Here is a 72,089-nt window from a genome sequence, read left to right on the forward strand (position 1 = left end):
TTGCGATTTCCCCGGATTTGCGATTTCCCCGGAATTGCGATTTCCTCATATTTGCGATTTCCCCGGATTTTCGATTTCCCTATATTTGCGACTTCCCCATATTTGCGACTTCCCCATATTTAAGACTTCCCCATATTTGCGACTTCCCCATATTTGCGACTTCCCCATATTTGCGACTTCCGCATATTTGCGACTTCCCCATATTTGCGACTTCCCCATATTTGCGACTTCCCCATATTTGCGACTTCCCCATATTTGCGACTTTCCCATATTTGCGACTTCCCCAGATTTGCGACTTCCCCATATTTGCGACTTCCCCATATTTGCGACTTCCCCATATTTGCTACTTCCCCAGGTTTGCGACTTCCCCATATTTGCGACTTCCCCATATTTGCGACTTCCCCATATTTGCGACTTCCCCATATTTGCGACTTCCCCATATTTGCGACTTCCCCATATCTGCGACTTCCCCATATCTGCGACTTCCCCATATCTGCGACTTCCCCATACTTGCGACTTCCCCATATTTGCGACTTCCCCATATTTGCGACTTCCCCATATTTGCGACTTCCCCATATTTGCGACTTCCCCATATTTGCGACTTCCCCATATTTGCGTCTTCCTCATATTTGCGACTTCCCCATATTCGCGACTTCCCCATATTCGCGACTTCCCCATATTCGCGACTTCCCCATATTCGCGACTTCCCCATATTCGCGGCTTCCCCATATTTGCGGCTTCCCCATATTTGCGACTTCCCCATGTTTGCGACTTCCCCATGTTTGCGACTTCCCCATGTTTGCGACTTCCCCATGTTTGTGACTTCCCCATGTTTGCGACTTCCCCATGTTTGCGACTTCCCCATGTTTGCGACTTCCCCATGTTTCCGACTTTCCCATGTTTGCGACTTCCCCATGTTTGCGACTTCCCCATGTTTGCGACTTCCCCATGTTTGCGACTTCCCCATGCTTCCCACTTCCCCATGTTTGCGACTTCCCCAGGTTTGCGGCTTCCCCAGATTTGCGGCTTCCCCAGGTTTGCGACTTCCGCAGGTTTGCGACTTCCCCAGGTTTGCGACTTTCCCATGCTTGCAACTTCCCCAGGTTTGCGACTTCCCCAGGTTTGCGACTTCCCCAGGTTTCCGACTTCCCCATGTTTGCGACTTCCCCATGTTTACGACTTCCCCATGTTTGCGACTTCCCCAGGTTTGCGACTTCCCCAGGTTTGAGACTTCCCCAGGTTTGCGACTTCCCCAGGTTTGCGACTTCCCCATGTTTGTGACTTCCCCAGGTTTGCGACTTCCCCAGGTTTGCGACTTCCCCAGGTTTGCGACTTCCCCAGGTTTGCTACGTGCCCAGGTTTGTGACTTCTGCAGGTTTGCGACTTCCCCAGGTTTGCGACTTCCCCAAGTTTGCGACTCCCTCAGGTTTGCGACTTCCCCAGGTTTGCGACTTCCCCATGTTTGCGACTTCCCCATGTTTGCGACTTCCCCAGGTTTGCGACTTCCCCAGGTTTGCGACTTCCCCAGGTTTGCGACTTCCCCAGGTTTGCGACTTCCCCATGTTTGCGACTTCCCCATATTTGCGACTTCCCCATGTTTGCGACTTCCCCATGCTTGCGTCTTCCCCATGCTTGCGATTTCCCTATGTTTGCGACTTCCCCATGTTTGCGACTTCCTCAGGTTTGCGACTTCCCCAGGTTTGCGACTTCCCCAGATTTGCGACTTCCGCAGGTTTGCGACTTCCTCAGGTTTGCGACTTCCCCATGTTTGCGACTTCCCCAGGTTTGCGACTTCCCCAGGTTTGCGACTTCCCCAGGTTTGCGACTTCCCCAGGTGTGCGACTTCCCCATGTTTGCGACTTCTCCATATTTGCCACTTCCCCATGTTTGCGACTTACCCATGTTTGCTACTTCCCCATGTTTGCACTTCCCCATGTTTGCGACTTCCCCATGTTTGCGACTTCCCCAGGTTTGCGACTTCCCCAGGTTTGCGACTTCCCCATGTTTGTGACTTCCCCAGGTTTGCGACTTCCCCAGGTTTGCGACTTCCCCATGTTTGCGACTTCCCCAGGTTTGCGACTTCCCCAGGTTTGCGACTTCCCCAGGTTTGCGACTTCCCCAGGTTTGAGACTCCCCAGGTTTGCGACATCCCCAGATTCGCGACTTCCCCAGGTTTGCCACTTCCCCAGGTTTTGCCACTTCCCCAGATTTGCAACATCCCCAGGTTTGCGACTTCCCCAAGTTTGCGACTTCCCCAGGTTTGCAACTTCCCAAGGTTTGCGACTTCCCCATGTTTGCGACTTCCCCATGTTTGCGACTTCCCCATGTTTGCGACTTCCCCAGGTTTGCGACTTCCCCAGGTTTGCGACTTCCCCAGGTTTTCGACTACCCCAAGTTTGCGACTTCCCCAGGTCTGCGACTTCCCCAGGTCTGCGACTTCCCCAGGTTTGCGACTTCCCCAGGTTTGCGACTTCCCCAGGTTTGCGACTTCCCAGGTTTGCGACTTCCCCACGTTTGCGACTTCCCCAGGTTTGCGACTTCCCCAGGTTTGCGACTTCCCCAGGTTTGCGACTTCCCCAGGTTTGCGACTTCCCCAGGTTGCGACTTCCCCAGGTTTGCGACTTCTCCAGGTATGCGACTTCCCCAGGTTTGCGACTTCGCCAGGTTTGCGACTTCCCCAGGTTTGCGACTTCGCCGGGTTTGCGACTTCCCCAGGTTTGCCACTTCGGCAGGTTTGCGACTTCCCCAGGTATGCGACTTCCCCAGGCTTGCAACTTCCCCAGGTTTGCGACTTCCCGAGGTTTGCGACTTCCCCAGGTTTGCGACTTCCCCAGGTTTGCGACTTCCCCAGGTTTGCGAGTTCCCCAGGTTTGGGACTTCCCCAGGTTTGCGACTTCCCCATGTTTGCGACTTCCGCATGTTTGCGACTTCCCCAGGTTTGCGACTTCCCCAGGTTTCCGACTTCCCCAGGTTTGCGACTTCCCCATGTTTGCGACTTCCCCAGGTATGCGACTTCCCCAGGTTTGCTACTTCCCCAGGTTTGCAACTTCCCCAGGTCTGCGACTTCGCCAGGGTTGCGATTTCCACAGGCTTGCGACTTCGCCAGGTTTGCGACTTCCCCATAGTTGCGACTTCCCCGTATTTGCGACTTCCCCATATTTGCGACTACCCCATATTTGCGACATCCCCATATTTGCGACTTCCCCAGGTTTGCGACTTCCCCATATTTGCGACTTCCCCATATTTGCGACTTCCCCATATTCGCGACTTCACGATATTCGCGACTTCCCCATATTCGCGACTTCCCCATATTCGCGAAGTCTCCATATTCGCGACTTCCCCATATTCGCGACTTCCCCATATTCGCGGCTTCCCCATATTCGCGGCTTCCCCATATTTGCGACTTCCCCGTGTTTGCGACTTCCCCACGTTTGCGACCTATACATGTTTGCGACTTATCCATGTTTGCGACTTATCCATGTTTGCGACTTCCCCATGTTTGCGACATCCCCATGTTTGCGACTTTCCCATGTTTTCGACTTCCCCATGTTTGCGACTTCCCCATGTTTGCCACTTCTCCAGGTTTGCGACTTCCCCAGTTTTGCGACTTCCCCAGGTTTGCGACTTCCGCAGGTTTGCTACTTCCCCAGATTTGCGACTTCCCCATGTTTGCGACTTCCCAAGGTTTGCGACTTCCCCAGGTTTGCGACTTCCCCAGGTTTGCGAGTTCCCCATGTTTGCGACTTCCCCATGTTTGTGACTTCCCCATGTTTGCCACTTCCCCATGTTTGCGACTCCCCCAGGTTTGCGACTTCCCCAGGTTTGCGACTTCCCCAGGTTTGCGACTTTCCCAGGTTTGCGACTTCCCCAGGTTTGCGACTTCCACAGGTTTGCGACTTCCCCAGGTTTGCGACTTCCCCAGGTTTGCGACTTCCCCAGGTTCGCGACTTCCCCAGGTTTGCGACTTCCCCAGGTTTGCGACTTCCCCAGGTTTGCGACTTCCCCAGGAGTGCGACTTCCCCAGGTTTGCGACTTCCCCAGGTTTGCGACTTCCCCAGGTTTGCGACTTCGCCTGGTTTGCGACTTCCCCAGGTTTGCGATTTCCCCAGGTTTGCGACTTCCCCAGTTTTGCGACTTCCCCAGGTTTGCGACTTCCCCAGGTTTGCGACTTCCCCAGGTTTGCGACTTCCCCAGGTTTGCGACTTCCCCAGGTTTGCGACTTCCACAGGTTTGCGACTTCTCCCGGTTTGCGACTTCCTCAGGTTTGCGACTTCCCCAGGTTTGCGACCTCCCCAGGTTTGCGACTTGCCCAGGTTTGCGACTTCCCCAGGTTTGCGACTTCCTCAGGTTTGCGACTTCCCCAGATTTGCGACTTCCCCATGTTTGCGACTTCCCCAGGTTTGCGACTTCCCCAGGTTTGCAACGTCCCCAGGTTTGCGACTTCCCCAGGTTTGCGACTTCCCCAGGTTTACGACTTCCCCAGGTTTGCGACTTCCCCAGGTTTGCGACTTCCCCAGGTTTGCGGCTTCCCCAGGTCTGCGCCTTCCCCAGGTTTGCGACTTCCCCATGTTTGCGACTTCCCCAGGTCTGCGACTTCCCCAGGTCTGCGACTTCCCCAAGTTTGCGACTTCCCCAGGTCTGCGACTTCCCCAGGTCTGCGACTTCCCCAGGTTTGCGACTTCCCCAAGTTTGCGACTTCCCCAGGTTTGCGACTTCCCCAGGTTTGCGACTTCCCCAGGTTTGCGACTTCCCCAGGTTTGCGACTTCCCCAGGTTTGCAACTTCGCCAGTTTTGCGACTTCCCCAGGTTTGCGACTTCGCCAGGTTTGCGACTTCGCCACGTTTGCGACTTCCCCAGGTTTGCGACTTCCCCAGGTTTGCGACTTCCCCAGGTTTGCGACTTTCCCAGGTTTGCGACTTCCCCAGGTTTGCGACTTCCCCAGGTTTGCGACTTCCCCCGTATTTGCGACTTCCCTCGTATTTTCGACTTGCCCCGTATTTGCGACTTCCCCCGTATTTGCGACTTCCCCGTATTTGCGACTTCCCCGTATTTGCGACTTCCCCGTATTTGCGACTTCCGCATATTTGCGACTTCCCCATATTTGCGACTTCCCCATATTTGCGACTTCCCCATATTTGCGACTTCCCCATATTTCCGACTTCCGCAGGTTTGCGACTTCCCCATATTTGCGACTTCCCCATATTTGCGACTTCCCCATATATGCGACTTCCCCATATCTGCGACTTCCACATATCTGCGACTTCCCCATATCTGCGACTTCCCCATATTTGCGACTTCCCCATATTTGCGCTTTCCCCATATTTGCGACTTCCCCATATTCGCGACTTCCCCATATCCGCGACTTCCCCTTATTCGCGACTTCCCCATATTCGCGACTTCCCCATATTCGCGACTTCCCCATATTCGCGAGTTCCCCATATTCGCGGCTTCCCCATATTTGCGGCTTCCCCATATTTGCGACTTCCCCATGTTTGCGACTTCCCCATGTTTGCGACTTCCCCATGTTTGCGACTTCCCCATGATTGCGACTTCCCCATGTTTTCGGCTTCCCCATGTTTGCGACTTCCCCATGTTTGCGACTTCCCCATGTTTGCGACTTCCCCAGGTTTGCGACTTCCCCAGGTTTGCGACTTCCGCAGGTTTGTGACTTCCCCAGGTTTGCGACTTCCCCATGTTTGCGACTTCCCCTGGTTTGCGACTTCCCCATGTTTGCGACTTCCCCAGGTTTGTGACTTCCCCAGGTTTGCGACTTCCCCATGTTTGCGACATCCCCATGTTTGCGACTTCCCCATGTTTGCGACTTCCCCATGTTTGCTACTTCCCCATGTTTGCACCTCCCCATGTTTGCGACTTCCGCATGTTTGCGACTTCCCCATGTTTGCGACCTCCGCAGGTTTGCGACTTCCCCAGGTTTGCGACTTCCCCAGGTTTGCGACTTCCCCAGGTTTGCGACTTCCCCAGGTTTGCGACTTCCCCAGATTTGTGACTTCCCCAGTTTTGCGACTTCCCCAGGTTTGCGATTTCCCTAGGTTTGCGACGTACCCAGGTTTGCGACTTCCCCAGTTTTGCGACTTCCCCAGGTTTGCGACTTCCCCAGGTTTGCGACTTCCACAGGTTTGCGACTTCCCCAGGTTTGCGACTTCCCCATGTTTGCGACTTCCCCAGGTTTGCGACTTCCCCAGGTTTGCGACTTCCCCAGGTTTGCGACTTCCCCAGGTTTGCGACTTCCCCAGGTTTGCGACTTCCCCAGGTTTGCGACTTCCCCAGGTTTGTGACTTCCCCGTATTTGCGACTTGCCCCATATTTGCGTTTTTCCCATATTTACATTTTTCCGTTACTCATGAACCCATCCTACCAACCGATCCCTTCTTCTACTTAAGTTGTGCCACAACATTATCTTCTGCCGTATTTGCCATTTTCCCATATATCCCATTTTCCCATATTTGCCATTTTCTCATATTTGCCATTTTGCCATATTTGCAATTTTGCCATATTTGCAATTTTGCCATATTTGCCATTCTCCCATATTTGCCATTCTCCCATATTTGCCATTCTCCCATATTTGCCATTCTCCCATATTTGCCGTTTTCCCATATTTGCCATTTTCCCATATTTGCCATTATCTGATATTTGCCATTTTCCCCTTATTTGCCTTCTCCCCGTATTTGCCTTTTCGCCGTATTTTCGATTTCCCCATATTTGCGGTATCCCCTTATTGGCATTTCCGCATATTGCCATATCCCCATATTTGCCATTTCCCCCAATTTGCCATTTTCCCATATTCGCCATTTTCCCATGATTGCCATTTTCCCATATTTGCCATTTTCGCATGTTTGCAATTTTACAGTATTTGCCATTTCCCCGTATTTGGCATTTCCCCGTATTTTGCATTTTCCCGTATCTGCGATTTTCCCATATTTTCCATTTTTTCATATTTTCCATTTTTTCATATTTGCAATTCTCCCATATTTGGGATTCCCCCGTATTTGGGATTCTCCCTTATATGGGATTCTCTCATTATTGGGTTTTTCCATATTTGCGTTTTTCCCATATTTGTGTGTTTCCCACATGTGCGAATTTCCCATATGAGAGTTTTTCCCAAATTTGCATTTTTCCCATACTTTTGTTTTTCCCATATTTTCGTTTTTCCCATATTTTCGTTTTTCCCATATTTTCGTTTTTCCCATATTTTCGTTTTTCCCATATTTTCGTCTTTCCCATATCTGCGTTTTTCCCATATTTGCTTTTTTCCCATATTTGCATATTTCCCACATTTGCGTTTTTCCTACATTTGCGTTTTTCCCATATTTGCGTTTTTCCCATATTTGCATTTTCCCTAAATTTGTATTTCTCATATTTGTATTTTCCCATATTTGTATTTTCCCATATTTGTCAATTTCCCATATTTCCCATTTTCCCATATTTCTCATTTTCCCATATTTCCCATTTTCCCATATCTCCCATTTTCCCATATATGCCATTTCCCCAAATATGCCATTTTCCCAAATATGCCATTTTCCCAAATATGCCATTTTCCAAAATATGACATTTTCCCATATATGCCATTTTCCCATATATGCCAATATCCCATATATGCCAATTTCCCATATTCGAATTTTCCCATATTTGCCTTTTCCCATATTTGCTATTTTCCCATATTTGCCATTTTCCCATATTTGCCATTTTCCCATATTTGCCATTTTCCCATATTTGCCATTTTCCCATATTTGCCATTTTAACAAAAGAGCCATTTTCCCACATTATCCATTTTCAGCATGTTTGTCTTTTTCCCCGTATTTGCCTTCTCCCTGTATTTGCTTTTTCCCCGTATTTGGGATTATCCCGTATTTGCAATTATCCCATATTTGCGAATATCCCGTATTTGCGATATCCCATATTTGCGATTTTCCCGTATTTGCAATTTTCCTGTATTTGCAATTTTCCCGTATTTGCGATTTTCCTGTACTTACGATTTTCCCTTATTTGAGATTTTCCCTTATTTGCGATTTTCCCTTATTTGCGATTTTCCCTTACTTGTGATTTTCCCCTTTTGCGATTTTCCCGCATTTCCGATTTTCCCACATTTGCGATTTTACCACATTTGCGATTTTCCCGCATTTGCGATTTTCCCGCATTTGCGATTTACACGTATTTGCGATTTTCACGTATTTGCGATATTCCTGTATTTGCGTTTTTCCGTATTTGCGTTTTTGCCATATTTTCGTTCTTCGCATATTTGCATTTCTCCCCTATTTGGGTATCTCCCATATTTGCGTTTCTCCAATATTTGCGTTTTTCCCATTACTGATGAACCCATCCTATCAACCGATTCCTTCTTCTACTCAAGTTGCGCCTCAAAATTCTCTTTTACCATAGTTGCGATTTTCCTATAATTGCTAGATTCCAACACTAGAGCTTTTCCCATATTTGGGATTTTCCCGTTTTTGCGATTTTCCCATATTTTCGTTTTTGCCATATTTGCGTTTTTCCCATATTTTCGTTTTTACATACTTGCATTTATCCCATTACTCACGAACCATCCTACCAACCGATCCTTCTTCTAGTCAAGTTGTGCCGCAAATGTCTACTCTGCCATATTTGCGATTTTATGATTTTCCGATTTTTGCGTTTTTCCCACATTTGCGTTTTTCCCACAATTGCGTTTTTCCCACATTTGCGTTTTTCCCATATTTGAGGTTTCCTTTGCGTTTTTCCCATATTTGCGTTTTTCCCATATTTGCGTTTTTCCCATATTTGCATTTTTCCCATTTTTGCGTTTTTCCCGAATTTGCGTTTTTCCCATTTTGGGTTTTTCCCAAATATGCGTTTTTCTTAAATTTGCGTTTTTCCCAAATTTGCGTTTTTCCCAAATCTGCGTTTTTCCCATATTTGGGTTTTTCCCATTTTTGCGTTTTTCCTATATTTTCGTTTTTCCCATATTTGCGTTTTTCCATATTAGCGTTTTTCCCATATTAGCGTTTTTCCCATATTAGCGTTTTTCCCAAATTTGCCTTTCTCCCATATGTGCGTTTCACCCATATTTGTGTTTCTCCCATATTTGCGTTTCTCACATATTTGCGTTTTTCCCATTGCTCATGAACCCACCTACCAATTGAGTCCTCCTTCTGCTCAAGTTGTGACTCAAAATTCTTTTCTGCCATATTTGCGATTTTCCCATAATTGCGAGATTCCAATACGAATGATTTTACCATATTTGCGATTTTCCCATTTTTTCGATTTTCCCATTTTTTCGAATTTCCAATTTTTTCGATTTTCCCATTTTTTCGAGTTTCCCATTTTTTCGATTTTGCCATTTTTGCGATTTTTCCGTTTTGGCGATTTGGCTATTTTTGCGATTTTGCCATTTTTGCGATTTTCCCATATTTGCATTTTTCCCATATTTGCGTTTTTCCATTTATTTGCATTTATCCATTAATTTGCGTTTTTCCCATCTTTGTGTATTTCCCGTATATGTGTTTCTCCCATATTTGCGTTTTTCCGTATTAGCGTTTTCCCCGTATTTGCGATTTACCCGTAATTTCGATTTTCTCGTATTTTCGATTTTCACATCTTCGCCATTTTCGCATCTTCGCCATTTTCGCATCTTCGCCATTTTCGCATCTTCGTCATTTTCGCATCTTCGCCATTCTCGCATATTTGCCATTTTCCCATATTGCCATTTTCCCATGTTTGCCATTTTCCCATGTTTGCCATTTTCCCATGTTTACCATTTTCCCATGTTTGCCATTTTCCCATGTTTCCATTTTCCCATGTTTGCCATTTTCCCATGTTTGCCATTTTCCCATGTTTGCCATTTTCCCATGTTTGCCATTTTCCCATGTATGCCATTTTCCCATGTTTGCCATTTTCCCATGTTTGCCATTTTCCCATGTTTGCCATTTTCCCATGTTTGCCATTTTCCCATGTTTACCATTTGCCCCAATTTTCCTTTTTCCCCTTTTACGCCATTTTCCCATATTTGCCATTATCGCATATTTGCCTTTTTCCTATATTTGCTGTTTTTCCATATTTGCAATTTTCCCATACTTGCCATTTTCTCATGTTTGCCATTAGCCCCAATTTGCCTTTTTCCCATTTATGCCATTTTCCCATATTTGCCATTTTCCCATATTTGCTATTTTCCCCATTTTTACCTTCTGCCCATATTTGCCTTTTTCCCATATTTGCGATTTCCCCATATTTGCGATTTTCCCATATTTGCATTTCCCCATAATTGCCAATTCCTTATATTTGTCATTTCCTCCAATTTGCCATTTTCCCATATTTGCCGTTTTCCCATATTTGCCAGTTTCCCATATTTGCCATTTTCCCATATTTGCCATTTTCCCATATTTGCCGTTTTTCCATATTTGCCATTTTCCCATATTTTCCACTTTCCTGTTTTTGGCAATTTCCCATATTTGCGATATTCCCATTTTTTCGAGTTTCCCATATTTGCGATTGTCCCATATTTGCGTTTATCCCATATTTGCGATTATCCCATTTTTGCGATTATCCCATTTTTGCGATTATCCCATTTTTGCGATTTTCCCATGTTTGCGATTTTCGCATTATTGCAATTGTCATTTTTGCGATTTTCCCAATTTAGCGATTTTCTCATTTTTGCGCTTTTCCGATTTTTGCGATGTAACCAAATTTTCGATTTTCTCATATTTGCGATTTCCTCATTTTTGCAATTTTTCCCACAATTGCGTTTTTCCCACATTTGCGTTTTTCCATATTTGAGGTTTCCTTTGCGTTTTTCCCATAATTGCTTTTTCACATATTTGCGTTTTTCCCATATTTTGTTTTCCCCATATTTTGTTTTTCCCCTATTTTTTCCCATATTTTGTTTTTCCCGTATTTTGTTTTTACCACATTTGTTATTTTCCCATATTTGCCATTTTCCCATGCATGCCATTTTACCATTTTTGCGCTTTTCCCAATACTCATGAACCCATCCTATGAACCAATTCCTCCTACTCATGTTGTGCCACAAAATTCTCCTCTGCCATATTTGCGAGTTTGCAATATTAGCGATTTTGCCATATTCGCGTTTCTATCACACTTGCGTTTCTTCCAATACTTTCAGCTTTCCCATATTTGCGTTTATCCCATATTTGCGTTTGTCCCATATTTGCGTTTGTCCCATATTTGCGTTTGTCACATATTTGCGTTTGTCCCATATTTGCGTTTTTGCCATATTTGCGTTTTTCCCATATTTGCGTTTTCCCATATTTGCGTTTTCCCATATTTGCGTTTTCCCATATTTGCGTTTTCCCATATTCGCGTTTTTCCCATATTCGCGTTTTTCCCATATTTGCGTTTTTCCCATATTCGCGATTTTCCCATATTTTCCATTTTCCCATATTTGCCATTTTCCCATATTTGCCATTTTCCGATATTCGCCATTTTCCGATATTTGCTGTTTTCCCATTTTTGAGTTTTTCCCATATTTGCGTTTTTCCCATATTTGCGTTTTTCCCATATTTGCAATTTTCCCATGTTTGCAATTTTCCCATATTTGCGTTTCTTCTATATTTGCGTTTTTCCCATATTTGCGTTTTTCCCATTACTCACGAACCATTATAGCAACCAATTCTTTCTTCTACTCAAGTTGTGACACAAAATTCCCTTCTCCCATATTTGCGAATTTCTGATTTTCCGATTTTTGCGTTTTTTCCACATTTGCGTTTATCCCACATTTGCGTTTTCCCCACATTTGCGTTTTTCCCACATTTGCGTTTTTACCACATTTGCGTTTTTCCCACATTTGCGTTTTTCCCACATTTGCGTTTTACCCATATTTGCGTTTTTTCCGTATTTCCGTTTTTTCCATATTTGCGTTTTTCCCATATATGCGTTTTTCCCATATTTGCGTTTTTTCCAAATTTGCGTTTTTCCCATATTTGCGTGTTTCCCACATTTGCGTTTTTCCCATATTTGCGTTTTTCCATATTTGCGTTTTTTCCATATTTGCGTTTTTCCCATATTTGCGTTTCTCCCACATTTGCATTTTCCCATATTTGCGTTTCTTCTATATTTGCGTTTTTCCCACATTGGCGTTTTTCCCATTACTCACAAACCATCCCACCAACCAATTCTTTCTTCTAGTCAAGTTGTGCCACTTAATTCTCTTCTCCCATATTTGCGATTTTCTGATTTTCCGATTTTTGCGTTTTCCCCACATTTGCGTTTTTCCCACATTTGCATTTTTCCCATATTTGCGTTTTTCCCATATTTGCGTTTCTCCCATATTTGCGTTTCTCCCATATTTGCGATTCTCCCATATTTGCGTTTCTCCCATATTTGCGTTGCTACCATATTTGCGTTTCTCCCATATTTGCGTTTTTGCCATTACTCATGAACCCATCCTACCAGCCGATTCCTTCTTCTACTCAAGTTGTGCCACAAAATTCCCTTCTGCCATATTTCCGATTTTCCCAAAATTGCGAGATTCCAATACTAGTGAATTTCCCATATTTGTGATTTTCCCATTTTTGCGATTTTCCTATATATGCGATTTTCCAATATATGCGATTTTCCCATATTTGCGATTTTCCCACATTTGCGATTTTCCCATTTTGCGATTTTCCCATTTTTGCGATTATCCCATTATTGCTGTCTCCTCATTTTTGCGAATTTCCCTTTTCTGCGATTTTCTCATATTTGCGATTTTCCCATATTTGCGATTTTCCCATATTTGCGGTTTTCCCATATTTGCGGTTTTCGCATACTTTGTTTTTCCCATATTTTGTTTCTCCCATATTTGTCATTTTCCCATGTTTGCCATTTCTCATGTATGCCATTTTACCATTTATGCGTTTTTTCCAATTACTGATTAACCCATCGTACCAACCGATTCCTTCTACTCATGTTGTGCCACAAAATTCTCTTCTGCCATATTTGCGAGTTTCCAATATTAGCGATTTTCTCATATTCGCGTTTTTAGCATATTTGCGATTTTCCCATTTTATTGCTTTTCCCATATTTGCGTTTTCCCCATATTTGCATTTTTCCCATATTTGCGTTTTTGCCATATTTGCGATTTTCCAATATTTGCGTTTTTCCCATATTTGCGCTTTTCCCACATTTGCGTTTTCCCATATTTGCGTTTTTCCCATATTTGCGTTTTCCCATATTTGCGTTTTTCCATATTTGCGTTTTTCCATATTTGCGTTTCTCTCATATTTGCGTTTCTCCCATATTTGCGTTTTTCCCATATTTGCGTTTCTCCCATATTTGCGTTTCTCCCATATTTGCGTTTTTCCCATTGCTTATAAACCCATCCTACCAAACGATTCCTTCTACTCATGTTGTGCCACAATATTCTCTTCTGCCATATATGGGATTTTCCAATATTAGCAATATTCCCATATTCGCGTTTCTCCTATATTTGCCATTTTCCCATATTTGCCATTTTCCCATATTTCCCATGTCCCCATATTCGCCATTTGCCGATATTTGCATTTTTCCCCTATTTGCGTTTTTCCCCTATTTGCGTTTTCCCCTATTTGCGTTTTTCCTCTACTTGTGTTTTTCCCATATTTGCGTTTTTCCCATATTTGCGTTTTTCCCATATTTGCGTTTCTCCCACATTTGCATTTTCCCATATTTGCGTTTCTTCTATATTTGCGTTCTTCCCATATTTGCGTTTTTCCCATTACTCACGAACCATCCCGCCAACCAATTCTTTCTTCTAGTCAAGTTGTGCCACAAAATTCTCTTCTCCCGTATTTGCGATTTTCTAATCTTCCGATTTTTGCGTTTTTTCCACATTTGCGTTTTTCCCACATTTGCATTTTTCCCATATTTGCGGTTTTTCATATTTTCGTTTTTCCCATATTTGCGTTTTTTCAATATTTGCGTTTTTCCCTTATTTGCGTTTTTCCCATATTTGCGTTTTTCCCATATTTGCGTTTTTCCCATATTTGCGTTTTTCCCATATTTGCGTTTCTCCCATATTTGCGTTTCTCCCATATTTGCGTTTCTCCTATATTTGCGATTCTCCCATATTTGCGTTTCTCCCATATTTGCGTTGCTACCATAGTTGCGTTTCTCCCATATTTGCGTTTTTCCCATTACTCATGAACCCATCCTACCAGCCGATTCCTTCTTCTACTCAAGTTGTGCCAGAAAATTCCGTTCTGCCATATTTCCGATTTTCCCAAAATTGCGAGATTCCAATAGTAGTGAATTTCCCATGTTTGCGATTTTCCCATTTTTGCGATTTTCCAATGTATGCGATTTTTCAATATATGAGATTTTCCCACATTTGCGATTTTCCCATATTTGCGATTTTCCCGTTTTTGCGATTTTCCCATATTTGCGATTTTCCCATTTTTCGAATTTCCAATTGTGCGAATTTCCCATTTTTGCGATTTTCCCTTTATTGCGGTTTCCTCATTTTTGCGAATTTCCCTTTTCTGCGATTTTCTCATATTTGCGATTTTCCCATATTTGCGATTTTCCCATATTTGCGGTTTTCCCATATTTGTGGTTTTCCCATACTTTGTTTTTCCCATATTTTGTTTCTCCCGTATTTGTCATTTTCCCATGTTTGCCATTTCTCATGTATGCCATTTTACCATTTATGCGTTTTTTCCAATTACTGATGAACCCATCGTACCAACCGATTCCTTCTACTCATTTTGTGCCACAAAATTCTCTTCTGCCATATTTGCGAGTTTCCAATATTAGCGATTTTCTTATATTCGCGTTTTTAGCATATTTGCGTTTTTCCCATTTTACGTGCTTTTCCCATATTTGCGTTTTCCCATATTTGCGTTTTTCCCATATTTGCGTTTTTCCCATATTTGCGTTTTTCCCATATTTGCAGTTTCCGCATTAGACACGAAACATCCTACCAACCGATTCCTTCTTCTAGTCAGTTTGTGCCACAAAATTCTCTTCCTGCATATTTGCGATTTTATGATTCTCCGATTTTTGCGTTTTTCCCATATTTGCGTTTTCCCATATTTGCGTTTTCCCATATTTGCGTTTACCCATATTTGCGTTTACCCATATTTGCGTTTTTCCCATATTTGCGTTTTTCCCATATTTGCGATTTTCCCATATTTGCGTTTTTCCCATATTTTCGTTTTCAACATATTTGCTTTTTTCCCATATTTTCGTTTTCAACATATTTGCGTTTTTCCCATATTTGCGTTTTTCCCATATTTGTGTTTTTCCCATATTTGCGTTTTTCCCATATTTGCGTTTTTCCCACATTTGCAGTTTTCCACACATTTGCAGATTTCCCCATATTTGCAGTTTTCCTCATATTTGCAGTTTTCCCCATATTTGCAGTTTTCGCCATATTTGCAGTTTTCCTTATATTTGCAGTTTTCCCCATAATTGCAGTTTTCCCCATATTTGCAGTTTTCCCCATATTTGCAGTTTTCCCCATATTTGCAGTTTTCCCCATATTTGCAATTTTCCCCATATTTGCAGTTTTCCCCATATTTGCAGTTTTCCTCATATTTGCAGTTTTCCTCATATTTGCAGTTTTCCCATATTTGCAGTTTTCCCCATATTTGCAGTTTTCCCCATATTTGCAGTTTTCCCCATATTTTCGTTCCTCTCATATTTGCATTTCTCCAATATTTGCGTTTTCCCGATTACTCATGAACCCATCCTACCAACCGATTCCTTCTTCTACTCAATTTGTGCCTTAAAATCTCTTCTGCGATATTTGCGATTTTCCCATAATTGCGAGATTCTAATACTAGTGGATTTTCCATATTTGCAATTTTCCCATTTTTGCATTTTTCTCGTTTTTGCGTTTTTCCCATTTTATGCGTTTTTTCCAAATGTGCGTTTCTCCCATATTTACGATTCTCCCATATTTGCGTTCCTCCCATATTTGCGTTCCTCCCATATATGCGTCTCTCCCATATTTGCGTTTTTCCCATTACCCATGAACGCATCCTATGAACCGATTCCTTCTTCCACTCAAGTTGTGACACAAAATTGTCTTCTGCCATATTTGTGATTTTCCCATAATTGCAAGATCCAATATTAGCGATTTTCCCAAGTTTGTGATTTTCCCATATTTGTCAATTTCGCATATGTCATTTTCCCATAATTGTCATTTTTCCATATTTGTCATTTTTCCATATTTGCTATTTTTCCATATTTGCTATTTTCCCATATTTGCGATTTTCCCATATTTGCGATTTTCCCATATTTGCGATTGTCCCATATTTGCGATTTTCCCATATTGACGTTTTTCCCATATTTGCGTTTTTCCCATATTTGCGATTTTCCCATATTCGCGATTATCCCATATTTGCCATTTCCCCATATTTGCCATTTCCCCATATTTGCCATTTCCCCATATTTGCCATTTCCCCATATTTGCCGTTTCCCCATATTTGCCGTTTCCCCATTTTTGCCGTTTCGCCATATTTGCCGTTTCGCCATATTTGCCGTTTCGCCATATTTGCCGTTTCCCCATATTTGCCGTTTCCCCATATTTGCCGTTTCCCCATATTTGCCGTTTCCCCATATTTGCGATTTTCCCATATTTGCCATTTTCCCATATTTGCCATTTTCCCATACTTGCGTTTTTCCCATATTTTCGTGTTTTGCATATTTGCTTTTTTCCCACATTTGTGCTTTTCCCATATTTGCGTTTTTCCCACAATTGCGTTTTTCCTATATTTGCGTTTTTCCCATTTTTTCGATTTTTCCATATCTGCGATTTTCGGATTAGGAACGAACCGATTCCTTTCTCTAGTCAATATGTGCCCCAAAATTCTCTTCTCCCATATTTGCAACTCTCTGATTTTCCAATTTTTGCTTTTTTCCCATATTTGCGTTTTTCCAATATTTGTGTTTTCCAATATTTGCATTTCTCTCATGTTTGCGTTTCTCCACTATTTGTGATTTTCCCATTACTCATGAACCCATCCTACCAACCGATTCCTTCTTCTACTTAGGTTGTGCCACAACAGTCTCTTCTGCCATATTTGCGATTTTCCCATAATTGCAAGATTCCAATACTAGTGATTTTCCCAAATTTGTGATTTTCCCATATCTGTATTTTCCCATATTTGTATTTTCCCATATTTGTATTTTCCCATATTTGTCATTTTTCCATATTTGTCATTATCCCATATTTGTCATTTTCCCATACTCGTCATTTTCCCATATTTGCCATTTCCCCATGTTTGCTATTGTCCCATATTTACGGTTTTTCTCATATTTGCGTTTTTCCCGTATTTGCGTTTTTCCCGTATTTGCGTTTTTCCCATATTTGCGTATTTCCCATATTTGCATTTTTCCCATATTTGCGTTTTACCCATATTTGCGTTTTACCTATATTTGCGTTTTACCCATATTTGCGTTTTACCCATATTTGCGTTTTCCCATATCTGCGTTTTCCCCTTATTTGCGTAATTCCGAATTTTTGCGTTTTCCCATATTTGCAGTTTTCCCATATTTGCCTGTTTCCCATATTTGCGTGTTTCCCATATTTGCGTTTTTGCCATATTTGCGTTTTTCCCAAATTTGTGTCCTTCCCATATTTTCCTTTTGTCCCATATTAGCGTTTTTCCCATATTTGCATTTTTCCCATATTTGCGTTTTTCCCATATTTGCGTTTTTCCGATATTTACATTTGCCCATATTTGCGTTTTTCCCATATTTGCATTTTTCCAATATTTGCGTTTTTTACATATTTGCGTTTCTCCCATATTTGCGTTTCTCCCATATTTGCGTTTTTCCAATATTTGCATTTTTCCCATTACTCACGAATCGTGCTACCAACCGAATCCTTCTTCTAGTCAAGTTGTGCCACAAAACTCTCTTCTGCCATATTTGCGATTTTCTGATTTTCCAATTTATGCGTTATTCCCATATTTGCATTTTTCCCACATTTGCGTTTTTCCAGTATTTGCGTTTTCCCAATATTTACGTTTTTCCCATATTTGCGTTTTTCCCATATTTGCATTTTTCCCATATTTGCGTTTTTCCCATATTTGGGTTTTTCCCATATTTGCGTTTTTCCCATATTTGCGTTTTTCCCATATTTGCGTTTTTCCCATATTTGCGTTTTTCGCATTAGTAACGCACCATCCTACCAACTGATTCCTTCTTCTAGTCAAATTGTGCCACAAAATTCTCTTCTCCCATTTTTGCGATTTTCTGATTTTCCAATTTATGCGTTTTTTCCATATTTGCGTTTTTCTCATATTTGCGTTTTTCCCATATTTGCGTTTTCCCCGTATTTGCGTTTTCCCCGTATTTGCGTTTTCCCCGTATTTGCGTTTTGCCCGTATTTGCGTTTTGCCCGTATTTGCGTTTCCCCGTATTTGCGTTTTTCCCATTACTCATCAACCCATCCTACCAACCGATTCCTTCTTCTACTCAAGTTGTGCCACAAAATTCTCTTCTGCCATATTTGCGATTTTCCCATAATTGCGAGATTCTAATACTAGTGAATTTCCCATATTTGCAATTTTCCCATTTTTGCATGTTTCCCATTTTTGCATTTTTCCCATTTTTGCGTTTTTCCCAAATTTGCGTTTCTCCCATATTTGCGTTTTTCCCATTACCCATGAATGCATGCTACCAACCGATTCCTTCTTCTACTCAAGTTGTGACACAAAATTGTCTTCTGCCATATTTGCGATTTTCCCATACTTGCAAGATCCAATACTAGCGATTTTCCCAAGTTTGTGATTTTCCCATATTTGTATTTTCCCATATTTGTATTTTCCCATATTTGTATTTTTCCATATTTGTCATTTTCCCATATTTGTCGTTTTCTCATATTTGTCATTTTCCCATATTTGTCATTTTCCCATATTTGCCATTTTTCCATATTTCTCATTTTTCCATATTTTTCTTTTTCCATATTTGTCATTTTTCCATATTTGCTATTTTCCCATATTTCCTATTTTCCCATTTTTGCGATTTTCCCATTTTTCCGATTTTCCCATATTTGCGATTTTCCCATATTTGCGATTTTCCCATATTTGCTTTTTTCCCATATTTGCTTTTTTCCCATATTTGCGTTTTTCCCATATTTGCGTTTTTCCCATATTTGCCATCTTCCCATATTTGCCATTTCCCCATATTTGCCATTTTCCCATATTTGGCGTTTTCCCATATTTGCCGTTTTCCCATATTTGCGATTTTCCCATATTTGCTATTTTCCCATATTTGCAATTTTCCCATATTTGCGATTTTCCCATATTTACATTTTTCCCATATTTGCGTTTTTCCCATATTTGCCATTTTCCCATATATGCTATTTTCCCATATTTGCTATTTTCCCATACCTGCGTTTTCACCATATTTGCATTTTTCCCACATTTGTGTGTTTCGCATATTTGCTTTTTTCCCACATTTGCGCTTTTCCCATATTTGCGTTTTTCCCATGTTTGCGTTTTTCCTATATTTGCGTTTTTCCCATTTTTTCGATTTTCCCATATCTGCGTTTTTCGCATTAGGAACGAACCATCCTACCAACCGATTCCTTTTTCTAGTCAATATGTGCCACAAAATTCTCTTCTCCCATATTTGCGATTTTCTGATTTTCCACATTTTGCTTTTTTCCCATTTCTGCGATTTTCCCATATTTGCGATATTCCCATATTTGCGTTTATCCCATATTTGCGTTTATCCCATATTTGCATTTTTCCCACATTTGCGTTTTTCCGATATTTGCGTTTTTCCCATATTTGCTTTTTTCCCGTATTTGCGTTTTTCACGTATTTGCGTTTTTCCCATATTTGCGTTTTTCCCGTATTTGCGTTCTTCCCATATTTGCGGTTTTCCCATAATTACGTTTTTCCCATATTTGAGTTTCTCCCATATTTGAGTTTCTCCCATATTTGAGTTTCTCCCATATTTGAGTTTCTCCCATATTTGCGTTTTTCCTATATTTGCGTTTTTGCCATTTCTCACGAAACATCCTACCAACCGATTCCTTCTTCTAGTCAAGTTGTGCACAAAATTGTCTTCTTCCATATTTGCGATTTTCTGATTTTCCAATTTTTGCGTTTTTCCCATATTTGCATCTTTCGCATTACTCACGAACCATCCTATCAACCGATTCCTTCTTCTAGTCAAATTGTGCCACAAAATTCTCTTCTTCCATATTTGCGAGTTTCTGATTTTCCGATCTTTGCGTTTTCCCCATATCTGCTTTTCTCCCATATTTGCTTTTCTCCCATATTTGCTTTTCTCCCACATTTGCGGTTTTCCCACATTTGCGTTTTTCCCGCATTTGCGTTTTTCCCACATTTGCGTTTTTCCCATATTTGCGTATTTCCCATATTTGCGTTTGTCCCATGTTTGCGTTTTCCCGATATTTGCGTTTTTCTCATATTTCCGTTTTTCCCATATTTGCGTTTTTCCCATAGTTGCGTTTTTCCCACATTTGCGTTTTTCCCCTTATTTGCGTTTTTCCCATATTTGCGTTTCTCCCATATTTGCGTTTTTCCCATATTTGCGATTTTCCCATATTTGCGTATTTCCCATATTTTCGTTTTCAGTATATTTGCCTTTTTCCCAGATTTGCGTTTCTCCCATATTTGCGTTTGTCCCATATTTGCGTTTCTCCCATATTATCGTTTTTCCAATACTTGCGTTTTTCCCATTACTCACGAACCATCCTATCAACCGATCCTCTCTTCTACTCAAGTTGTGCCATAAAATTCTCTTCTGCCATATTTGCGATTTTCTGATATTCCGATTTCTGCGTTTTCCCATATTTCCGTTTTTCTCATATTTGCGTTTCTCCCATATTTTCGATTCTCCCATATTTGCGTTTGTCCCATATTTGCGTCTTTCCAATATTTGGGTTTTTCCCATTACTCACGAACCATCCTATCAACCGATTCCCTCTTCTACTCAATTTGTGACACATAATTCTCTTCTGCCATACTTGCGATTTTCAGATATTCCTATTTTTACGTTTTTCCCATATTTGCGTTTTTCGCATTAGTAACGTACCATCCTACCAACCGAACCCTTTTTCTAGTCAATATGTGCCGCAAAAATTCTCTTTCCCATATTTGCGATTTTCTGATTTTCCATTTTTTGCATTTTTTCCATATTTGCGTTTTTCCATATTTGCGTTTTTTCCACAGTTTGCGTTTTTCCCATATTTGCGTTTTTCCCATATTTGCGTTTTTCCCATATTTGCGTTTTTCCCATATTTGCATTACTCCCATATTTGCGTTTTTCCCATATTTGCGTTTTTCTGATATTTGCGTTTTTCCCATTTCTCGTTTTTTCCATATTTGCGTTTTTCCCATATTTGCGATTTTCCCATATTTGCGTTTTTCCCATATTTGCGTTTTTCCCATAATTGCGTTATTCCCATATTTGCGTTTTTCCCATATTTGTGTTTATCCCATATTTGCATTTTTCCCACATTTGCTTTTTTCCTACATTTACGTTCTCCCCATATTTGCGTTTTCCCCATATTTGCGTTTTTCCCATATTAGCGTTTTTCCCATATTTGTGTTTTTCCATATTTTCGTTTCTCTCATATTTGCATTTCTCCAATATTTGCGTTTTGCCCATTACTCATGAACCCATCCTACCAACCGAATCCTTCTTCTACTCAAGTTGTGCCACAAAATTGTCTTCGGCCATATTTGCAACTTTCCCATAATTGCAAGATTCCAATACTAGTGATTTTCCCAAATTTGTGTTTTTCCCATATTTGTATTTTCCCATATTTGACATTTTCCAAATTTGACTTTTTCCCATCTTTGCCATTTTCCCATCTTTGCCATTTTCCCATCTTTGCCATTTTCCCATGTTTGCCATTTTCCAATATTTGCCATTTTCCCATATTTGCCATTCTCCCATATTTGCCATTTTTTCCATATTTGCCATTTCCCCAGATTTGCCATTTCCCCATATTTGCCATTTTCCCATATTTACTATTTTCCCATATTTACCATTTTGCCATATTTGCCATTTTCCCATATTTGCCATTATCCCATGTTAGCTATTTTCTTATATTTGCGATTTTCTTATATTAGCGTTTTTCTCATAATTGCGTTTTTCCCATATTTGCGTTTTTCCCAAATTTGCAACTTTCCCATAGTTGCAATTTTCCCATATTTGCAATTTTCCCATATTTGCCTTTTTCCATATTTGCGTTTTTCCCATATTTGCGATTTTCCCATATTTGCGTTTTCCCATATTTGCGTTTTTCCCATATTTGCCTTTTCTCCATATTTACGTTTTTCCCATATTTGCGTTTTTTCCATATTTGCGTTTTTCCCATTTTTGCGTTTTTCCCACATTTGTGTGTTTCCCACATTTGCATTTTCCCACATTTGTGTGTTTCCCACATTTGTGTGTTTCCCACAGTTGCGTTTTTCCCATATTTGCGATTTTCCCATATTTGCGTTTTTCCCATATTTGCGTTTTTCCCATATTTGTGTTTTTCCGATATTTGCGTTTTCCCCATTTTTTCGATTTTTCCATATCTGTGTTTTTCGCATTAGTAACGAACCGTCCTACCAACCGATTCCTTTTTATAGTCAATATGTGCCACAAAATTCTCTTGTCCTAAATTTGCGATTTTCTGATTTTCCCATATTTGCGTTTTTTCTATATTTGCGTTTTTCCCATATTTGCGTTTTTCCCATATTTGCGTTTTTCCCATATTTGTGTGTTTCCCATATTTACGTTTTTCCCAAATTGCGTTTTTCCCATATTTGCGTTTTTCCCATATTTGCGTTTTTCCCATATTTGCGTTTTTCCCATATTTGCGTTTGCCCGTATTTGCGTTTGCCCATATTTGCGTTTCTACCATATTTGCGTTTCTCCCATTTTATCTTTTTTCCAATATTTGCATTTTTCCCATTACTCACGAACCATCCTATCAACCGATCCCCTCAAGTTGTGCCACAAAATTCTCTTCTGCCGTTTTTGCGATTTTCTGGTATTCTGATTTCTGCTTTTTTCCCATATTTCCGTTTTTCTCATATTTGCGTTTCTCCCATATTTTCGATTCTCCCATATTTACGTTTCTCCCATATTTGCGTCTTCCCAATATTTGGGTTTTTCCCATTACTCACGAACCATCCTATCAAATGATTCCCTCTTCTACTCAATTTGTGACACATAATTCTCTTCTGCCATACTTGCGATTTTCTGATATTCCGATTTTTGCGTTTCTCCCATATTTGCGTTTTTCGCATTAGTAACGTACCATCCTACCAACCGAATCCTTTTTCTAGTGAATATGTGCCGCAAAAATTCTCTTTTCCCATATTTGCGATTTGCTGATTTTCCAATTTTTGGGTTTTTTCCATATTTGCGTTTTTTCCATATTTGCGTTTTTTCCATATTTGAGTTTTTTCCATATTTGCGTTTTTCCCATATTTGCCTTTTTCCCATATTTGCGTTTTTCCCATATTTGCGTTTTCCCCATATTTGCGTTTTCCCCATATTTGCGTTTTTCCCGTATTTGCGTTTTTCCCGTATTTGCGTTTCTCCCATATTTGAGTTTCTGCCATATTTGAGTTTCTCCCATATTTGAGTTTCTCCCATATTTGAGTATCTCCCATATTTGCGTTTTTCTTGTATTTGCGTTTTTGCTCTTTCTCACGAAACATCCTACCAACCGATTCCTTCTTCTAGTCAAGTTGTGTTACAAAATTGTCTTCTGCCATATTTGCGATTTTCTGAGTTTCCAATTTTTTCGTTTTTCCCATATTTTCATCTTTCGCATTTCTCACGAACCATCCTACCAACCGATGCCTTTTTCTAGTCAATATGTGCCACGAAATTCTCTTGTCCCATATTTGCGCTTTTCCGATGTTGCAATTTTTGCTTTTTTCCCATATTTGCGTTTTCCCATATTTGCGTTTTTGCCATATTTGGGTTTTTCCCATATTTGCGTCTTTCTCATATTTGCGGTTTTCCCACATTTGCGTTTTTCCAATATTTGCGTTTTCCAATATTTGCGTTTTCCCCATATTTACGTTTTTCACACATTTGCGTTTTTTCCATATTTGCGTTATTCTCATATTTGTGTTTTTCCCATATTTGCTCTTTTCCCATATTTGCTCTTTTCCCATATTTGCGTTTTTCTTTAATTTGCGTTTTTCCCATATTTGCGTTTATCCCATATTTTCGTTTTTTCCACATTTGCGTTTTTCCCATATTTGCGTTTCCCCCATATTTGCGTTTTTCCAATATTTGCGTTTTTCCCATTACTCACGAACACATCTTACCAAACGATTCCTTCTTCTACTCAAGTAGTGCCAAGACATTTTCATCTGCCATATTTGCGATTTTCCCATAATTGCGAGATTCCAATGTTAGTGTTTTTTTCATATTTGTGTTTTTCCCATTTTTGCGATTTTCCCTATTTTGCGATTTTCCCATTTTCCCGATTTTCCCATTTTTCCGATTTTCCCGATTTTCCCATTTTTCGGATTTACCCATTTTTCCGATTTTCCGATTTTTCCGATATACCCAGTTTTCGAATTTCCCATTTTTCCGTTTTCCCATTTTTGCGATTTTTTCATGTTTGCGTTTTTCCCATAATGAGTTTCTCCCATATTTGCGATTTTCCCATTTTTGCGTTTCTCCCATTTTTGCACTTTTCCCATATTTGCTTTTTCCCATATTTGCGTTTTTCCCATTGTTGTGTTTTTCGCATTATTCACGAAACATCCTACCAACTGATTCCTACTTCTTGTCAAATTGTGCCACAATATTCTTTTCTCCCATATTTGCGAATTTCTGATTTTCCGATTTTTGCGTTTTTCCCATATTTGCGTTTGTCCCACATTTGCTTTTTTCCCACATTTGCGTTTTTCCCACATTTGCGTTATTCCCACATTTGCGTTTTTCCCACATGTGCGTTTTTCCCACATTTGCGTTTTTCCCTCATTTGCGTTTTTCCCACATTTCCGTTTTTCCTACATTTGCGTTTTTCGCACATTTGCGTTTTTCCCACATTTGCGTTTTTCCCATATTTGCGGTTTTCCCATATTTGCTCTTTTCCCATATTTGCGTTTTTCTTTAATTTGCGTTTTTCCGATATTTGCGTTTTTCCCATTACTCACGAACCCATCTTACCAAACGATTTCTTCTTCTAATCAAGTTGTGCGAAGAAATTTTCATCTGCCATAGTTGCGATTTTCCCATATTTGCGAGATTCCAATGCTAGTGATTTTTTCATATTTGTGTTTTTCCCATTTTTGCGATTTTCCCTATTTTACGAATTTCCCTATTTTCCGATTTTCCCATTTTTCCGATTTTCCCATTTTTCCGATTTTCCCATTTTTCCGATTTTCCGATTTTTCCGATTTTCCCATTTTTTCGATTTTCCCATTTTTCCGAATTTCCCATTTTTCCGATTTTCGCAATTTTGCGATTTTTTCATGTTTGCGTTTTTCCCATATTGCGATTCTCCCATATTTGCGTTTTTCCCATATTTGCTTTTTTGCAATATTTGCGTTTTTGCCATAATTGCGTTTTTACCATATTTGCGTTTTTGCCATAATTGCGTTTTTGCCATATTTGCGTTTTTCGCATTACTCACGAACCATCCTACCAACTGATTCCTTCTTCTGGTCAGATTGTGCCACAATAATCACATCTGCCGTATTTGCGACTTTCCCATAATTGTGAGATTCCAATACTAGTGATTTCCCATATTTGCGATTTTCCCATTTTTGCGAATTTCCGATTTTTCGTTCATCCAATTTTTGCGTTTTTCCTATATTTGCGTTTTTCCCATATTTGCACTTTTCTCATATTTGCGCTTTTCCCATATTTGCGTTTTTCCCGTATATGCGTTTTTCCCATATATTCGTTTTTGCCATATTTGCGTGTTTGCCATATTTGCGTTTTTGCCATATTTGCGTTTTTCCCACATTTGCGTTTTTCCCACATTTGCGTTTTTGCAATATTTGCGTTTTTGTCATATTTGCGTTTTTGCCATATTTGCGTTTTTCCCACATTTGCGTTTTTCCCACATCTGCGTTTTTCCCACATTTGCGTTTTTCCCACATTTGCGTTTTTACCATATTTGCGTTTTTCCCATATTTGCGTTTTTCCCAATTACTCATGAAACGTCCTACCAACCGATTACTTCTTCTAGCCAAGTTGTGCCACAAAATTCGCTTCTGCCATATTTGCGATTTTCTGATTTTCCATTTTTTGCGTTATTCCCATATTTGTGTTTTTCTCACATTTGCGGTTTTCCCATATTTGTGTTTTCCCCTTATTTGTGTTTTTCCCATATTTGTGTTTTTCCCATATTTGTGATTTTCCCATATTTGCGATTGTCCCATATTTCCGTTTCTCCCATATTTGCGTTTCTCCCATATTTGCGTTTCTCCCATATTTGCGTTTCTCCCATATTTGCGTTTCTCCCATATTTGCGTTTTTCCAATATTTGCATTTCTCCAATATTTGCGTTTTTCCCATTACTCATGAAGCATTCCTACCAACCGATTCCTTCTTCTAGCCAAGTTGTGCCACAAAATTCTCTTCTGCCATATTTGCGATTTTCTGATTTTCCGATTTTTGCGTTTTTCCTATATTTGCGTTTTTCCTATATTTGCGTTTTTCCTATATTTGCGTTTTCCCAACATTTGCGTTTTTCCCACATTTGCGTGTTTCCCACATTTGCGTTTTTCCCACATTCGCGTTTTTCCCACAATTGCGTTTTTCCCATATTTGCGATTTTCCCATAATAGCGAGATTCCAATACTAGTAATTTTCCCATATTAGCGATTTTCCCATTTTTGCGTTTTTCCCATTTTTGCGCTTCACCCACTACTCACGAACCATTGTACCAACCGATTCCTTCTTCTAATCAATTTGTGCCACAAAATTCTCTTCTGCCATATTTGTGATGTTGTGAATTTTCGATTTTTGCGTTTTTCCCATTTTTGCGTTTTTCCAATTTTTGCGTTGTTCCCATTTTTACGTTTTCCCCATATTTGCGTTTTTCCCAAATATGCGATTTTCCCAAAATTGCGTTTTTCCCATATTTGCGTCTTTGCCATATTTGCCTTTTTTCGCATTACTCACGAACTATCCCACCAACCGATTCCTTCTTCTAGGCAGGTTGTGGCACAAAATACTTTACCCCATACTTGCGATTTTCTGATTTTCCAATTTTCGCGATTTTCCCATATTTGCGTTTATCCCATATTTCCTTTTTTCCCATATTTGCGTTTTTCACATATTTGCGTTTCTCTCATATTTGCGTTTCTCTCATATCTGCGTTTTTCCCACATTTGCGATTTTCCCACATATGCGTTTTTCCCACATTTGCGTTTTTCCCACATTGCGTTTCTCCCATACTTGCGTTTCACCAATATTTCCGTTTTTCCCATTACTCACGAAACATCCTACCAACTGATTCCTACTTCTAGTCAAATTGTGCCACAATATTCTTTTCTCCCATATTTGCGAATTTCTGATTTTCCGATTTTTGCGTTTTTCCCATATGTGCGTTTTTCCGATATTTGCGTTTTTCCCATATTTGCGTTTTCCCCATATTTGCGTTTTTCCCATATTGGCGTTTTTCGCATACTTACGTTTTTCCCATATTTGCGATTCTCCCATATTTGCTTTACTCCCATATTTGCGTTTCTCCCATATATGCGTTTTTCCCATATTTGCGTTTTTCCCATATATGCGTGTTTCCCATTCTTGAGTCCCTCCCATATTTGCGTTTTTCCCATATTTGCGTTTTTCCCATATTTGCGTTTTTCGCATGTTTGCGTTTTTCCCATATGTGCGTTTTTCCCATATTTGCGTTTTTCCCATATTTGCGTTTTTCCCATATTTGCGTTTTTCCCATATTTGCGTTTTTCCCAATTACTCACGAAACGTCCTACCAACCGATTACTTCTTCTAGCCAAGTTGTGCCACAAAATTCGCTTCTGCCATATTTGCGATTTTCTAATTTTCCAATTTTTGCGTTATTCCCATATTTGTGTTTTTCCCACATTTGTGTTTCTCCCATATTTGCGTTTCTCCCATATTTGGGTTTCTCCCATATTTGCGTGTCTCCCATATTTGCGTTTCTCCCATATTTGCGTTTCTCCAATATTTGCGTTTCTCCAATATTTGCGTTTTTCCCATTACTCATGAAGCATTCCTACCAACCGATTCCTTCTTCTAGCCAAGTTGTGCCACAAAATTCTCTTCTGCCATATTTGCGATTTTCTGATTTTTCGATTTTTGCGTTTTTCCTATATTTGCGTTTTTCCCACATTTGCGTTTTTCCCACATTTGTGTTTTTCCCACATTTGCGTTTTTCCCACATTTGCGTTTTTCCCACATTTTCGTTTTTCCCACATTTTCGTTTTTCCCACATTTGCTTTTATCCCACATTTGCGTTTTTCCCACATTTGCGTTTTTCCCACATTTGCGTTTTTCCCACATTCGCGTTTTTCCCACAATTGCGTTTTTCCCATATTTGCGATTTTCCCATAATTGCGAGATTCCAATACTAGTAATTTTCCCATATTAGCGATTTTCCCATTTTTGCGTTTTTCCCATTTTTGCGATTTTCCGATTTTTGCGTTTTTCCCATTTTTGCGTTTTTCCCATTTTTGCGCCTCTCCCACTACTCACGAACCATCGTACCAACCGATTCCTTCTTCTAATCAATTTGTGCCACAAAATTCTCTTCTGCCATATTTGCGATGTTGTGAATTTTCGATTTTTGCGTTTTTCCCATTTTTGCGTTTTTCCAATTTTTGCGTTTTTCCCATTTTTACGTTTTCCCCATATTTGCGTTTTTCCCAAATATGCGATTTTCCCAAAATTGCGTTTTTCCCATATTTGCGTGTTTCCCATATTTTCGTCTTTCCCATATTTGCGTTTTTCCCATATTTGCGTCTTTGCCATATTTGCCATTTTTCGCATTACTCACGAACTATCCCACCAACCGATTCCTTCTTCTAGGCAAGTTGTGCCACAAAATACTTTCCCCCATACTTGCGATTTTCTGATTTTCCAATTTTTGCGTTTTTTCCATATTTGCGTTTATCCCATATTTCCTTTTTTGCCATATTTGCGTTTTTCCCATATTTGCGTTTCTCTCATATTTGTGTTTCTCTCATATCTGCGTTTTTCCCACATTTGCGTTTTTCCCACATATGCGTTTTTCCCACATTTGCGTTTTTTCCCACATTTGCGTTTCTCCCATACTTGCGTTCCTCCAATATTTCCGTTTTTCCCATTACTCATGAACCCATCCTACCAACCGATTCCTTCTTCTACTCAAGATGTGAGAAAAAAATTATCTTCTGCTATATTTGTGATTTTCCCATAATTGCGAGATTCCAATGCTATTGATTTTCCCATACTTGCGATTTTCCCATTTTTATGATTTTCCTATTTTTGAGATTTTCCCATTTTTGCGATTTTCCCATTTTTGCGTTGTTCGCATTTTGCGTTGTTCCCATTTTTGCGTTGTTCCCATTTTTGCGTTGTTCCCATTATTGCATTGTTCCCATATTTGCAGTTTTCCCATATTTGCGTTTTTCCCATATTTGCGTTTTTCCCACATTTGCGTTTTACCCACATTTGCGTTTTTCCCACATTTGCGTTTTTCCCACATCTGCGTTTTCCCATATTTGCGTTTTCCCCATATTTTCGTTTTTCCCATATTTGCTTTTTTCCCATACTTGCGTTTTTCCCATATTTGCGTTTTTCCCATATTTGCGTTTTTCCCATATTTACGTTTTTCCCATATTCGCGTTTTTCCCATATTGGCGCTTTTCCCATATTTGCGCTTTTCCCATATTTGCGCTTTTCCCATTTTTGCGTTTTTCCCATATTTGCGTTTTTCGCATTCCTCACGAACCACCTTCCCAACCGATTCCTTCTTCTAGTCAAATTGTGCCACAAAATTCTCTTCTCCCATATTTGCTAATTTCTGATTTTCCGATTTTTGTGTTTTTCCCATATTTGCGTTTCTCCCATATTTGAGTTTTTCCCACATTTGCTTTTTTCCCATATTTGCGTTTTTCCCATATTTGCGTTTTTCGATATTTGCGTTTTTCCAATATTTGCGATTTTCCCATATTTGCGATTTTCCAATATTTGCATTTTCCCCATATTTGCGTTTCTCCCATATTTGCATTTATCCCATATATCCGTTTTTCCATTATTTGCATTCTTCCTATTAATTACGAACCATCATACCAACCGATTGCTTCTTCTACTCAAGTTGTGCCACAAAATTCTCTTCTGCCATATTTGCGATTTTCTGTTTCTACGATGTTTGCGTTTTTCCCATATTTGCATTTTTCCCAAATTTGCGTTTTTCCCACATTTGCATTTTTCCCACATTAGCGTTTTTCCCACATTTGCATTTTTCCCACATTTGCGTTTTTCCCACATTTGCGTTTTTCCCACATTTGCGTTTTTCCCACATTTGCGTTTTTCCCACAGTTGCGTTTTTCCCACATTTGCGTTTTTCCCACATTTGCACTTCTCCCACATTAGCGCCTCTCCCACATTTGCGCTTCTCCCACATTTGCGCTTCTTCCACATTTGCGCTTCTCCCATATTTGCACTTCTCCCATATTCGCACTTCTCCCAAATTTGCGCTTCTCCCAAATTTGCGCTTCTCCCAAATTTGCGCTTCTCCCATATTTGCTCTTCTCCTATATTTGCGCTTCTCCCATATTTGCGCTTCTCCCATATTTGCGATTCTCCCATATTTGCGCTTCTCCCATGTTTGCGCTTCTCCCATATTTGGGCTTCTCCCATATTTGCGCTTCTCCCATATTTGAGATTCTCCCATATTTGCGCTTCTCCATACTAGCGTTTTACCCACATTTGCGTTCTTCCCATATTTGGTTTTTTCGCATTACTCACGAAACATCCTACCAACCGATTCCTTCTTCTAGTCAAGTTGTGCCACACAATTCTTTCCCCCATACTTGCGATTTTCTGATTTTCCAATTTTTGCGTTTTTCCCATATTTGCGTTTATCCTATATTTGCTTTTTTCCCATATTTACGATTTTGCAATATTTGTGTTTTTGCATATTTGCGTTCTTCCCATATTTGCGTTCTTCCCATATTTGCATTCTTCCCATATTTGCATTCTTCCCATACTTGCCTTCTTCCCATATTTGCGTATGTCCCATATTTGCGTTTTTCCTATATTTGCGTTTCTCCAATATTTGCGTTTTTCCCATACTGGCGTTTTTCCCATATTTGCGTTCTTCCCATATTTGCGTTCTTCCCATATTTGCGTTCTTCCCATATTTGCATTCTTCCCATACTTGCCTTCTTCCCATATTTGCGTATGTCCCACATTTGCGTTTTTCGTATATTTGCGTTTCTCCAATATTTGCGTTTTTCACAAACTTGCGTTTTTCCCATATTTGCGTTTTTCCGAAATTTGCGTTTTTCCGATATTTGCGTTTTTCCGATATTTGCGTTTTTCCGATATTTGCGTTTTTCCAATATTTGCGTTTTTCCCATAATTGCCTTTTTCCCATATTTGCGTTTTTCCCATATTTGAGTTTTTCCCATAAATGAGTTTTTCCCATAATTGCGTTTTTCCCTTATTTGCCTTTCTCCTTTATTTGCGTTTCTCCAATATTTGCGTTTTTCCCACATTTGCGTTTTTCCCATATTTCCGTTATTCCCATATTTGCGCTTTTCCCATAATTGCGAGATTCCAATAGTAGTAATTTTCCCATATTTGCGATTTTCCCATTTTTGCGTTTTTCCCATATTTGCGTTTTTCCCATATTTGCACTTTTCCCATTACTCACAAACCATCGTACCAACCGATTCCTTCTTCTAATCAATTTGTGCCACAAAATTCTCTTCTGCCATATTTGCGATTTTGTGATTTTTCGATTTTTGCGTTTTTCCCCTATTTGCGTTTTTCCCAGAATTGCTTTTTTCCCAGAATTGTGTTTTTCCCATATATGCGCTTTTCCCATATATGCGTTTGTCCCATATTTGCGTTTATCCCATATTTGCGTTTTTCCCATATTTGCGAGTTTCTCATGTTTGCATCTTTCCCATATTTGCGTCTTTCCCGTATTTGCTTTTTTCGCATTACTCACGAACCATCCTACCAACCGATTCCTGCTTCTAGTCAAGTTGTGCCACACAATTCTTTCCCCCATACTTGCGATTTTCTGATTTTCCAATTTTTGCGTTTTTCCCATATTTGCGTTTATCCCATATTTGCATTTTTCCCATATTTACGATTTTGCAATATTGGTGTTTTTCCATATTTGTGTTCTTCCCATATTTGCGTTCTTCCCATATTTGCATTCTTCCCATATTTGCGTTCTTCCCATATTTGCGTGTGTCCCATATTTGCGTTTTTCGTATATTTGCGTTTCTCCAATATTTGCGTTTTTCCCATACTTGTGTTTTTCCCATATTTGTGTTTTTCCCACATTCGCGTTTTTCCCACATTTGCGTTTTTCCCACATTCGCGTGTTTCCCACATTCGCGTTTTTCCCACTTTTGCGTTTTCCCACGTTTGCGTTTTTCCCACATTTGCGTGTTTCCCACTTTTGCGTTTTTCCCACATTTGCGTTTCTTCCACATTTGCGTTTTTCCCACATTTGAGTTTTTCCCACATTTGCGTTTTTCCCACATTTTCGTTTTTCCCACATTTGCGTTTCTCCCATATTTGTGTTTCTCCAATATTTGCGTTTTCCCATCACTCATGAACCCATCCTACCAACCGATTCCTTCTTCTACTCAAGATGTGAGAAAAATTCTTTTCTGCCATATTTGCGATTTTCCCATAATTGCGTGATTCCAATGCTAGTGATTTTCCCATACTTGCGATTTTCCCATTTTTATGGTTTTCCCATTTTTGGGATTTTCCCGTTTTTGCGATTTTCCCGTTTCTTTCGTTTTCCGATATTTGCGTTTTTCCGATATTTTCGTTTATCCGATATTTGCGTTTTTCCGATATTTGCGTTTTTTCCATATTTGCGTTTTTGCCATATTTTCGTTTTTCCCATATTTGCGTTTTCCCATATTTGCGTTTTTCGCATTACTCACGAACATCCTACCAACCGATTCCTTCTTCTAGTCAAATTGTGTCACAATATTCTCTTATCCCAAATTTGCGATTTTCTGATTTTCCGATTTTTGCGTTTTTCCGATATTTGCGTTCCTTCCACATTTGTGTTTTTCCCATATTTGCGTTATTCCCATATTTGCGATTTTCCCATAATTACGAGATTCCAATACTAGTAATTTTCCCATATTTGCGATTTTCCCATTTTGCGTTTTTCCCATATATGCGTTTTTCCCATATTTACGTTTTTCCCAGAATTGCGTTTTTCCCAGAATTGTGTTTTTCCCATATATGCGTTTTTCCCATATATGTGTTTTTCCTATATTTGCGTTTATCCTATATTTGCGTTTTTCCCATATTTGCGTGTTTCTCATATTTGCGTCTTTCCCATATTTGCGTCTATCCCATATTTGCCTTTTTTCACATTACTCACGAACCATCCTACCAACCGATTCCTTCTTCTAGTCAAGTTGTGCCACACAATTCTTTCCCCCATACTTGCGATTTTCTGATTTTCCAATTTTTGCGTTTTTCCCATATTTGCGTTTATCCCATATTTGCTTTTTTCCCATAGTTTAGTTTTTCGCATTACTCACGAAACATCCCACCAACTGATTCCTACTTCTAGTCAAATTGTGCCACAATATTCTTTTCTCCCATATTTGCGATTTTCTGATTTTCCGTTTTTTGCGTTTTTCACATTTCATTTGCTTTTCCCTTATTTACGCTTTTTCCATATCTGCGTGTCTCCCATATTTGCGTGTTTCCCATATTTGCGATTCTCCCATATTTGCGTTACTCCCATATATGCGTTTTTCCCATATTTGCGTTTTTCCCATATTCGCGCTTTTCCCATATTTGCGTTTCTCCCATATTTGCGTTTCTCCAATATTTGCGTTTCTCCAATATTTGCGTTTTTCCCATTACTCATGAACCCATCCTACCAACCGATTCCTTTTTGTACTCAAGTTGTGCCACAAAATTCTCTTCTGCCATATTTGCGATTTTCTGATTTTCCAATTTTTGCGTTTTTCCTACATTTGCGTTTTTCCCACATTTGTGTTTTTCCCACATTTGCGTTTCTCCCACATTTGCGTTTTTCCCACATTTTCGTTATTCCCATATCATCGTTTTTCCCATATTTGCGATTCTCCAATAATTGCGAGATTCCAATACTAGTAATTTTCCCATATAAGCGATTCTCCCATTTTTGCGATTTTCCCATTTTTGCGTTTTTCCCATTTTTGCGTTTTTCCCATATTTGCGCTTCTCCCATTACTCACGCACCATCGTACCAACCGATTCCTTCTTCTAATCAATTTGTGCCACAAAATTCTCTTCTGCCATATTTGCGATTTTGTGATTTCTCGATTTTTGCGTTTTTCCCATTTTTGCGTTTTTCCCATATTTGCGTATTTCCCATATTTGCGTGTTTCCCATTTTTGCGTTTTTTCCATATTTGCGTTTTTGCCATATTTGCGTTTTTTCCATATTTGCGTTTTTGCCATATTTTCGTTTTCGCCATATTTCCGTTTTTGCCTTATTTTCGTTTTTCCCATATTTGCGTTTTTCGCATTACTCACGAACATCCTACCAACCGATTCCTTCTTCTAGTCAAATTGTGCCACAATATTCTCTTCTCCAATATTAGCGATTTTCTGATTTTCCGATTATTGCGTTTTTCCCATACTTGCGTTAATTCCACATTTGTGTTTTTCCCATATTTGCGTTTTTCCCATATTTGCATTTTTCCCATATTTGTGTTTTTCCCATATTTGCGTTTTTCCCACATTTGCATTATTCCCACATTTGCGTTTTTCCCATATTTGCGTTTTTCCCATATTTGCTTTTTCCCATATTTGCGTTTTTCTCATAGTTTAGTTTTTTGCATTACTCACGAAACATCCTACCAACTGATTCCTACTTCTAGTCAAATTGTGCCACAATATTCTTTTCTCCCATATTTGCGAATTTCTGATTTTCCCATATTTGCGTTTTTCCCATATTTGCGTTTTTCCCATATTTGCGTTTTTCCATTATTTGCGTTTTTCGCATTAATCACGAACGATCCTACCAACCGATTCCTTCTTCTGGTCAAATTGTGCCACAAAATTCATTTCTCCCATATTTGCGATTTTCTGATTTTCCGTTTTTTGCGTTTTTCACATTTCATTTGCTTTTCCCTTATTTACGCTTTTTCCATATCTGCGTGTTTCCCATATTTGCGTGTTTCCCATATTTGCGATTCTCCCATATTTGCGTTACTCCCATATATGCGTCTTTCCCATATTTGCGGTTTTCCCATTTTTGCGTTTTTCCCATACTTGCGTTTTTCCTATATTTGCGATTCTCCCATATTTGCGATTCTCTCATATTTGCGTTACTCCCATATGTGCGTTTTTCCCATATGTGCGTTTTTCCCATATTTGCGTTTTTCCCATATTTGCGTTTTCCCCATATTTGCATTTCTCCCATATCTGCGTTTTTCCCACATTTGCGTTTTTCTTACATTTGCGTTTCTCCCATACTTGCGTTTCTCCAATATTTGCGTTTTTCCCATTACTCATGAACCCATCCTACCAACCGATTCCTTCTTCTACTCAAGATGTGAGAAAAAATGATCTTCTGCCATATTTGCGATTTTCCCATAATTGCGAGATTCCAATGCTAGTGATTTTCACATACTTGCGATTTTCCCATTTTTATGATTTTCCCATTTTTGCGATTTTCCCATTTTTGCGTTGTTCCCATTTTTGCTATGTTCCCATTTTTGCGTTTTTCCCATATTTGCGTTTTTCCCATACTTGCGTTTTTCCCATATTCGGGTTTTTCCCATATTTGCGTTTTTCCCATATTTGCGTTTTTCCCATATTTTTGTTTTTCCCATATTTGCGCATTTCTCATATTTGCGCCTTTCCCATATTTGCGCTTTTCCCATATTTGCGCTTTTCCTATATTTGCGCTTTTCCCATATTTGCGCTTTTCCCATATTTGCGTTTTTCGCATTCCTCACGAACCATCTTCCCAACCGATTCCTTCTTCTAGTCAAATTGTGCCACAAAATTCTCTTCTCCCATATTTGCGAATTTCTGATTTTCCCATTTTTGCGATTTTCCCATTTTTGCGTTGTTCCCATTTTTGCTATGTTCCCATTTTTGCGTTTTTCCCACATTTGCGTTTTTCTCATATTTGCGTTTTTCCCATATTTGCGTTTTTCCCACATTTGCGTTTATCCCATATTTGCGTTTTTCCCATATTTGCATTTCTCCCATATTTGCATTTCTCCCATATTTGCATTTCTCCCATATATGCATATCTCCCATATTTGCATTTCTCCCATATTTCCGTTTTTCCATTATTTGCATTCTTCCTATTACTCACGAACCATCTTACCAACCGATTCCTTCTTCTAGTCAAGTTCTGCCACAAAATTCTCTTCTGCCATATTTGCGATTTTCTGATTCACCGAATTTTGCGTTGTTCCCACATTTGCGTTTTTCCCACATTTCCGTTTTTCTCATATTTGCGTTTTTCCCATATTTGCGGTTTTCCCATATTTGCGTTTTTCCTATATTTGCGTTTTTCCCATATTTGCGTTTTTCCCATATTTGCGTTTTTCCCATATTTGCGTTTCTCCCATATTTGCATTTCTCCCATATTTCCGTTTTTCCATTATTTGCATTCTTCCTATTACTCACGAACCATCCTACCAGCCGATTCCTTCTTCTAGTCAAGTTGTGCCACAAAATTCTCTTCTGCCATATTCGCGATTTTCTGATTCTCCGAATTTTCCGTTGTTCCTACATTTGCGTTTTCCCACATTTCCGTTTATCCCACATTTGCGTTTTTCCCACATTTGCGTTTTTCCCACATTTGCGTTTTTCCCACATTTGCGTTTTTCCCACATTTGCGTTTTTCCCATATTTGCGTTTTTCCCATATTTGCGTTTTTCCCATATTTGCGATTTTCCCATATTTGCGTTTTCCCATATTTGCGTTTTTCCCATTACTCAAGAAACATCCTACCAACCGATTCCTTCTTCTAGTCAAATTGTGCCACGAAATTCTTTACTCCCATATTTGCGGTTTTCTGATTTTATGATTTTTGCGTTTTTCCCTTATTTGCGTTTTTCCCATATTTGCGTTTTTCCCATATATGCGTTTTTCCCATATTTGCGTTTTTCTATTATTTGCGTTTTTCGCATTCCTCACGAACGATCCTACCAACCGATTCCTTCTTATTGTCAAATTGTGCCACAAAATTTATTTGTCCCATATTTACGAATATCTGATTTTCCGTTTTTTGCGTTTTTCACATTTTATGTGCTTTTTCCATATTTACGCTTTTCCCATATCTGCATGTTTCCGATATTTGCGTTTTTTCCATATTTGCGTCTTTCCCATATTTGAGTTTTTCCCATATTTGCGTTTTTCCCATACTTCTTTTTTCCCATATTTGTGTTTTTGGCCCATATTTGCATTTTTCCCATATTTGCGTTTTTTCCAATTTTCGTTTTTCCGATATTTGCGTTTGTCCCATATTTGCATTTTACCCATATTTGCGTTTTTCCCATATTTGCGTCTTTCCCATATTTGCGTTTCTCCCATATCTGCGTTTCTCCCATATTTGCATTTCTCCAATATTTAAGTTTTTCCCAATTACTCACGAAACGTCCTACCAACCGATTACTTCTTCTAGCCAAGTTGTGCCACAAAATTCGCTTCTGCCATATTTTTGCGATTTTCTGATTTTCCAATTTTTGCATTATTCCCATAATTGTGTTTTCCCACATTTGCGTTTTTCCCATATTTGCGTTTTTCTCACTTTTGTGTTTGTCTCATATTTGCGTTTGTCCCATATCTGCGTTTTTCCCATATCTGCGTTTTTCCCATATCTGCGTTTTTCCCATATCTGCGTTTTTCCCATATTTGCGTTTTTCCCATATTTTCGTTTTTCCCATATTTGCGTTTTTCCCATATATGCGTTTTTCCCATATTTGCGTTTTTCCCATATTTGCGTTTTTCCCAAATTTGCGTTTTCCCATAAATGCGTTTTTCCCATATTTGCGCTTTTCCCATATTTGCGTTGTTCCCATATTTGCGTTTTTCCCATATCTGCGTTTTGTCCTTATTTGGGTTTTTCCCATATTTGCATTTCTCCCATATTTGCGTTTCTCCGATATTCGCGTTTCTCCCATATTTGCGTTTCTCCCCTATTTGCATTTCTCCCCTATTTGCGGTGCTCCCATATTTGCGTTTCTCCCATATTTGCGCTTCTCCCATATTTGCGTTTTTCCACTATTTGCGTTTTTCCACTATTTGCGTTTTTCCTATTACTCACGAACCATCCTACCAACCGATTCCTTCTTCTACTCTAGATGTGCCACAAAATTCTATTCTGCCATATTTGCGATTTTCTCATAATTGCAAGATTCCAATACTGGTGATTTTCCCAGTTTTGCGATTTTCCCATATTTCCGATTTTCCGATATTTGGGATTTACCGAATTTTGCGATTTTCCAATTTTTCCGATTTCCTCATTTTTCCGATTTCCTCATTTTTCCGATTTCCTCATTTTTCCGATTTCCTCATTTTTCCGTTTTCCTCATTTTTCCGATTTCCTCATTTTTCCGATTTACCTATTTTTGCGATTTTCCCATACTTTCGATATTCTCATATTTGCGATTTTCTCTAATTTGCGATGTTTCCATATTTTGTTTTTCCCATTTTACTATTTTTGCGTTTTTCCCATTACTCATGAACCCATTCTACCAAACGATTCCTTCTAATCAAGTTGTGCCACAGAATTCCCTTCTGCCATATTTGCGATTTTCCCATAATACGAGATTCCAATACTAGAGATTTTCCCATATTTGCGATTTTCTCGTTTTTACGATTTTTCCATATTTGCTATTCCCTTTTTTACGATTTTCCCATATTTGCGATTTTCCAAATTTGCGATTTTCCTATTTATCCGATTTTACCATTTTTGTGATTTTACTATTATTGCGATTGTCCCACTTTTGCGATTTTCTCATTTTTGCGATTTTCTCATTTTTGCGATTTTCCCATCTTTGCGATTTTCCCAGCTTTGCGATTTTCCCAGCTTTGCGATTCTCCCATATTTTCGATTTTCTCATATTTTCGATTTTCTCATATTTTCGATTTTCTCATATTAGCGATTTTCTCATATTAGCGATTTTCTCATATTTGCGATTTCCTCAAATTTGCGATTTTCCCATATTTGCGATTTTCCCATATTTTGTATTTTCCACATTTTGTTTTTCCCATATTTACCATTTTCCCATATTTGAAATTTTCCCATTACTCATGAACCCATCCTACCAACCGATTCCTTTTACTCATGTTGTGCAACAAAATTTTCTTCTGCCATATTTGCGAGTTTCCAATTTTAGCGATTTTCTCATATTCGCGTTTTTTGCATATATGCGTTGTTCCCATTTAATGTGCTTACCCATATTTGCATTTTTCCCATATTTGCGTTTTTCCCATATCTGCATTTTCCCATATCTGCGTTTTTCCCATATTTGTATTTTTCCCATATTTGCGTTTTTCGCATTACTCACGAACCATCCTACCAACCAATTTCTTCTTCTAGTCAAAATGTGACACAAAATTCTCTTCTCCCATATTTGCGGTTTTCTGAATTTCCGAGTTTTGCGGTTTTTGCATATTTGCGTTATTCCCATATTCGCGTTTTTCTCGTATTTGCGTTTTTCCCACATTTGCATTTTTCCCACATTTGCACTTCTCCCACATTAGCGCCTCTCCCACATTTGCGCTTCTCCCACATTTGCGCTTCTTCCACATTTGCGCTTCTCCCACATTTGCGCTTCTTCCACATTTGCGCTTCTCCCATATTTGCACTTCTCCCATATTCGCACTTCTCCCAAATTTGCGCTTCTCCCAAATTTGCGCTTCTCCCAAATTTGCGCTTCTCCCATATTTGCTCTTCTCCCATATTTGCGGTTCTCCCATATTTGCGCTTCTCCCATATTTGCGATTCTCCCATATTTGCGCTTCTCCCATATTTGCGATTCTCCCATATTTGCGCTTCTCCCATGTTTGCGCTTCTCCCATATTTGGGCTTCTCCCATATTTGCGCTTCTCCCATATTTGAGATTCTCCCATATTTGCGCTTCTCCATACTAGCGTTTTACCCACATTTGCGTTTTTCCCATATTTGCTTTTTTCGCATTACTCACGAAACATCCTACCAACCGATTCCTTCTTCTAGTCAAGTTGTGCCACACAATTCTTTCCCCCATACTTGCGATTTTCTGATTTTCCAATTTTTGCGTTTTTCCCATATTTGCGTTTATCCCATATTTGCTTTTTTCCCATATTTACGATTTTGCAATATTTGTGTTTTTGCATATTTGCGTTCTTCCCATATTTGCGTTCTTCCCATATTTGCGTTCTTCCCATATTTGCATTCTTCCCATACTTGCCTTCTTCCCATATTTGCGATGTCCCATATTTGCGTTTTTCCTATATTTGCGTTTCTCCAATATTTGCGTTTTTCCCATACTGGCGTTTTTCCCATATTTGCGTTCTTCCCATATTTGCGTTCTTCCCATATTTGCGTTCTTCCCATATTTGCATTCTTCCCATACTTGCCTTCTTCCCATATTTGCGTATGTCCCATATTTGCGTTTTTCGTATATTTGCGTTTCTCCAATATTTGCGTTTTTCCCACATTTGCGTTTTTCCCATATTTCCGTTATTCCCATATTTGCGCTTTTCCCATAATTGCGAGATTCCAATAGTAGTAATTTTCCCATATTTGCGATTTTCCCATTTTTGCGTTTTCCCCATATTTGCACTTTTCCCATTACTCACAAACCATTGTACCAACCGATTCCTTCTTCTAATCAATTTGTGCCACAAAATTCTCTTCTGCCATATTTGCGATTTTGTGATTTTTCGATTTTTGCGTTTTTCCCATATTTGCGTTTTTCCCAGCATTGCTTTTTTCCCAGAATTGTGTTTTTCCCATATATGCGCTTTTCCCATATATGCGTTTGTCCCATATTTGCGTTTATCCCATATTTGCGTTTTTCCCATATTTGCGAGTTTCTCATATTTGCATCTTTCCCATATTTGCGTCTTTCCCGTATTTGCTTTTTTCGCATTACTCACGAACCATCCTACCAACCGATTCCTGCTTCTAGTCAAATTGTGCCACACAATTCTTTCCCCCATACTTGCGATTTTCTGATTTTCCAATTTTTGCGTTTTTCCCATATTTGCGTTTATCCCATATTTGCTTTTTTCCCATATTTACGATTTTGCAGTATTGGTGTTTTTCCATATTTGTGTTCTTCCCATATTTGCGTTCTTCCCATATTTGCATTCTTCCCATATTTGCATTCTTCCCATATTTGCGTTCTTCCCATATTTGCGTGTGTCCCATATTTGCGTTTTTCGTATATTTGCGTTTCTCCAATATTTGCGTTTTTCCCATACTTGTGTTTTTCCCATATTTGTGTTTTTCCCACATTCGCGTTTTTCCCACATTCGCGTGTTTCCCACATTCGCGTTTTTCCCAGTTTTGCGTTTTCCCACGTTTGCGTTTTTCCCACATTTGCGTGTTTCCCACTTTTGCGTTTTTCCCACATTTGCGTTTCTCCCACATTTGCGTTTTTCCCACATTTGAGTTTTTCCCACATTTGCGTTTTTCCCACATTTTCGTTTTTCCCACATTTGCGTTTCTCCCATATTTGTGTTTCTCCAATATTTGCGTTTTCCCATCTCTCATGAACCCATCCTACCAACCGATTCCTTCTTCTACTCAAGATGTGAGAAAAATTCTTTTCTGCCATATTTGCGATTTTCCCATAATTGCGTGATTCCAAAGCTAGTGATTTTCCCATACTTGCGATTTTCCCATTTTTATGGTTTTCCCATTTTTGGGATTTTCCCGTTTTTGCGATTTTCCCGTTTTTTTCGTTTTCCGATATTTGCGTTTTTCCGATATTTTCGTTTATCCGATATTTGCGTTTTTCCGATATTTGCGTTTTTTCCATATTTGCGTTTTTGCCATATTTTCGTTTTTCCCATATTTGCATTTTCCCATATTTGCGTTTTTCGCATTACTCACGAACATCCTACCAACCGATTCCTTCTTCTAGTTAAATTGTGTCACAATATTCTCTTATCCCAAATTTGCGATTTTCTGATTTTCCGATTTTTGCGTTTTTCCGATATTTGCGTTCCTTCCACATTTGTGTTTTTCCCATATTTGCGTTATTCCCATATTTGCGATTTTCCCATAATTACGAGATTCCAATACTAGTAATTTTCCCATATTTGCGATTTTCCCATTTTGCGTTTTTCCCATTTATGCGTTTTTCCCATATTTGCGTTTTTCCCAGAATTGCGTTTTTCCCAGAATTGTGTTTTTCCCATATATGCGTTTTTCCCATATATGTGTTTTTCCTATATTTGCGTTTATCCTATATTTGCGTTTTTCCCATATTTGCGTGTTTCTCATATTTGCGTCTTTCCCATATTTGCGTCTATCCCATATTTGCCTTTTTTCACATTACTCACGAACCATCCTACCAACCGATTCCTTCTTCTAGTCAAGTTGTGCCACACAATTCTTTCCCCCATACTTGCGATTTTTTGATTTTCCAATTTTTGCGTTTTTCCCATATTTTCGTTTATCCCATATTTTTTTTCCCATATTTACGATTTTGCAATGTTTGTGCTTTTCCATATTTGCGTTCTTCCCATATTTGCGTTCTTCCCATATTTGCATTCTTCCCATATTTGCGTTCTTCCCATATTTGCGTATGTCCCATATTTGCGTTTTTCGTATATTTGCGTTTTTCCCATATTTGCGCTTTTCCCATATTTGCGTTTTTCCCACATTGGCGTTTTTCCCACATTTGCGTTTTTCCCACATTTGCGTTTTTCCCACATTCGCGTTTTTCCCACATACGCGTTTTTCCCACTTTTGCGTTTTCCCACGTTTGCGTTTTTCCCACATTTGCGTGTTTCCCACTTTTGCGTTTTTCCCACATTTGCGTTTCTCCCACATTTGCGTTTTTCCCACATTTGAGTTTTTCCCACATTTGCGTTTTTCCCACATTTTCGTTTTTCCCACATTTGCGTTTCTCCCATATTTGTGTTTCTCCAATATTTGCGTTTTCCCATCACTCATGAACCCATCCTACCAACCGATTCCTTCTTCTACTCAAGATGTGAGAATAATTCTTTTCTGCCATATTTGCGATTTTCCCATAATTGCGTGATTCCAATGCTAGTGATTTTCCCATACTTGCGATTTTCCCATTTTTATGGTTTTCCCATTTTTGGGATTTTCCCGTTTTTGCGATTTTCCCGTTTTTTTCGTTTTCCGATATTTGCGTTTTTCCGATATTTTCGTTTATCCGATATTTGCGTTTTTCCGATATTTGCGTTTTTTCCATATTTGCGTTTTTGCCATATTTTCGTTTTTCCCATATTTGCGTTTTTCCCATATTTGCGTTTTTCGCATTACTCACGAACATCCTACCAACCGATTCCTTCTTCTCCGATATTTGCGATTTTCTGATTTTCCGATTATTGCGTTTTTCCCATATTTGCGTTTTCCCTTATTTACGCTTTTCCCATATCTGCGTGTTTCCCATATTTGCGTGTTTCCCATATTTGCGTGTTTCCCATATTTGCGTGTTTCCCATATTTGCGTTTTTCCCATATTTGCGTTTTTCCCATGTTTGCGTTTTTCCCATATTGGCTTTTTTCCCATATTTGCGTTTTTCCCATATATGCGTTTTTCCCATATTCGTGCTTGTCCCATATTCGCGCTTCTCCCATATTTGCGCTTCTCCCATATTTGCGCTTCTCCCATATTTGCGCTTCTCCCATATTTGCGCTTCTCCCATATTTGCGATTCTCCCATATTTGCACTTCTCCCATATTTGCGCTTCTCCCAAATTTGCGCTTCTCCCATATTTGCGCTTCTCCCATATTTGCGATTCTCCCATATTTGCGCTTCTCCATACTAGGATTTTACCCACATTTGCGTTTTTCCCATATTTGCTTTTTTCGCATTACTTACGAAACATCCTACCAACCGATTCCTTCTTCTAGTCAAATTGTGCCACAAAATTCTTTACCCCCATATTTGCGGTTCCGTGATTTTCCGATTTTTGCGTTTTTCCCATATTTGCGTTTTTGCCATATTTGCGTTGTTCCCATATTTGCGTTTTTTCCATATTTGCGTTTTTCCCATATTTGCGTTTTTCCTATATTTGCGTTTTTCCCATATTTGCGTTTTTCCGAAATTTGCGTTTTTCCCATATTTCCGTTATTCTCATATTTGCGATTTACCCATAATTGCGAGATTCCAATACTAGTAATTTTCCCATATTTGCGATTTCCCCATTTTTGCGTTTTCTTCATATTTGCGTTTTTCCTATATTTGCGCTTTTCCCATTACTCACAAACCATCGTACCAACCAATTTCTTCTTCTAATCAATTTGTGCCACAAAATTCTCTTCTGCCATATTTGCGATTTTGTGATTTTTCGATTTTTGCGTTTTTCCCATATTTGCGTTTTTCCCAGAATTGCATTTTTCCCAGAATTTTGTTTTTCCCATATATGCGTTTTTCCCATATATGCGTTTTTCCCATATCTGCGTTTATACCATATTTGCGTTTACCCCATATTTGCGTTTTTCCCATATTTGCGCCGGCCGCGGTGGTCTAGCGGTTCTGGCGCTGCAGTCCGGCACCGCGGGACTGCTACGGTCGCAGGTTCGAATCCTGCCTCGGGCATGGGTGTGTGTGATGTCCTTAGGTTAGTTAGGTTTAAGTAGTTCTAAGTTCTAGGGGACTTATGACCTAAGATGTTGAGTCCCATAGTGCTCAGAGCCATTTGAACCATTTTTGAACCCATATTTGCGTTTTTCCCACATTTGCGTTTATCTCGTATCTGGTTTTTTTTCCATATTTGCGTTCTTCCCATATTTGCGTTCTTCCCATATTTGCAATCTTCCCATATTTGCGTTCTTCCCACATTTGCGTATGTCCCATATTTGCGTTTTTCGTATATTTGCATTTCTCCAATATTTGCGTTTTTCCCATACTTGCGTTTTTCCCATATTTGCGTTTCTCCCACATTCGCGTTTTTCCCACATTTGCGTTTTTCCCACATTTGCGTTTTTCCCACATTCGCGTTTTTCCCACATTTGAGTTTTTCCCACATTTGCGTTTTTCCCACATTTGCGTTTTTCCCACATGTGCTTTTTTCCCACATTTGAGTTTTTCCCACATTTGCGTTTTTCCCACATTTGCGTTTTTCCCACATTTGCGTTTTTCCCATATTTGCGTTTTTCCCACATTTGCGTTTATGCCGTATCTGGGTTTTTTCCATATTTGCGTTTTTCCATTATTTGCGTTTTTCCGAAATTTGCGTTTTTCCGATATTTGCGTTTTTCCGATATTTGCGTTTTTCCGATATTTGCGTTTTTCCGATATTTGCGTTTTTCGATATTTGCGTTTTTCCGATATTTGCGTTTTTCCGATATTTGCGTTTTTTCCATATTTGCGTTTTTCCCATAAAAGCCTTTTTCCCATATTTGCGTTTTTCCCATATTTGAGTTTTTCCCATATTTGATATTTTCCCATAATTGCGTTTTTCCCTTATTTGCGTCCCTCCCTTATTTACGTTTCTCCAATATATGCGTTTTTCCCACATTTGCGTTCTTCCCATATTTTCGTTATTCCCATATTTGCGATTTTCCCATAATTGCGAGATTCCAATACTAGTAATTTTCCCATATTTGCGATTTTCCCATTTTTGCGTTTTTCCCATATTTTCGTTTTTCCCATATTTGCGCTTTTCCCATTACTCACAAACCATCGTATCAACCGATTCCTTCTTCTAATCAATTTGTGCAACAAAATTCTCTTCTGCCATATTTGCGATTTTGTGATTTTTCGATTTTTGCGTTTTTCCTATATTTGCGTTTTTTCCATATTTGCGTTTTTCCCAGAATTGCGTTTTTCCCAGAATTGTATTTTCCCCATATATGCGTTTTTCCCATATATGCGTTTTTCCCATATTTGCGTTTATCATATATTTGCGTTTTTCCCATATTTGCGTGTTTCTCATATTTGCGTCTTTCCCATATTTGCGTCTATCCCATATTTGCCTTTTTTCGCATTACTCACGAACCATCCTACCAACCGATTCCTTCATCTAGTCAAGTTGTGCCACACAATTCCTTCCCCCATAGTTGCGATTTTCTGATTTTCCAATTTTTGCGTTTTTCCCATATTTTTGTTTATCCCATATTTGTTTTTTCCCCATATTTACGATTTTGCAATATTTGTGCTTTTCCATATTTGCGTTCTTCCCATATTTGCGTTGTTCCCATATTTGTGTTCTTCCCATATTTGCGTTCTTCCCATATTTTCGTTCTTCCCATATTTGCGTATGTCCCATATTTGCGTTTTTCGTATATTTGCGTTTTTCCCATATTTGCGTTTTTCCAATATTTGCGTTTTTCCCACATTGGCGTTTTTCCCACATTTGCGTTTTTCCCACATTTGCGTTTTTCCCACATTTGCGTTTTTCCCCACATTCGCGTTTTTCCCACATTCGCGGTTTTCCCACTTTTGCGGTTTTCCCACTTTTGCGTTTATCCCACGTTTGCGTTCTTCCCACATTTGCGTGTTTTCCACTTTTGCGTTTTTCCCACTTTTGCGTTTATCCCACGTTTGCGTTCTTCCCACATTTGCGTGTTTTCCACTTTTGCGTTTTTCCCACATTTGCGTTTCTCCCACATTTGCGTTTTTCCCACATTTGAATTTTTCCCACATTTCCGTTTTTCCCACATTTGCGTTTTTCCCACATTTGCGTTTCTCCCATATTTGCGTTTCTCCAATATTTGCGTTTTTCCCATCACTCATGAACCCATCCTACCAACCGATTCCTTCTTCTACTCAAGATGTTAGAAAAATTCTCTTCTGCCATATTTGCGATTTTCCCATAATTGCGAGATTCCAATGCTAGTGATTTTCCTATACTTGCGATTTTCCCAATTTTATGATTTTCCCATTTTTGGGATTTTCCCATTTTTGCGATTTTCCCGTTTTTTTCGTTTTTCCGATATTTGCGTTTTTCCGATATTTGCGTTTTTCCGATATTTGCGTTTTTCCCATATTTGCGCTTTTCCCATATTTTCGTTTTTCCCATATTTGCGTTTTTCCCATATTTGCGTTTTTCCCATATTTGCGTTTTTCCCATATTTGCGTTTATCGCATTACTCACGAACCATCTTCCCAAACGATTCCTTCTTCTAGTCAAATTGTGCCTCAAAATTCTCTTCTCCATATTTGCGATTTTCTGATTTTCCGATTTTTGCGTTTTTCCCATATTTGCGTTTTTCCCACATTTGCGTTTTTCCCACATTTGCGTTTTTCCCATATTTGCGTTTTTCCCATATTTGCTTTTTCTCATATTTGCGTTTTTCCACAGTTGCGTTTTTCGCATTACTCACGAAACATCCTACCAACTGATTCCTACTTCTAGTCAAATTGTGCCACAATATTCTTTTCTCCCATATTTGCGATTTTCTGATTTTCGGATTTTTGCGTTTTTACCATATTTGCGTTTTTCCCCTTATTTGCGTTTTTCCCATTGTTGCGTTTTTCCCATCTTTCCGTTTTTCCCATATTTGCGTTTTTCCCATATTTGCGTTTTTCCATTATTTGCGTTTTTCGCATTAATCACGAACGATCCTACCAACCGATTCCTACTTCTGGTCAAATTGTGACACAAAATTCATTCTCCCATATTTGCGATTTTCTGATTTTCCGTTTTTGCGTTTTTCACATTTCATTTGCTTTTCCCTTATTTACGCTTTTCCCATATCTGCGTGTTTCCCATATCTGCGTGTTTCCCATATTTGCGTGTTTCGCATATTTGCGTGTTTCCCATATTTGCATTTTTGCCATATTTGCGTTTTTTCCATATTTGCGTTTTTGCCATATTTTCGTTTTTGCCATATTTTCGTTTTTCCCATATTTGCGTTTTTCCCATATTTGCGTTTTTCGCATTACTCACAAACATCCTACCAACCGATTCATTCTTCTAGTCAAATTGTGCCACAATATTCTCTTCTCCGATATTTGCGATTTTCTGATTTTCTGATTATTGCGTTTTTCCCATATTTGCGTTCCTTCCACATTTGTGTTTTTCCCATATTTGCGATTTTCCCACATTTGCGTTTTTCCCATATTTGCGTTTTTCCCATATTTGCTTTTTCCCATACTTGCGTTTTTCCCATAGTTTAGTTTTTCGCATTACTCACGAAACATCCTACCAACTGATTCCTACTTCTATTCAACTTGTGCCACAATATTCTTTTCTCCCATATTTGCGAATTTCTGATTTTCGGATTTTTGCGTTTTTCCCATCTTTCCGTTTTTCCCATATTTGCGTTTTCCCCATATTTGCATTTCTCCATTATTTGCATTTTTCGCATTAATCACGAACGATCCTACCAACCGATTCCTTCTTCTGGTCAAATTGTGCCACAAAATTCATTTCTCCCATATTTGCGATTTTCTGATTTTCCGTTTTCTGCGTTTTTCACATATCATTTGCTTTTCCCTTATTTACGCTTTTCCCATATCTGCGTGTTTCCTATATTTGCATGATTCCCATATTTGCGTGTTTCCCATATTTACGTGTTTCCCATATTTGCGTTTTTCCCATATTTGCGTTTTTCCCATATTTGCGTTTTTCCCATATTCGCGTTTTTCCCACATTTGCGTTCTTCCCATATTTCCGTTATTCCCATATTTGCGATTTTCCCATAATTGCGAGATTCCAATACTAGTAATTTTCCCATATTTGCGATTTTCCCATTTTTGCGTTTTTCCCATATTTGCGTTTTTCCCATATTTGCGTTTATCATATATTTGCGTTTTTCCCATATTTGCGTGTTTCTCATATTTGCGCCTTTCCCATATTTGCGTCTATCCCATATTTGCCTTATTTCGCATTACTCACGAACCATCCTACCAACCGATTCCTTCTTCTAGTCAAGTTGTGCCATACAATTCCTTCCCCCATAGTTGCGATTTTCTGATTTTCCAATTTTTGCGTTTTTCCCATATTTTCGTTTATCCCATATTTGTTTTTTTCCCATATTTACGATTTTGCAATATTTGTGCTTTTCCATATTTGCGTTCTTCCCATATTTGCGTTGTTCCCATATTTGCGTTCTTCCCATATTTGCGTTCTTCCCATATTTTTGTTCTTCCCATATTTGCGTATGTCCCATATTTGCGTTTTTCGTATATTTGCATTTTTCCCATATTTGCGTTTTTCCAATATTTGCGTTTTTCCCACATTGGCGTTTTTCCCACATTTGCGTTTTTCCCACATTTGCGTTTTTCCCCACATTCGCGTTTTTCCCACATTCGCGGTTTTCCCACTTTTGCGGTTTTCCCACTTTTGCGTTTATCCCACGTTTGCATTCTTCCCACATTTGCATGTTTCCCACTTTTGCGTTTTTCCCACATTTGCGTTTCTCCCACATTTGCGTTTTTCCCACATTTGAATTTTTCCCACATTTCCGTTTTTCCCACATTTGCGTTTTTCCCACAATTGCGTTTCTCCCATATTTGCGTTTCTCCAATATTTGCGTTTTTCCCATCACTCATGAACCCATCCTACCAACCGATTCCTTCTTCTACTCAAGATGTGAGAAAAATTCTCTTCTGCCATATTTGCGATTTTCCCATAATTGCGAGAGTCCAATGCTAGTGATTTTCCTATACTTGCGATATTCCCATTTTTATGATTTTCCCATTTTTGGGACTTTCCCATTTTTGCGATTTTCCCGTTTTTCCGATATTTGCGTTTTTCCGATATTTGCGTTTTTCCGATATTTGCGTTTTTCCCATATTTGCGTTTTTCCCATATTTGCGTTTTTCCCATATTTGCGTTTATAGCATTACTCACGAACCATCTTCCCAAACGATTCCTTCTTCTAGTCGAATTGTGCCTCAAAAATCTCTTCTCCATATTTGCGATTTTCTGATTTTCCGATTTTTGCGTTTTTCCCATATTTGCGTTTTTCCCACATTTGCGTTTTTCCCACATTTGCCTTTTTCCCATATTTGCGTTTTTCCCATATTTGCTTTTTCTCATATTTGCGTTTTTCCACAGTTGCGTTTTTCGCATTACTCACGAAACATCCTACCAACTGATTCCTACTTCTAGTCAAATTGTGCCACAATATTCTTTTCTCCCATATTTGCGATTTTCTGATTTTCGGATTTTTGCGTTTTTACCATATTTGCGTTTTTCCCCTTATTTGCGTTTTTCCCATTGTTGCGTTTTCCCATCTTTCGGTTTTTCCCATATTTGCGTTTTTCCCATATTTGCGTTTTTCCATTATTTGCGTTTTTCGCATTAATCACGAACGATCCTACCAACCGATTCCTACTTCTGGTCAAATTGTGACACAAAATTCATTCTCCCATATTTGCGATTTTCTGATTTTCCGTTTTTGCGTTTTTCACATTTCATTTGCTTTTCCCTTATTTACGCTTTTCCCATATCTGCGTGTTTCCCATATCTGCGTGTTTCCCATATTTGCGTGTTTCGCATATTTGCGTGTTTCCCATATTTGCATTTTTGCCATATTTGCGTTTTTTCCATATTTGCGTTTTTCCCATATTTTCGTTTTTGCCATATTTTCGTTTTTGCCATATTTTCGTTTTTCCCATATTTGCATTTTTGCCATATTTGCGTTTTTTCCATATTTGCGTTTTCTCAATATTTTCGTTTTTGCCATATTTTCGTTTTTCCCATATTTGCGTTTTTCCCATATTTGCGTTTTTCGCATTACTCACAAACATCCTACCAACCGATTCATTCTTCTAGTCAAATTGTGCCACAATATTCTCTTCTCCGATATTTGCGATTTTCTGATTTTCCGATTATTGCGTTTTTCCCATATTTGAGTTCCTTCCACATTTGTGTTTTTCCCATATTTGCGATTTTCCCACATTTGCGTTTTTCCCATATTTGCGTTTTTCCCATATTTGCTTTTTCCCATACTTGCGTTTTTCCCATAGTTTAGTTTTTCGCATTACTCACGAAACATCCTACCAACTGATTCCTACTTCTATTCAACTTGTGCCACAATATTCTTTTCTCCCATATTTGCGAATTTCTGATTTTCGGATTTTTGCGTTTTTCCCATCTTTCCGTTTTTCCCATATTTGCGTTTTCCCCATATTTGCATTTCTCCATTATTTGCATTTTTCGCATTAATCACGAACGATCCTACCAACCGATTCCTTCTTCTGGTCAAATTGTGCCACAAAATTCATTTCTCCCATATTTGCGATTTTCTGATTTTCCGTTTTCTGCGTTTTCCACATATCATTTGCTTTTCCCTTATTTACGCTTTTCCCATATCTGCGTGTTTCCCATATTTGCGTGTTTCCCATATTTGCGTTTTTCCCATATTTGCGTTTTTCCCATATTTGCGTTTTTCCCATATTTGCGTTTTTCCCATATTCGCGTTTTTCCCATATTTGCGTTTTTCCCACATTTGCGTTTTTCCCATATTTGCGTTTTTTCCATATTGGCTTTATTCCCATATTTTCGTTTTTCCCATATTTGCGTTTTTCCCATATTTTCGTTTTCTCATATTTGTGTTTTTCCCATATTTGCGTTTTTCCCAAATTTGCGTTTTTCGCATTTCTCACGAACCATCTTCCCAACCGATTCCTTCTTCTAGTCAAATTGTGCCACAAAATTCTGTTCTCCCATATTTGCGAATTTCTGATTTTCCGTTTTTTGCGTTTTTCCCATATTTGCTTTTCTCCCATATTTCAGTTTTTCCCACATTTGCTTTTTTCCCATATTTGCGTTTTTCCCATATTTGCGTTTTTCGGAATTTGCGTTTTCCAATATTTGCGATTTTCCTATATTTGCGATTTTCCCATATTTGCGTTTTTCCCATATTGCGTTTCTCCCATATTTGCATATATCCCATATTTTCGTTTTTCCATTATTTGCAGTCTTCCTATTAATTACGAACCATCCTACCAACCGATTCCTTCTTCTAGTCAAGCTGTGCCACAAAATTCTCTTCTGCCATATTTGCGATTTTCTTATTCTACGATTTTTGCGTTTTTCCCATATTTGCGTTTTCCCCAATTTTGCGTTTTTCCCACATTTGCGTTTTTCCCACATTTGCGTTTTTCCCACATTTGCATTTTTCCCACATTTGCGTTTTTCCCACATTTGCGTTTTTCCCACATTTGCGTTTTACCCACATTTGCGTTTTTCCCACATTTGCGTTTTTCCCACATTTGCGGCTCTCCCACATTTGCACTTCTCCCACATTAGCGCTTCTCCCACATTTGCGCTTCTCCCACATTTGCGCTTCTCCCACAATTGCGCTTCTCCCATATTTGCGCTTCTCCCATATTCGCGCTTCTCCCAAATTTGCGCTTCTCCCAAATTTGTGCTTCTCCCAAATTTGCGCTTCTCCCATATTTGCTCTTCTCCCATATTTGCGCTTCTCCCATATTTGCGCTTCTCCCATATTTGCGCTTCTCCCATATTTGCGCTTCTCCCATATTTGCGCTTCTCCCATATTTGCGATTCTCCCATATTTGCACTTCTCCCATATTTGCGCTTCTCCCATATTTGCGCTTCTCCCATATTTTCGCTTCTCCCATATTTGCGATTCTCCCATATTTGCGCTTCTCCATACTAGCGTTTTACCCACATTTGCGTTTTTCCCATATTTGCTTTTTTCGCATTACTCACGAAACATCCTACCAACCGATTCCTTCTTCTAGTCAATTTGTGCCACAAAATTCTTTACCCCCATATTTGCGGTTCTGTGATTTTCCGATTTTTGCGTTTTTCCCATATTTGCGTTTTTACCATATTTGCGTTGTTCCCATATTTGCGTTTTTCCATATTTGCGTTTTTTCCACATTTGCGTTTTTCCCATAATTGCCTTTTTCCCATATTTGCGTTTTTCCCATATTTGAGTTTTTCCCACATTTGAGTTTTTTCCCATAATTGCGTTTTTCCCTTATTTGCGTTTCTCCCTTATTTGCGTTTCTCCAATATTTGCGTTTTTCCCACATTTGAGTTTTTCCCACATTTGCGTTTTTCCCACATTTGCGTTTTTCCCACATGTGCTCTTTTCCCACATTTCAGTTTTTCCCACATTTGCGTTTTTCCCACATTTGCGTTTTTCCAACATTTGCGTTTTTCCCATATTTGCGTTTTTCCCACATTTGCGTTTATCCCGTATCTGAGTTTTTTCCATATTTGCGTTTTTCCCATATTTGCGTTTTTCCGAAATTTGCGTTTTTCCGATATTTGCGTTTTTCCGATATTTGCGTTTTTCCGATATTTGCGTTTTTCGATATTTGCGTTTTTCCGATATTTGCGTCTTTCCGATATTTGCGTTTTTTCCATATTTGCGTTTTTCCCATAATTGCCTTTTTCCCATATTTGCGTTTTTCCCATATTTCAGTTTTTCCCATATTTGATATTTTCCCATAATTGCGTTTTTCCCTTATTTGCGTTTCTCCCTTATTTGCGTTTCTCCAATATTTGCGTTTTTCCCACACTTGCGTTTTTCCCATATTTCCGTTATTCCCATATTTGCGATTTTCCCATAATTGCGAGATTCCAATACTAGTAATTTTCCCATATTTGCGATTTTCTCATTTTTGCGTTTTCTTCATAATTGCGTTTTTCCTATATTTGCGCTTTTCCCATTACTCACAAACCATCGTACCAACCAATTCCTTCTTCTAATCAATTTGTGCCACAAAATTCTCTTCTGCCATATTTGCGATTTTGTGATTTTTTGATTTTTGCGTTTTTCCCATGTTTGCGTTTTTCCCAGAATTGCATTTTTCCCAGAATTGTGTTTTTCCCATATATGCGTTTTCCCATATATGCGTTTGTACCATATTTGCGTTTATACCATATTTGCGTATTTCCCATACTTGCGTTTTTCGTATATTTGCGTTTCTCCAATATTTGCGTTTTTCCCATACTTGCGTTCTTCCCATATTTGCATTTTCCCATATTCGCGTTTTTCCCACATTAGCGTTTTTCCCACATTTGCGTTTTTCCCACATTCGCGTTTTAACCACATTTGAGTTTTTCCCACATTTGCGTTTTTCCCACATTTGCGTTTTTCCCACATGTGCTCTTTTCCCACATTTGAGTTTTTCCCACATTTGCGTTTTTCCCACATTTGCGTTTTTCCCATATTTGCGTTTATCCCGTATCTGAGTTTTTTCCATATTTGCGTTTTTCCCATATTTGCATTTTTCCGAAATTTGCGTTTTTCCGATATTTGCGTTTTTACGATATTTGCGTTTTTCCGATATTTGGTTTTATCCGATATTTGCGTTTTTGCCGATATTTGCGTTTTTTCCATATTTGCGTTTTTCCCATAATTGGCTTTTTCCCATATTTGCATTCTTCCAATATTTGCGTTTGTCCCATATTTGCGTTTTTCGTATATTTGCGTTTTTCCCATATTTGCGTTTTTCCAATATTTGCGTTTTTCCCACATTGGCGTTTTTCCCACATTTGCGTTTTTCCCAAATTTGCGTTTTTCCCACAATCGCGTTTTTCCCACATTCGCGGTTTTCCCACTTTTGCGGTTTTCCCACTTTTGCGTTTTTCCCACGTTTGCGTTTTTCCCACATTTGCGTGTTTCCGACATTTGCGTTTTCCCACATTTGCGATTCTCCCATATTTGCGTTTTTCCCATCACTCATGAACCCATCCTACCAACCGATTCCTTCTTCTACTCAAGATGTGAGAAAAATTCTCTTCTGCCATATTTGCGATTTTCCCATACTTGCGAGATTCCAATGCTAGTGATTTTCCTATACTTGCGATTTTCCCATTTTTATGATTTTCGCATTTTTGGGATTTTCCCATTTTTGCGATTTTCCCGTTTTTTTTCGTTTTTCCGATATTTTTGTTTTTCCGATATTTGCGTTTTTCCGATATTTGCGTTTTTCCCATATTTGCGTTTTTCGCATATTTGCGTTTTTCCCATATTTGCGTTTTTCCCATATTTGCGTTTTTCCCATATTTGCATTACTCACGAACCATCTTCCCGAACTATGCCTTCTTCTAGTCAAATTGTGCCACAAAATTCTGTTCTCCATATTTGCGATTTTCTGATTTTCCGATTTTTGCGTTTTTCCCATATTTGCGTTTTTCCCACATTTGCGTTTTTCCCACATTTGCGTTTTTCCCATATTTGCGTATTTCCCATATTTGCTTTTTCTCATATTTGCGTTTTTCCACAGTTGCGTTTTTCGCATTACTCACGAAACATCCTACCAACTGATTCCTACTTCTAGTCAAATTGTGCCACAGTATTCTTTTCTCTCATATTTGCGAATTTCTGATTTTCGGATTTTTGCGTTTTTACTATATTTGCGTTTTTCCCCTTATTTGCGTTTTTCCCATTGTTGCGTTTTTCCCATCTTTCCGTTTTTCCCATATTTGCGTTTTTCCCATATTTGCGTTTTTCCATTATTTGCGTTTTTCGCATTAATCACGAACGATCCTACCAACCGATTCCTACTTCTGGTCAAATTGTGCCACAAAATTCATTTCTCCCATATTTGCGATTTTCTGATTTTCCGTTTTTGCGTTTTTCACATTTCATTTGCTTTTCCCTTATTTACGCTTTTCCCATATCTGCGTGTTTCCCATATTTGCGTGTTTCCCATATTTGCGGGTTTGCCATATTTGCGTGTTTCCCATATTTGCGTGTTTCCCATATTTGCGTTTTTCCCATATTTGCGATTTTCCCATATTTGCGTTTTTCCCATATTTGCGTTTTTCCCATATTTGCGTTTTTCCCATTTTTGCGTTTTTGCCATATTTGCGTTTTTTCCATATTTGCGTTTTTGCCATATTTTCGTTTTTGCCATATTTCCATTTTTGCCATATTTTCGTTTTTCCCATATTTGCGTTTTTCGCATTACTCACGAACATCCTACCAACCGATTCCTTCTTCTAGTCAAATTGTGCCACAATATTCTTTTCTCCCATATTTGCGATTTTCTGATTTTCCGTTTTTTGCGTTTTTCACATTTCATTTGCTTTTCCCTTATTTACGCTTTTTCCATATCTGCGTGTCTCCCATATTTGCGTGTTTCCCATATTTGCGATTCTCACATATTTGCGTTACTCCCATATATGCGTTTTTCCCATATTTGCGTTTTTCCATTATTTGCGCTTTTCCCATATTTGCGTTTCTCCCATATTTGCGTTTCTCCAATATTTGCATTTCTCCAATATTTGCGTTTTTCCCATTACTCATGAACCCATCCTACCAACCGATTCCTACTTGTACTCAAGTTGTGCCACAAAATTCTCTTCTGCCATATTTGCGATTTTCTGATTTTCCGATTTTTGCGTTTTTCCCACATTTGCGTTTTTCCCACATTTGTGTTTTTCCCACATTTGCGTTTCTCCCACATTTGCGTTTTTCCCACATTTTCGTTATTCCCATATCATCGTTTTTCCCATATTTGCGATTCTCCAATAATTGCGAGATTCCAATACTAGTAATTTTCCCATATAAGCGATTCTCCCATTTTTGCGATTTTCCCATTTTTGCGTTTTTCCCATTTTTGCGTTTTTCCCATATTTGCGCTTCTCCCATTACTCACGCACCATCGTACCAACCGATTCCTTCTTCTAATCAATTTGTGCCACAAAATTCTCCTCTGCCATATTTGCGATTTTGTGATTTCTCGATTTTTGCGTTTTTCCCATTTTTGCGTTTTTCCCATATTTGCGTATTTCCCACATTTGCGTTTTTCCCATTTTTGCGTTTTTTCCATATTTGCGTTTTTGCCATATTTGCGTTTTTTCCATATTTGCGTTTTTGCCATATTTTCGTTTTTGCCATATTTCCGTTTTTGCCTTATATTCGTTTTTCCCATATTTGCGTTTTTCGCATTACTCACGAACATCCTACCAACCGATTCCTTCTTCTAGTCAAATTGTGCCACAATATTCTCTTCTCCAATATTTGCGATTTTCTGATTTTCCGATTATTGCGTTTTTCCCATACTTGCGTTAATTCCACATTTGTGTTTTTCCCATATTTGCGTTTTTCCCATATTTGCATTTTTCCCATATTTGTGTTTTTCCCATATTTGCGTTTTTCCCACATTTGCATTATTCCCACATTTGCGTTTTTCCCATATTTGCGTTTTTCCCATATTTGCTTTTTCCCATATTTGCGTTTTTCCCATAGTTTAGTTTTTTGCATTTCTCACGAAACATCCTACCAACTGATTCCTACTTCTAGTCAAATTGTGCCACAATATTCTTTTCTCCCATATTTGCGAATTTCTGATTTTCCCATATTTGCGTTTTTCCAATATTTGCGTTTTTCCCGTATTTGCGTTTTTCCATTATTTGCGTTTTTCGCATTAATCACGAACGATCCTACCAACCGATTCCTTCTTCTGGTCAAATTGTGCCACAAAATTCATTTCTCCCATATTTGCGATTTTCTGATTTTCCGTTTTTTGCGTTTTTCACATTTCATTTGTTTTTCCCTTATTTACGCTTTTTCCATATCTGCGTGTTTCCCATATTTGCGTGTTTCCCATATTTGCGATTCTCCCATATTTGCGTTACTCCCATATATGCGTTTTTCCCATATTTGCGTTTTTCCCATATCTGTGTGTTTCCCATTCTTGAGTTCTTCCCATATTTGCGTTTTTCCCATATTTGTGTTTTTCCCATATTTGCGTTTTCGCATGTTTGCGTTTTTCCCATATTTGCGTTTCTCGCATGTTTGGGTTTTTCGCATAAGTGCGTTTTTCCCATATGTGCGTTTTTCCGATATGTGCGTTTTTCCCATATTTGCGTTTTTCCCATATATGCGTTTTTCCCATATTTGTGTTTTTCCCATATTTGCGGTTTTCCCATATTTGTGTTTTTCCCATATTTGTGTTTTCCCATATTTGTGATTCTCCCATATTTCGGTTTCTCCCATATTTGCGTTTCTCCCATATTTGCGTTTCTCCCATATTTGCGTTTCTCCCATATTTGCATTTCTCCAATACTAGCGTTTCTCTAATATTTGCGTTTTTCCCATTACTCATGAACCCATCCTACCAACCGATTCCTTCTTGTACTCAAGTTGTGCCACAAAATTCTCTTCTGCCATATTTGCGATTTTCTGATTTTCCGATTTTTGCGTTTTTCCCACATTTGCGTTTTTCCCACATTTGTGTTTTTCCCACATTTGCGTTTCTCCCACATTTGCGTTTTTCCCACATTTTCGTTATTCCCATATCATCGTTTTTCCCATATTTGTGATTCTCCAATAATTGCGAGATTCCAATACTAGTAATTTTCCCATATAAGCGATTCTCCCATTTTTGCGATTTTCCCATTTTTGCGTTTTTCCCATTTTTGCGTTTTTCCCATATTTGCGCTTCTCCCATTACTCACGCACCATCGTACCAACCGATTCCTTCTTCTAATCAATTTGTGCCACAAAATTCTCTTCTGCCATATTTGCGATTTTGTGATTTCTCGATTTTTGCGTTTTTCCCATTTTTGCGTTTTTCCCATATTTGCGTATTTCCCATATTTGCGTTTTTCCCATTTTTGCGTTTTTTCCATATTTGCGTTTTTGCCATATTTGCGTTTTTTCCATATTTGCGTTTTTGCCATATTTTCGTTTTTGCCATATTTCCGTTTTTGCCTTATTTTCGTTTTTCCCATATTTGCGTTTTTCGCATTACTCACGAACATCCTACCAACCGATTCCTTCTTCTAGTCAAATTGTGCCACAATATTCTCTTCTCCCATATTTGCGATTTTCTGATTTTCCGATTATTGCGTTTTTCCCATACTTGTGTTAATTCCACATTTGTGTTTCTCCCATATTTGCGTTTTTCCCATATTTGCGTTTTTCCCATATTTGTGTTTTCCCATATTTGCGTTTTTCCCACATTTGCATTATTCCCACATTTGCGTTTTTCCCATATTTGCGTTTTTCCCATATTTGCTTTTTCCCATATTTGCGTTTTTCCCATAGTTTAGTTTTTTGCATTACTCACGAAACATCCTACCAACTGATTCCTACTTCTAGTCAAATTGTGCCACAATATTCTTTTCTCCCATATTTGCGAATTTCTGATTTTCCCATATTTGCGTTTTTCCCATATTTGCGTTTTTCCCATATTTGCGTTTTTCCATTATTTGCGTTTTTCGCATTAATCACGAACGATCCTACCAACCGATTCCTTCTTCTGGTCAAATTGTGCCACAAAATTCATTTCTCCCATATTTGCGATTTTCTGATTTTCCGTTTTTTGCGTTTTTCACATTTCATTTGCTTTTCCCTTATTTACGCTTTTTCCATATCTGCGTGTTTCCCATATTTGCGTGTTTCCCATATTTGCGATTCTCCCATATTTGCGTTACTCCCATATATGCGTCTTTCCCATATTTGCGGCTTTCCCATTTTTGCGTTTTTCCCATACTTGCGTTTTTCCTATATTTGCGATTCTCCCATATTTGCGATTCTCTCATATTTGCGTTACTCCCATATGTGCGTTTTTCCCATATGTGCGTTTTTCCCATATTTGCGTTTTTCCCATATTTGCGTTTTCCCCATATTTGCATTTCTCCCATATCTGCGTTTTTCCCACATTTGCGTTTTTCTTACATTTGCGTTTCTCCCATACTTGCGTTTCTCCAATATTTGCGTTTTTCCCATTACTCATGAACCCATCCTACCAACCGATTCCTTCTTCTACTCAAGATGTGAGAAAAAATGATCTTCTGCCATATTTGCGATTTTCCCATAATTGCGAGATTCCAATGCTAGTGATTTTCACATACTTGCGATTTTCCCATTTTTATGATTTTCCCATTTTTGCGATTTTCCCATTTTTGCGTTGTTCCCATTTTTGCTATGTTCCCATTTTTGCGTTTTTCCCATATTTGCGTTTTTCCCATACTTGCGTTTTTCCCATATTCGGGTTTTTCCCATATTTGCGTTTTTCCCATATTTGCGTTTTTCCCATATTTTTGTTTTTCCCATATTTGCGCATTTCTCATATTTGCGCCTTTCCCATATTTGCGCTTTTCCCATATTTGCGCTTTTCCTATATTTGCGCTTTTCCCATATTTGCGCTTTTCCCATATTTGCGTTTTTCCCATATTTGCGTTTTTCGCATTCCTCACGAACTTTCTTCCCAACCGATTCCTTCTTCTAGTCAAATTGTGCCACAAAATTCTCTTCTCCCATATTTGCGAATTTCTGATTTTCCGATTTTTGCGTTTTTTCCATATTTGCGTTTCTCCCATATTTGCGTTTCTCCCATATTTGTATTTATCCCATATTTCCGTTTTTCCATTATTTGCATTCTTCCTATTAATTACGAACCATCCTACCAACCGATTCCTTCTTCTAGTCAAGTTCTGCCACAAAATTCTCTTCTGCCATATTTGCGATTTTCTGACTCACCGAATTTTGCGTTGTTCCCACATTTGCGTTTTTCCCACATTTGCGTTTTTCTCATATTTGCGTTTTTCCCATATTTGCGTTTTTCCCACATTTGCGTTTATCCCATATTTGCGTTTTTCCCATATTTGCATTTCTCCCATATTTGCATTTCTCCCATATTTGCATCTCTCCCATATATGCATTTCTGCCATATTTGCATTTCTCCCATATTTCCGTTTTTCCATTATTTGCATTCTTCCTATTACTCACGAACCATCTTACCAACCGATTCCTTCTTCTAGTCAAGTTCTGCCACAAAATTCTCTTCTGCCATATTTGCGATTTTCTGATTCACCGAATTTTGCGTTGTTCCCACATTTGCGTTTTTCCCACATTTGCGTTTTTCTCATATTTGCGTTTTTCCCATATTTGCGTTTTTCCCACATTTGCGTTTTTCCCATATTTGCGTTTTTCCCATATTTGAGTTTTTCCCATATTTGTGTTTTTTGCCCATATTTGCATTTTTCCCATATTTGCGTTTTTTCCAATTTTCGTTTTTCCGATATTTGCGTTTGTCCCATATTTGCGTTTTACCCATATTTGCGTTTTTCCCATATTTGCGTCTTTCCCATATTTGCGTTTCTCCCATATCTGCGTTTCTCCCATATTTGCATTTCTCCAATATTTAAGTTTTTCCCAATTACTCACGAAACGTCCTACCAACCGATTACTTCTTCTAGCCAAGTTGTGCCACAAAATTCGCTTCTGCCATATTTTTGCGATTTTCTGATTTTCCAATTTTTGCATTATTCCCATAATTGTGTTTTCCCACATTTGCGTTTTTCCCATATTTGCGTATTTCTCACTTTTGTGTTTGTCTCATATTTGCGTTTGTCCCATATCTGCGTTTTTCCCATATCTGCGTTTTTCCCATATCTGCGTTTTTCCCATATTTGCGTTTTTCCCATATTTTCGTTTTTCCCATATTTGCGTTTTTCCCATATATGCGTTTTTCCCATATTTGCGTTTTTCCCATATTTGCGTTTTTCCCAAATTTGCGTTTTCCCATAAATGCGTTTTTCCCATATTTGCGTTTTTCCCATATTTGCGCTTTTCCCATATTTGCGTTGTTCCCATATTTGCGTTTTTCCCATATTTGCGTTTTGTCCTTATTTGGGTTTTTCCCATATTTGCATTTCTCCCATATTTGAGTTTCTCCGATATTCGCGTTTCTCCCATATTTGCGTTTCTCCCCTATTTGCATTTCTCCCCTATTTGCGGTGCTCCCATATTTGCGTTTCTCCCATATTTGCGCTTCTCCCATATTTGCGTTTTTCCACTATTTGCGTTTTTCCACTATTTGCGTTTTTCCTATTACTCACGAACCATCCTACCAACCGGTTCCTTCTTCTACTCTAGTTGTGCCACAAAATTCTATTCTGCCATATTTGCGATTTTCTCATAATTGCGAGATTCCAATACTGGTGATTTTCCCAGTTTTGCGATTTTCCCATATTTCCGATTTTCCGATATTTGGGATTTACCGAATTTTGCGATTTTCCAATTTTTCCGATTTCCTCATTTTTCCGATTTCCTCATTTTACCGATTTACCTATTTTTGCGATTTTCCCATACTTTCGATATTCTCATATTTGCGATTTTCTCTAATTTGCGATGTTTCCATATTTTGTTTTTCCCATTTTACTATTTTTGCGTTTTTCCCATTACTCATGAACCCATTCTACCAAACGATTCCTTCTAATCAAGTTGTGCCACAGAATTCCCTTCTGCCATATTTGCGATTTTCCCATAATACGAGATTCCAATACTAGTGATTTTCCCATATTTGCGATTTTCTCGTTTTCACGATTTTTCCATATTTGCTATTCCCTTTTTTACGATTTTCCCATATTTGCGATTTTCCAAATTTGCGATTTTCCTATTTATCCGATTTTATCATTTTTGTGATTTTACTATTATTGCGATTGTCCCACTTTTGCGATTTTCTCATTTTTGCGATTTTCTCATTTTTGCGATTTTCCCAGCTTTGCGATTTTCCCAGCTTTGCGATTTTCCCAGCTTTGCGATTTTCCCATATTTTCGATTTTCTCATATTTTCGATTTTCTCATATTAGCGATTTTCTCATATTAGCGATTTTCTCATATTTGCGATTTCCTCAAATTTGCGATTTTCCCATATTTGCGATTTTCCCATATTTTGTATTTTCCACATTTTGTTTTTCCCATATTTACCATTTTCCCATATTTGAAATTTTCCCATTACTCATGAACCCATCCTACCAACCGATTCCTTTTACTCATGTTGTGCAACAAAATTTTCTTCTGCCATATTTGCGAGTTTCCAATTTTAGCGATTTTCTCATATTCGCGTTTTTTGCATATATGCGTTTTTCCCATTTAATGTGCTTACCCATATTTGCATTTTTCCCATATTTGCGTTTTTCCCATATCTGCATTTTCCCATATCTGCGTTTTTCCCATATTTGTATTTTTCCCATATTTGCGTTTTTCGCATTACTCACGAACCATCCTACCAACCAATTTCTTCTTCTAGTCAAAATGTGACACAAAATTCTCTTCTCCCATATTTGCGGTTTTCTGAATTTCCGAGTTTTGCGGTTTTTGCATATTTGCGTTATTCCCATATTCGCGTTTTTCTCGTATTTGCGTTTTTCCCACATTTGCGTTTTTCCCACATTTGCGTTTTCCCACATTTGCGTCTTTCCCACATTTGCGTTTTTCCCACATTTGCGTTTTTCCCACATTTGCGTTTTTCCCACATTTGCGTTTTTCCCACATTAGCGTTTTTCCCACATTTGCGTTTTTCCCACACTTGCGTTTCTCCCATATTTGCGTTTCTCACATATTTGCGGTTCTCCCATATTTGCGCAACTCCCATATATGCGTTTTTCCCATATTTGCGTTTTTCCCATATCTGTGTGTTTCCCATTCTTGAGTTATTCCCATATTTGCGTTTTTCCCATATTTGCGTTTTTCCCATATTTGCGTTTTTCGCATGTTTGCGTTTTTCCCATATTTGCGTTTTTCGCATGTTTGCGTTTTTCCAATATGTGCGATTTTCCCATATGTGCGTTTTTCCAATATGTGCGTTTTTCCCATATTTGCGTTTTCCCCATATTTGCATTTCTCTCATATCTGCGTTTTTCCCACATTTGCGTTTTTCCCACGTTTGCGTTTCTCCCATACTTGCGTTTCTCCAATATTTGCGTTTTTCCCATTACTCATGAACCCATCCTACCAACCGATTCCCTCTTCTACTCAAGATGTGAGAAAAAATTATCTTCTGCCATAGTTGCGATTTTCCCATAATTGCGAGATTCCAATGCTAGTGATTTTCCCATACTTGCGATTTTCCAATTTTTATGATTTTCCCATTTTTGCGATTTTCCCATTTTTGCGTTGTTCCCATTTTTGCTTTGTTCCCATTTTTGCTTTTTTCCCATATTTTTGTTTTTCCCATATTTGCGCATTTCTCATATTTGCGCTTTTCCCATATTTGCGCTTTTCCCATATTTGCGCTTTTCCTATATTTGCGCTTTTCCCATATTTGCGCTTTTCCCATATTTGCGTTTTTCCCATATTTGCGTTTTTCGCATTCCTCACGAACCATCTTCCCAACCGATTCCTTCTTCTAGTCAAATTGTGCCACAAAATTCTCTTCTCCCATATTTGCGAATTTCTGATTTTCCGATTTTTGCGTTTTTCCCATATTTGCGTTTCTCCCATATTTGAGTTTTTCCCACATTTGCTTTTTTCCCATATTTGCGTTTTTCCCATATTTGCGTTTTTCGATATTTGCGTTTTTCCAATATTTGCGATTATCCCATATTTGCGTTTTTCCCATATTTGCGTTTCTCCCATATTTGCATTTATCCCATATTTCCGTTTTTCCATTATTTGCACTCTTCCTATTAATTACGAACCATCCTACCAACCGATTCCTTCTTCTAGTCAAGTTCTGCCACAAAATTCTCTTCTGCCATATTTGCGATTTTCTGATTCACCGAATTTTGCGTTGTTCCCACATTTGCGTTTTTCCCACATTTGCGTTTTTCTCATATTTGCGTTTTTCCCAAATTTGCGTTTTTCCCACATTTGCGTTTTTCCCATATTTGCGTTTTTCCCATATTTGCATTTCTTCCATATTTGCATTTCTGCCATATTTGCATTTCTCCCATATTTGCATTTCTCCCATATTTGCATTTCTCACATATTTCCGTTTTTCCATTATTTGCATTCTTCCTATTACTCACGAACCATCTTACCAACCGATTCCTTCTTCTAGTCAAGTTCTGCCACAAAATTCTCTTCTGCCATATTTGCGATTTTCTGATTCATCGAATTTTGCGTTGTTCCCACATTTGTGTTTTTCCCACATTTGCGTTTTTCTCATATTTGCGTTTTCCCATATTTGCGTTTTTCCCACATTTGCGTTTTTCCCATATTTGCGTTTTTCCCATATTTGCGTTTTTCCCATATTTGCGTTTTTCCCACATTTGCGTTTTTCCCATATTTGCGTTTTTCCCATATTTCCGTTTTTCCCATATTTGCGTTTTTCCCATATTTGCGTTTTCCCATATTTGCGTTTTTCCCATTACTCACGAAACATCCTACCAACCGATTCCTTCTTACTGTCAAATTGTGCCACAAAATTTATTTGTCCCATATTTGCGAATTTCTGATTTTCCGTTTTTTGCGTTTTTCACATTTTATGTGCTTTTTCCATATTTACGCTTTTCCCATTTCTGCATGTTTCCGATATTTGCGTTTTTCCCATATTTCCGTTTTTCCCATATTTGAGTTTTTCCCATATTTGCGTTTTTCCCATACTTCATTTTTCCCATATTTGTGTTTTTTGCCCATATTTGCATTTTTTCCATATTTGCGTTTTTTCCAATTTTCGTTTTTCCGATATTTGCGTTTGTCCCATATTTGCGTTTTACCCATATTTGCGTTTTTCCCATATTTGCGTCTTCCCCATATTTGCGTTTTTCCCATATTTCCGTTTTTCCCATATTTGCGTTTTTCCCATATTTGCGTTTCTCCCATATCTGCGTTTCTCCCATATTTGCATTTTTCCAATATTTAAGTTTTTCCCAATTACTCACGAAACGTCCTACCAACCGATTACCTCTTCTAGCCAAGTTGTGCCACAAAATTCGCTTCTGCCATATTTGCGATTTTCTGATTTTCCAATTTTTGCATTATTCCCATAATTGTGTTTTTCCCACATTTGCGTTTTTCCCATATTTGCGTTTTTCTCACTTTTGCGTTTGTCTCATATTTGCGTTTGTCCCATATCTGCGTTTTTCCCATATCTGCGTTTTTCCCATATCTGCGTTTTTCCCATATTTGCGTTTTTCCCATATTTTCGTTTTTCCCATATTTTCGTTTTTCCCATATTTGCGTTTTTCCCATATTTGCGTTTTTCCCATATATGCGTTTTTCCCATATTTGCGTTTTTCCCATATTTGCGTTTTTCCCATATTTGCGTTTTTCCCAAATTTGCGTTTTTCCCATAAATGCATTTTTCCCATATTTGCGTTTTTCCCATATTTGCGTTGTTCCCATATTTGCGTTTTTCCCATATTTGCGTTTTGTCCTTATTTGGGTTTTTCCCATATTTGCATTTCTCCCATATTTGCGTTTCTCCGATATTTGCGTTTCTCCCATATTTGCGTTTCTCCCCTATTTGCGTTTCTCCCCTATTTGCGTTTCTCCCATATTTGCGTTTCTCCCATATTTGCGCTTCTCCCATATTTGCGTTTCTCCCCTATTTGCGTTTCTCCCATATTTGCGTTTCTCCCATATTTGCGCTTCTCCCATATTTGCGTTTTTCCACTATTTGCGTTTTTCCACTATTTGCGTTTTTCCTGTTACTCACGAACCATCCTACCAACCGATTCCTTCTTCTACTCTAGTTGTGCCACAAGATTCTCTTCTGCCATATTTGCGATTTTCTCATAATTGCGAGATTCCAATACTAGTGATTTTCCCAGTTTTGCGATTTTCCCATATTTCCGATTTTCCGATATTTGCGATTTACCGAATTTTGCGATTTTCCAATTTTTCCGATTTCCTCATTTTTTCCGATTTCCTCATTTTTCCGATTTCCTCATTTTTCCGATTTCTTCATTTTTCCGATTTCCTCATTTTTCCGTTTTTCTCATTTTTCCGATTTCCTCATTTTTCCGATATCCTCATTTTTCCGATTTACCAATTTTTGCGATTTTCCCATACTTTCGATATTCTCATATTTGTGATTTTCTTTAATTTGCGATGTTCCCATATTTTGTTTTTCCCATTTTACTATTTTTGCGTTTTTCCCATTACTCATGAACCCATTCTACCAAACGATTCCTTCTACTCAAGTTGTGCCACAAAATTCTCTTCTGCCATATTTGCGATTTTCCCATAATACGAGATTCCAATACTAGTGATTTTCCCATATTTGCGATTTTCTCGTTTTTACGATTTTTCCATATTTGCGATTCCCTTTTTTACGATTTTCCCATATTTGCGATTTTCCAAATTTGCGATTTTCCTATTTATCCGATTTTACCATTTTTGCGAATTTACCATTATTGCGATTGTCCCACTTTTGCGATTTTCTCATTTTTGCGATTTTCTCATTTTTGCGATTTTCCCAGCTTTGCGATTTTCCCAGCTTTGCGATTTTCCAATATTTTCGATTTTCTCATATTTTAGATTTTCACATATTAGCGATTTTCTCATATTAGCGATTTTCTCATATTTGCGATTTCCTCAAATTTGCGATTTTCCCATATTTGCGGTTTTCCCATATTTCCAGTTTTCCCATATTTGCAGTTTTCCCGTATTTGCAGTTTTCCCGTTACACACGAACCCACCCTACCAACCGATTCCTTCTTCTATTCAGGTTGTACCACAAAATTCTTTCTGCCATATTTGCGACTTTCTGTTTTTCACATATTTGCGTTTTTGTATATTTGCGATATTACCAAATTTGCGATATTCCCAATTTTACGATTTTCCCAAATTTGTGATTTTCCCATATTTGTCATTTTCCCAAACTTGTCATTTTCTCAAATTTGTCATTTTCCAATAAATGCCATTTTCCCAAATTTGCCATTTTCCCATTACTCATGAACGCATCCTACCAACCGATTCCTTCTACTCATGTTGTGCCACAAAATTCTATTCTGCCATATTTGCGATTTTCCCATGATTGCAAGATTCCAATGCTAGTGATTTTCCCATATTTGCGATTTTCCCATTTTTACGATTTTTCCATATTTGCGATTTTCCCATTTTTACGATTTACATATTTGAGATTTTCCCATTTTTGCGGTTTTTATATTTTTCCGATTTTCTCATTTTTGCGATTTTCCCATTATTCAATTTTCCCATTTTTGCGATTTTACCATTTTTGCGATTTTCCGATATTTACGAGTTTCGCATATACTCGATTTTCCCATATATTCGATTTTTCCATATTTGCGATTTTCCATTTTTTGCTATTTTCCCATTTTTGCGATTTTCCCATTTTTGCGATTTTCCCATTTTTGCGATATTCCCATATTTGCGTTTTTCCCATATTTCTTTTTTTCCCATATTTGCGTTTTTTCCATTTCTCACGAACCATCCTACCAACCGATTTTTACTTCTAGTCAAGTTGTGCCAAAAAATTCTCTCCTCTCATATTTCCGCTTTTCTGATTTTCCGATTTTTGCGTTTATCCCATATTTGAGTTATTCCCATTTTCTCGTTTTTCCCAAATCTGCGTTTTTCCCATATTTGCGTTTTTCCCATATTTGCGTTTATTCCATATTTGCGTTTCTCCCATATTTGCGTTTCTCCCATATTTGCGTTTTTCCCATTACTTATGAACCCATCCTACCAACCGATTCCTTCTTCTACTCAAGTTGTGCCACAAAATTCTTTTCTGCCATATTTGCGATTTACCCATAATTGCGAGATTCCAATGCTAGTGCTTTTCCCATATTTGCGAATTTCAAATTTTTCGGAATTTCAAGTTTTTGCGTAATTCCCATTTTTGCGATTTTCCCATCTTTGCGATTTTCCCATCTTTGCGATTTTCCCATTTTTGCGATTTTCCCATCTTTGCGATTTTCCCATTTTGCGATTTTCCCATTTTTGCGATTTTCCCATTTTGCGATTTTCTCATTTTTGCGATTTTCCCATTCTTACGATTTTCCCATATTTCCGATTTTCCCATATTTGCGTTATTTTCATTTTTGCATTTATCCCATATTTGTGTTTTTCCCATATTTGCGTTTTTCCCATATTTGCGTTTTTGCCATATTTGCGTTTTTCCCAAATTTGCGTTTTTGCCATATTTGCGTTTTTCCCATATTTGCGGTTTTGACGTATTTCCGTTTTTCCCATATTTCCGTTTTTCCCATATTTCCGTTTTTCCCATATTTGCGCTTTTCCCATATTTGCGTTTTTCCCATATTTGCGTTTTTCCCATATTTGCGTTTATCCCATATTTGCGTTTCTCCCATATTTGCGTTTCTCCCATATTTGCGTTTTTCCCATTACTTATGAACCCATCCTACCAACCGATTCCTTCTTCTACTCAAGTTGTGCCACAAAATTGTCTTCTGGCATATTTGCGATTTTCCCATAATTGCGAGATTCCAATACTAGTGATTTTCCCTTATTTGCGTTTTTACCGTTTTTGCGTTTTTCCCATTATTCATGAACAAATCCCACAAACCGATTCCTTCTTCTACTCACGTTATGCCACAAAATACTCTTCTGCCATATTTGCGATTTACCCATAATTGCGAGATTCCAATGCTAGTGCTTTTCCCATATTTGCGAATTTCAAATTTTTCCGAATTTCAAATTTTTGCGTAATTCCCATTTTTGCGATTTTCCCATCTTTGCAATTTTCCCATCTTTTGATTTTCCCATTTTTGCGATTTTCCCATCTTTGCGATTGTCCCATTTTTGCGATTTTCCCATCTTTCCGTATTTCCCATATATGCGCTTTTCCCATATATGCATTTATTCCATAATTGCTTTCCCCCCATATTTGCAGTTTTCCCATATTTGTGCTTTTCCCATATTTGTGTTTTTCCCATATTTGCGTTTTTCCCATATTTGCGTTTTTGCCATATTTGCGTTTTTCCCAAATTTGCGTTTTTGCCATATTTGCGTTTTTCCCATATTTGCGGTTTTGCCGTATTTCCGTTTTTCCCATGTTTCCGTTTTTCCCATATTTCCGTTTTTCCCATATTTGCGCTTTTCCCATATTTGCGTTTTTCCCATATTTGAGTTTTTCCCATATTTGCGTTTTTCCCATATTTGGGTTTTTCCCATATTTGCGTTTTTCCCATATTTGCGTTTTTCCCATTTTTGCGTTTTCCCCATTTTTGCGTTTTTCCCATATTTGAGGTTTTCCCATATTTGAGTTTTTCCATATTTGCGTTTTTCCGTTTTGCGTTTTTCTCATATTTGCGTTTTTTCCCATATTTGCGTTTTTCCCATATTTGCATTTTTCCCATATTTGCGTATTTCCCATATTTGCGATTTTCCCATATTTGCGTTTTTCCCATAGTTACATTTTTGCCATTTTTGCGTTTATCCCATATTTGCGTTTTTCCGATGTTCGTGTTTTTCCCATATTTGTGTTTTTGCCATATTTGCGTTATTGCCATAATTCCGTTTTTGCCATGTTTGCGTTTTTCCCATATTTGCGTTTTTCCCATATTTGCGTTATTCGCATATTTGCGTTTTTCCCAAACTTGCAATTTTGCAATTTTTGCGTTTTTCCTATATTTGCGTTTCTCCCATATTTGAGACTTTCACATATTTGTGTTTTTCCCTTTTTGCATTTTTGTCAATTTGCATTTTTTCCCATATTACCGTCTTTGGCATATTTGCGTTTGTCCCATATTTCCGTTTTCCCCACATTTGCGTTTTTGCCATATTTACGTTTTTGCCTTAATTGCGATTTTCCCATATTTGCCATTTTCCCATATTTGCCATTTTCCCATATTTGCCATTTCCCATATTTGCCATTTTCCCATATTTGCCATTTTCCCAAATTTGCCATTTTCGCATATTTACGTTTTTCCCATACTTGCGTTTTTCCGATATTTCCGTTTTTCCCATATTTTCGTTTTTCCCATATTTTCGTTTTTCTCATATTTGCGTTTTTCCCGTATTTGCGTTTTTCCCATATTAGCGTTTTTCCCAGTTTTGCGTTTTTCCCATATTTGCGTTTTTCCCATATTTGCGTTTTTCCCATATTTGCGTTTTTGCCATACTTGCGTTTGTCCCATATTTGCGTTTTTACCATATTTGCGTTTCTCCCATATTTGTGTACTTACCGTATTTGCGTTTATCCCATATTTGCGGTCTTTCCATATTTGCGTTATTCCCATATTTACGTTATTCCATATTAGCGTTTTTCCCATATTTACAATTTTACCATATTTGCGTTTTTCCCATATTAGCGTTTTTCCCATATATGCGTCTTTCCCATATATGCGTTGTTCCCATAGTTGCGTTTTTCCACATTAGCGATTTAGCTTATCTGCGTTTTTCCCATATTTGCGTTTTTTGCATATTTGTGTTTTCCCATATTTGCGTTTTTCCTATATTTGTGGTTTTCCCATATTTTCGTTTTCGCCATATTTGTGTTATTCTCATATTTGCGTTTTTCTCATATTTGCGTTTTTCCCATATGAGCGTTTTTCCCATATTTCCGTTTCTCCCATGTTTGCTTTTTTCCCACATTTGCGCTTTTCCCATATTTGCGTTCTTCCTTTATTTGCGTTTTTTTCCATATTTGCGTTTTTCCCATTTTTGCGTTTTTCGTATATTTGCGTTTTACATATATTTGCTAATTTGCATATTTTCGTTTTTCCCATATATGCGTTTTTCCCATATTTGCGTTTTTGCCATATTTGCATTGATGCCATACTTGGGTTTTTTCCATATTTGCGTTTATCCCATATTTCCGTTTTTCCCATATTGCGTTTTTCGCATATTTGTGTTTTTCCCATATTTGTGTTTTTCCCATATTTGTGTTTTTCCCATATTAGCGATGTTCCCTTATTTGCGTTTTTCCCATATTCGCGTTTTCTCCATATTTGGGTTTTTGCCATATTTGCGAATTTGCCATATTTACGTTTTTCCCATATTTGCGTTTCTGCCATACTTGCGTATTTCCCATGTTTGTGTTTTGCCATACTTGCGTTTTTCCCATATTCGCGTTTTTGCCATATTTGCGTTTTTCCCATATTTGCGATTTTGCCATTTTTGCGTTATTCCCTTTTTTGCTTTTTTGTCATATTTGCGTTTTTCCCATATTTTCGTTTTTCACATGTTTGCGTTTTTATCATATTTGTGTTTTTCCTATATTTGCGAATTTGCCAAATTTGCGATTTTCCCAAATTTGCG

At 38.4% G+C, this 72,089-nt stretch overlaps 3 protein-coding genes across 3 annotated transcripts; all 3 read right to left on the reverse strand.

Annotated features, from left to right (window-relative positions):
• Positions 1 to 22,682: 22,682 nt before the first annotated feature.
• On the reverse strand, positions 22,683 to 23,570 carry LOC126413155 (uncharacterized). Its single transcript, XM_050083050.1, has 2 exons — positions 23,252 to 23,570; positions 22,683 to 22,879 (listed from the first exon to the last, which is right to left on the reverse strand). Exons 1-2 carry the CDS (start codon positions 23,568 to 23,570, stop codon positions 22,683 to 22,685), a joined length of 516 nt encoding a protein of 171 aa, XP_049939007.1.
• A 6,346-nt stretch (positions 23,571 to 29,916) lies between these two features.
• Positions 29,917 to 30,796, reverse strand: LOC126413156 (LWamide neuropeptides-like). Its single transcript, XM_050083051.1, has 2 exons — positions 30,267 to 30,796; positions 29,917 to 30,169 (listed from the first exon to the last, which is right to left on the reverse strand). The coding sequence occupies exons 1-2, from the start codon at positions 30,794 to 30,796 to the stop codon at positions 29,917 to 29,919; spliced, it is 783 nt and encodes a 260-aa protein (XP_049939008.1).
• Positions 30,797 to 43,684: 12,888 nt separating this feature from the next.
• On the reverse strand, positions 43,685 to 44,495 carry LOC126413157 (uncharacterized). Its single transcript, XM_050083052.1, has 2 exons — positions 44,210 to 44,495; positions 43,685 to 44,094 (listed from the first exon to the last, which is right to left on the reverse strand). Exons 1-2 carry the CDS (start codon positions 44,493 to 44,495, stop codon positions 43,685 to 43,687), a joined length of 696 nt encoding a protein of 231 aa, XP_049939009.1.
• Between the last annotated feature and the right edge of the window lie 27,594 nt (positions 44,496 to 72,089).

The sequence above is a fragment of the Schistocerca serialis genome, chromosome 7 (genome assembly GCF_023864345.2).
Source record: "Schistocerca serialis cubense isolate TAMUIC-IGC-003099 chromosome 7, iqSchSeri2.2, whole genome shotgun sequence".
NCBI lineage: Eukaryota > Metazoa > Arthropoda > Insecta > Orthoptera > Acrididae > Schistocerca > Schistocerca serialis.

Excerpts from the sequence above, each read along its gene's own strand:
- LOC126413155 (XM_050083050.1), bottom strand. The coding sequence starts at position 23,570 with ATGGGAGATACTCAAATATGGGAGAAACTCAAATATGGGAGAAACTCA. Across the intron at positions 22,880-23,251 it reads GGGAAAAGAGAATTTTTGCG|GATGGTTCGTGAGTAATGGG; the intron begins GCACATATTCAC and ends ATCGGTTGATAG.
- LOC126413156 (XM_050083051.1), bottom strand. The coding sequence starts at position 30,796 with ATGGGAGAATCTCAAATATGGGAGAAGCGCAAATATGGGAGAAGCCCA. Across the intron at positions 30,170-30,266 it reads ATGGGAAAAACGCAAACATC|GAAGAATGCAAATAATGGAA; the intron begins GTAGAAACAGAA and ends CGTAATTAATAG.
- LOC126413157 (XM_050083052.1), bottom strand. The coding sequence starts at position 44,495 with ATGAAGAAAACGCAAAAATGGGGAAATCGCAAATATGGGAAAATTACT. Across the intron at positions 44,095-44,209 it reads ACGGAACCGCAAATATGGGG|TATGGAGAAGCGCAAATATG; the intron begins GTAAAGAATTTT and ends GTAAAATCCTAG.